Below are 67,334 nucleotides of genomic sequence, written 5' to 3'. Positions count from 1 at the left end.
CATTTAAAAACACTGCTTTGCTTCTCATATCCCGCTTCTGCCTTTTTGATCAATTCAGTCTTGTATGCTTCATCAAGAAAGGTTTTCTCATGCTTCATTTGAAAATGTCGTCCAACACTTGATGTGCGATAAACAACACTTTCACAACAGAAAGCACAAACAGCACGGTCCTTCTTTATAAATCCAAATGTGTCTGTCCAACAAGGCTGAAATGAATGGACATCAAACTTTGCTTTCTTAGGAGCTGCCATTTTGTCAAATGTACCCCTCACACAACATCAAACACAATGTACTGTTCCACATGACATGATAGTGATGTAAGTAGCAAATCAGGACTTAAAAATATCCCAGTATAGTGGCGACAATTTTTAAGGTGGGGTGCTGAGCTGCACCCCCTCTTGCTCCTGTCTGCACTCCTCACTGCCCCAGGCTGGGGCGGGGGGCAGCTGCAAAGCCCCGGCCAGTGGCTGGGACCCCAGGCCACCAGCAGAACCCCCGGGACCGGTGGCCGGGACCTGGGGCCAGCAGCGGGCTGAGTGGGGCCAGTGGATGGGACCCTAGATGGCAGGGGGCTGGTGGTAGGACCCCAGGCAGGCAGCAGAGCCCCCGGGACTGGTGGCCAGGACCAACGCATGCCATAGGTTGCTGACCCCTGTTCTAGAGTTATATTCCCCATTAGATGTCGGCCGGTTTCTAGCAGTACTTGGCTACTATTATTATATTATCATCATTTGATAGTGCCTGGGGCCAGCCAAGAACAGCATGCTGGGCCCTGTCCCAAAAAGTTGACATTTAATTAGACCAGAGAGACAGGGGGAGGGAAGGGAGAGAACGCCTCCGCAGAGCGAACAATGGGATAGCCGCGAATGGCATTGAGTGCCAGGAGTTTTGGGGGCTGACTTTTCTAGGAGGGGCTCAGTGAAATGGAAAGGAAAGGTGTGGGAGAGGGGTGAGGGGACAAGGCAGGGAGAAGAAGATGAGAGGGGCCAGTGGGCAGTGAAGTTGGGGAGGGGGAAAGTTGGAGCAAACAGCACTGGGCCAAGGAAGTCCAGTGAAACTGTGGGAAGTTCTCCGAATTCGCAGAGCTCCCTGCTTTGGCTTCTTCTGGAGTTCACTATGGCTTGTGGAAAACTCTGTGCCTGGGGAAAACATTTCATACTTTAAAAAAAATCACATCCCTGGTGATTTAATTAGGGGATGGTGCACAGGTCTCCCAACAGCTCACTCTTTCAACCAGCCCCCAGCCTGGAAGCTGAGCGAAGCAGACGGTCCTATGTCTGACAGGAGACAGCATCGCACTAGGCTGGGAACTCGGGAACAGCTGCCAAGCCCCCAGGATGCAGAGATGAAAGAAAATCCTGAAGCTGCTTGGGCCCCTCTAGCTCCGCAGGTAAATACACGGCCTTCCAAAGGCAGAGCAGGGGATTTTAACCAGACCTGTGGTTTGGGATTTATTATTAATGGGTCGGATGCCCAGCTGACATAACTTGGCCACCGCTCCATTGCAGCGAACATGCGCTGCTGATTTACACAGCTGGGGAGCTGGCTCCATCATTCATTTGTACCATGGTGGTGCCTAGAAGCGTCCATGATACCAGAACTCGTTAGGCCAGGTGCTGCACAGCCACACAAGGAAGGAGGCCGTGCCCTGAATGGCTGCCATTTTCAAAGACCTGTCACCCCAAACTCGAACCGTAACCTTCATCCTCACTCTAACCCTGTATGCAATCTGCAAATCTGCCATGGGGGAAATTTTCCTTGAACCCCTGCAGAAGAGTCTGGCTCATTCCCTGTCCATGTTGGAGGAAGTCTCAGGTGGCTGGGGACGCTCTCTATATGGAGAACTGGCTTGCCAGCTGGTTCCCATAACTGGATTTCAGTGGGAGCTGCACTGACTCGGAGCAGCTAAGGCTCTGTTCTAGTGTGGGTGGGAACAGGGTCTCTGGCGTCTCCCCTGGCCTCTGCCAGGAATGCCGGGCACACCATGAGACCAATGTCTTCACAAACGTCCACAGATTTTGGGCCCTACGTGGGCCATGGACAGCCTGGCAGTCAGAGGCACCCAGTTGCTCCCCAGCTCAAGAGTGTGCAGCTGAGCATCCTCTTCTGCCAACCTAGCTGGGATTTCCCAGCAAACCTGAGCACCTAACTCCCTTTGGTTCCTAGGAAAACCTCAGCTCACGGTTTATAAAGCGGTTGAAGATCCTTGGATGGAACAGGCTGTAGAAATAGCCAGCCAGAGACTCAGCCAGTGTCAATCAGGGCAGCTCTGCTGTCTCTTGCGTGTCTGCAGTGACTCACCTGAGCTGAGGGGCTGGCCAGCAGATCACTGGAGTATTGTACATTAGATTGTGCTAAGCTCTGTGGTGAAGATGAATAGAGACATTTGCTACTAACGACTGGGAATGTGCAGCGGTCTGGGTGCATTGTCAGGAAAATTCAGGATCCCCAAAGATTCCTGAGAAGAGACTCAAACTCTTTCTTTCTTTCTTTCTTTCTTTCTTTCTTTCTTTCTTTCTTTCTTTCTTTCTTTCTTTCTTTCTTTCTTTCTTTCTTTCTTTCTAATAGGAGCATGAATCTGTGGAGCTTTCTGACAGGGATTCAGTTAAGGAGGCTGCAGCTTTACTCAGCACCTCTCTGCACTAGATCAGGTAAATCCCCTTACGTCATGGCAAAACCTATAGTGTCAGATTTACTAGGCTGGGGCCAGATTCTCCACTCTGGCACACTGGTAAGCCAGCAGTGAATCAGTATCTTGATGGGTCATCAGAGCTCTTTGTGTGTCCAATGCACTGGGCATGAATTTATTCCTTTTCCCTCTCTGTTGGGATCTGAAAGACAAGCAAGGAACAGAATATTCACACCCAACAAATACTGAACACATTTTCTGTAGAGCTTTCCCGTAGTGATCGGGGAGTATTAATGCCATTGTACAAGGCACTGGCAAGACCTCATCTGGAATTCCGTGTCCAATTCTGGTTACTCATTGTCAGGAAAGTTGAATTCAAATTATAACAGATGCAGAGAAGGGCTGCTAAGATATCCCGGGAATTGAGAACTGATTTTAAGAGAGGAGACTCAAAGAGGTGGGCTTGTGCCATAACCTTACAGCCAAGGGTAGCCTAGAATTCCTCCTTACCTGTAAGGGGTTAAGAAGCTCAAATAACCTGGTTGGCACCTGACCAAAAGGAACAATGGTAAAAGAAGATACTTTCAAATCCTGGGGGTGGGGGGAAGACTTTGTTTTGTGTGTTCTCTTGGGAAGCAGAGAAGCATCAGGTCAGAAAACTCCTTGTCCTATAAACCATCCTAACAGTCTCTGTTACAAAAATTGTAAGCAAAAGCCAGGCAAGGTGTGTTAGATTATCTTTTGTTTTGCCTGTGAATTTTTCCTTTGCTGGAGGGAGGTTTATTCCTGTTTTTCGTAACTTTGAAACTAAGCCTAGAGGAAGTTCTGCTGTGTTTTTGAATCTTTTGTTACCCTGTAAAGTTATTTTCCATCCTGATTTTACAGAAGTGCTTCTTACCTTTTTTTAAAATAAAATCCTTCTTTTAAAGAACCTGAACGATTTCTCTATTGTCCTAAGACCCAGGGGTTTGGGTTTGTGATCACTTTGTAACCAATTGGTTAGGATATTATTTTCAAGCCTCACCAGGAAAGGGGATGTAAGGGCTTGGGGGGATATTTTGCAGGAATAGGAACGCCAAGTGGTCCTTTCCCTGATTCTTTGTTAAATCACTTGGTGGTGGCAGCGTACCCTCCAAGGGCAAAGAATTTGTGCCTTGGGGAAGTTTTAACCTAAGCTGGTAGAAATAAGTTTAGGGGGTCTTTCATGTGGATCCCCACATCTGTACCCTAGAGTTCAGAGTGGGGAGGGAACCCTGACAGCATGTTTAGCAAAATCAAGGCTGAGAAAGTAACTGATTTCGCTCTGTAAATACATCAGGAGGGTAAATACCAGGGAGGGAGAAGAGCTACTGAAGCTAAAGGACAAAGTTGGCACCAGAACAAATGGGGATAAACTGGCCACGCATAAATTTAGGCTGGAAATGAGAAGAAGGTTTCCAACCATCAGAGGAGAGAAATTCTGGAATAGCCTCCCAGTAGGAGTGGGGCAAACAAGCTAGTGAGCTTGAAGATGGAGTTTGATAAATTTACAAATGGGATTACAAATGGGTTGCTTGTAATAGTATGGAAAGGACTTCATGACTCAGGAAGTCCCTTCCAGTCCCATCTGCCTATGTTCTGGAAATTCCAGGTTCTTTTGTCTGATTGCATCTCCTAGTGGAATGGTGATTTTTTTTTAAAAAAATCCCTAGATGTATAGATGTTAAACTGAGAAGGGGCCATTTGGTCACCTTGTCTGACCTCCAGCATAACCCAGGGCAGGAGGTTTCACCCAGACACTTGGGTGATTGAATGAATTCCCTCCGTCCATTACTGAACCCAGTAACTGAGCACTAGTGTTATAAAGCTCTTGGAAGGGTTAGTTTTTTGTCAGTAAATGTTGGTGAACACTGATTTAATCGTACACACAAACTGACAAAAATATCTCCATCGATAAATAATCAAAATTTAGCTAGGCAAAGTAAGAAAGATGTTGCTTGAGCACTTATTAGAATTTAATTGAAGGAGATTTACTTTGTATATTTTGACATGTGATGTTGACAATTTGTGTTAAGGGTTATAAAGCTTTAACTTTTTATAGCACAACATCAAATAATTATTGTCTGATACCTCCATAATTTCCCACAACTATGAACATTTAAATAGCTAAAAATAGAAACAAATGTTTAAAAATAGAACATGGATATTATCTGTTGAAATTATAAAAAATATAATTCTGCCCGGGAGGATAGATTCATGGATTTTAAGGATTAAAGAGGCCAATTTGATAACCCAGTATAACCTCCTGCGTAGCTCAGACCAGAGAATTTCACCCCTGGGATTCCTGAGTCGAGTCCAGTAACTCGGTGTTGAATTGGAGTGAATCCTTGAGAAAGTTGTCTCTTATTGGTTTACAGATTTCAGGGGTGGAAAATCCACCGTGTCTTTTGGTAAATTATCTCAATGGACTGTTAACTTTTTGTAACCATAGTTCCTGTCTGAATCAGTCTAGCTTCAGCCCACAGCCACTGGATCTAGTGCTGCCTTTGGCTGCTAATGGAAAGCACCCTCTGTTATCAGAGATCTCTTCACTAAGCAGGTGTGTATAGACTGGGATCAAGTCACCTACATGTAAATGTCTACACCTAGGAACAAAGAATGTGGGCCAAACATACAGGATGGGGGACTCTGTCCTGGGAAGCAGTGACCCTGAAAAAGATTTGGGTGTCATGGTGGATAATCAGCTGAACTGGAGTTCCCAGTGCAACACTGTGGCCAAAAGGGCTAATGTGATCGTGGGCTGCATAATCAGGGGAATCTTGAGTAGGAGCAGAGAGGTTATTTTGTCTCTGTATTTGGCACTGATGCTACAGCTGCTGGAATCCTGTGTCCAGTTCTGGTGCCCACAATTCAAAAGGATGTTGATAAATTGGAGAGGGTTCAGAGAAGAGCCATGAGAATGATTAAAGGATGAGAAAACCTGCCCTATTGTGAGACATGCAAGCAGCTCAATCTATTTAGTTTAACAAAGAGAAGGTTACAGTCTATAAGTACCTACATGGGGAACAACTGTTTTAATAATGGGCTCTTCAATCTAGCAGAGGAACATCTAACATGATCCAATGGCTAGAAGTTGAAGCTAGACAAATTCAGACTGGAAATAAGGAATACATTTTGAACAATGACAGTGATTAACCACTGGAACAATTTACCAATGATCATGGTAGATACTCCATCAGCAGCAATTTTAAAATCGAGACTGGATGTTTTTCTAAAAGATCCACTCCAGGAATTATTTTGGGGAAATTCTGCAGCCTGAGTTACAGAGGAGATCAGATGAGATGATCACAGTGGTTCCTTCTGGCCTTGGAATCTGATCTGTGAATGTATAAACCTCTTAACTTTCTCATCAGCAAGCTGAATAGACCCAGCATTTCCCCTTATCTCTCTTTGTAAGGTGAAAAGACACGGACATACCTGAGGCTCTTTTCTGAGCCCATGGTGTGGAGGGTAGAGGTGTGTGTCTCTGTGTGAACGGCTTGTGTACCATGATTTATCAGTTGTCTTGTATGTGGACTGGGTTGTTGGGTCTAATGACTGTGTGTAGAGATCCTTGCTATTAACCAGACATCAGTGTCTGCGACAGGTTTATCTGGCTAATGGTTTCTTTCCTTCTTTCTCCTCCACACGCAGGCTGGGATTTCCAAGGGAGCCCAAGGGAGTGAGGCACTGCAAACATCAATGGGAATTGGGCACTTTCTTTTTAAAAAAATCGCCTGTAGAGTGAGTGTTTCAAATCCCCCTCAGGGAAGCGGATGCCCCCATCCACTCATTTTGAGTGTCCAAATCCCTTAACTGGCTTTGAACCTCCCACGTGCCCAGGATCTGCATGTCTTGCACCAGATCCCAGCGAAGAGCTCTGCTCGGCACACATCCCCATGATTCCCTGCCTGGTACAGTGCGTGGACCTCCCTCAAAGAGCCTGCTGCATGCATGGGGAGAATGTCACCATGGTGATGCACTTTGTATTGCTCAGCCTCTCCAAGAGCCAGGAGCTGCAGCTGGCTCTCTTTGCCCTCTTCTCCAACACTTACCTGATCATCCTGGTGGGGAACGTCCTCATCATGGTGATGGTGGCCAAAGACTGGTGCCTCCACACCCCCATGTACTTTTTCCTGGGGAACCTCTCCTTCATTGACCTCTGCCACGCCTCGGTCACGGCCCCCAAGATGCTGGCTGATCTCCTTTCCATGGAGAAGATGATCTCCTTCGGGGGCTGCATGGCCAGCTTTTCTTCCTCCACCTCTGCACCTGCACCAAGATCTTCCTCCTGACCATCATGGCCTATGACCGCTATGTGGCCATCTGTCACCCACTGCAGTACCCCACGCTCATGAGCATGCGAGCCTACACCTGGCTGGTGGGGGGCTGTGGTCTCGAGCCACTGTCCACTCCCTGGTGCAGACAGTGCTCACCGTCCGGCTGCCCTACTGTGGCCCAAACATCATCAATAACTTCTTCTGCGACGTGCCGCCTGTCATCAAGCTGGCCTGCACTGACACCTACCTGATGGGGGTGTTGATCATCTCTAACAGCAGCATGATCTCTCTCACCTGCTTCCTGGCCCTGCTAGGCTCTGCCCTGGTGATCCTGGTATCTCTGCAGAGTTGGAGCGCTGAAGGGTGGTGCAAAGCGTTCTCCACCTGCGCTTCCCACTTGGCGGTGGTGGGGTTGTTCTTTGGGCCCTGCATCTTCATCTACATCTGCCCTGCCACCAGCTTCTCACTGGACAAGGTTGTGTCAGTTTTCTACACAGTGGTGACACCGGTGCTCAATCCGGTGATCTACACCCTGAGGAACCAGGAGGTGAAGGGGGCCATGAGGAAGCTGAGGGAGAGACAGGTCTTCTCCAAGGGGAAATAGGGTAATGTCCAGACAGATGGGATCCATATGGAGGAGAACCCTCCAAGGTAGGAATGGACCAGTGCATGGGGAAATGGGGTCCAGAGGGATGGATTGAAACACACACACACACAAATACACAAACATTAACACATTTTTTCTTTACTGTGGTTACCAACAACAATAAAGCTGAGAGGATGTAAGTCCAAGGGAATGTAACAACAAAGCAGGAAGGGAAGGAAAGCTCTCCTGGGTGCCGGACACAGAGTCCGATGCACTGAGCACATGCTATCGACTGATATTATCCCCGGGCTTAACTTGTCCAAAGGCCCAAGCTCGCGTCATTAAAGTTACTTTGCAAGAGTCCTTTTTTCTCTGTACTTCTTCTTCAAAGTTCTGTGGAGCCAGAAGCGCCAGGAAACTCCGCTGTGGAATTCTCCTCCGTGCATTCTCTGTTCCCCGCCATATTTCACCAGAGTTAGAAGAGATTTTACTTTGGAATCTGTCACACCATTAGGTCAGGGGCTGCTCAATAGAGCACGTGGGGAGCCCAGGGCTGGCCAAGCAGGGGACTATGGGTTGGGATTGAGGGACACTAACAGAGCTGGACGGTGTGGGGAGTGCAGGAAGGCGGTGGGTTGGGATAGAGGGGCACCACCAGAGCTGAGTGTGTGGGGTCTCAGAACTAGTCACAAGTGACCATAGATGTCTGAGTTTACCAAGGGTCACTCAGTGGAATATTTTGCAATAGGACCTGGGAGTCCTGTCTCCCAGCCCCCCTGCTCTATCCCAGTGGTTCTCAACCTTTCCAGACGACTGTTCCCCAAACAACCAAATCAGGGGTCTGATTTGTCTTGTGTACTCCCAAGTTTCACCTCACTTAAAAATAACTTAAAAATTACAAAATCAGACCTAAAAATACAGATGTCACAACACACTCATACTGAACAATGGCTGACTTTCTCATTTGAACCATATCATTATAAAATAAATCAACTGGAATAGAAATATTGTATTGACATTTAACTGTATGGTGTGTATAGAGCAGCATAAGCAAGTCATTGTCTGTATGAAATTTTAGTTTGTACTGGTTTTGCTAGCGCTTTTTCTGTAGCCTGTTGTAAAACTAGGCCAATATCTAGATGAGTTGATGGACCTCCTGGAAGACCTCTGCGTACCTCCTTCTAATCTCTCCTGGGGGAATGCAGAGGTCTTCCATGGGGTATCCGTACCCCTGGTTGAGAACCACTGCTCTAACCCACTAGACCCCACTCCCCACACAGAGCTGAGGATAGAACCCAGGAGTCCTGGCTCCCAGCCCTTGCTCGACCTCTTAGATTTCATCCCCACTCCCAAGTTTTGGGGGCTTTGTCTGGGTGGGGGTGAGAAGCTTGAATAGGTGATGAGTTTATGGGTAGGTGGGACATTACTATTCCCTAGGGGTCACTCCAGTCCATCGATGACTGGTGGGAATGCAGGGAGAGTTGGACAGTGAAACAGCCCAAATGCGAGGTGCTGGGACCATTGTGTCACTTCTTACACCAGCAGGCTGGTGCAGTCTCTCCTGAGAGCTGATTCTGCTTCTGTCTCTTCCATGTGCCTCATCACACTCCTGCTGCTACTTTTAATTAGATCCTGAACAACTCATTCCGGAGGCAGCATCAGCCCAGCTGGACTTCCTTCGAAAACTTGTAACGGCACCCAGAGGAATTGATTAGAAGGATGCAAACTTGTGCTGGAGACTTTGCAATGACATGGAACAGAGATAAGAGGCCAGATACCCAATGGGTGTAAGTCAGGCACAACTCCACTGGAGTCAGTGGGGCCAGATTCCACACTGGTGCAAATTGGCCATAACTCCACTGGAGTCAATGGGGACCAGGTCCCCAGGTAGTGTAAATCACCCATAGCTCCATTAGAGTCAATGGGACAGATTCCCAGCTGCTCTAAATTACCCACTCATTCATGCACCAAGGGTTTAGAACCGTCAACCTAGGAATGGCCAGGCCAGATCAGACTGGGGCCGATCCAGCCCAGATTTCTGTCTTGACAGTGCCCGGTACCAGCGATGGAAACCGCCTAGAGGAAAGTTTCCTCCATCCCCTGTCTGTTAGCGTTGGGTTTATGCTCAGAACTCGGAGAGTTAATGACCCTTCCAAACTATCTAATGCAACTCTGGATATTCTCCTTAGCCATCTTGTTAAGTGAGATGTGTTAAACCAGAGGCGGAGGTCAGAACAGATTAGATGAGCCTTAAGAGACAGCTAAACCAACCCACTGAAGACAAATGGGGTATTTGAGCCTACCCAGCAGTTTAGACTTTGTGGGCAGAAAGCACCAAAGGGCTTTGTCATTGTAGGTCTGTGGTATAACACAAGCAAAGGGACACAAGGCTAGAAAGGGACAGCAGCAAGAGAGAAGGAGAGCCAACTACGCAGCCTGAACCAGCTGGCTGAAAGAGTTTGGTGTTAGAAGCAAAGAAGCTATCCCTGTTTTTTGCTTCTCTCCAGTGTCTGGAGAAGCAGGACTGTACATTCCTTGTCAATAAACACAAGTCCATCAGCGAAAATACCAGACTTCCTTGTCGATTTCTGCTCCCAACCGGAACACCCCCAGCTCCCCAAACTTGGACTAGCTGCTACGTCAAAAGGGATAACGATATCAACGTGGCATTGTATGAAGCCCTACTGAGTGGAGCTGGGCAAAACTCAGGATTTCCATGCCATGGGAAAACTGGACATTTTGAAATTTGTTTTCGTTCTGAATTCAGAACAAAAAACAACAACAAATGTTCAAGCTTTCCCACTTTCAGGTCAATAAAAATGTTCTGTTCTGATTTCAGTTTTAAAAAATATTGTAAATTGTAATTGATACTGTAATGTACAATTAAGTAAATTTTGAAATAAAATGAAACATCAAAAGGTTTCATTCCGATAAGGTCAGAATGAAATATTTTGACTTTCTCAAAATGTTTTCTCCCACCCCCTCCTGTCCATCAAAATAGACACAGTCCCATGGAAAATTTCAAATTCAACAAAATGTGCTTTTTTGACAGAAAATGTTCAGGTGGAGAATGTTTTACTTGTTGCATTGCGAACTCTCAGTGGTACCATGAGATATTGAGTTCCAGTGGCTAAATATTTCTTGTGATAACAGGTGGAGACAGGCTAGCACCTGAATATTTTTCCTGAAAAAATGCAGATTTGGATTGACTGAAACATTTCACACATAAGAATAAGAAAAATAAGAACGGCCATGGTTGGCCAGACCAAAGACCCATCTAGCCCAGTAGCCTGTCTTCAGACTGTGGCCAGTGCCAGATGCTTCAGGAGGAATGAACAGAACAGGGCAATTATTAGGTGATCCATCCTCTGTTGTCCAGTCCCAGCATCTGGCAGTCTCAGGCTTAGCCATCTTGGCTAATAGCCATTGATGGACCTATCCTCCATGAACATTCACCATGAATTCATGTTTATTTTGCTGAATTGTTTGATAGGGAAAAAACATTCTGAAAAAATAAAAATGTTACATTTTGAAAATAAAATGTTTTGATTTTTTGATTTGAGATAATTTTTCTTTCAAAGTTTATTTAGATTTTGTTAAGTTTTTTTTTAAAAGTTAAAAAAATGAAACAAAAAATTCAGTTTCAGATTGAAGGAGACATTTCATTCTACCCAAAATTATCCCTCCCTTTCCCCCCTACATAATTTTTTGGGACTGCCAGAGAACCAAAAAATAATTTATTCTGTTAGCTCTGGTAAGCAGCACTCAAGCTTAACGCCCATCTCCCCATCCCCCAATAGGCCAGTTAGCTTGACCATAAACCACCACTTAACTTGAGCTAGAAATTGGTGAGTGTGTATGGGAGTTGGGTTAGGGGGGCGATACTCAAGTTACACCATGAGTAATCATGGCAGTGAAGAAATCCCTAAAGATGGACAGATACCGAGATAAAACAGAGATGGGTGGTGGAGAAGTGATAAATATTCATAGAGTCATAGATACAAAGGCCAGAAGAGACCACTGTGATCATCTATTCTGGCCTCCTGTGTGACACAGGCCAGAGAACTGCCCCAAAAACGATTCCTTGGGACTCAGGGTCATTTGTCTCTGGAATTGACCTGCCTCACCTGCAGTTTGTGCAGTGCCTGCTGTATGTCCTTGTTCTTCAGAGTGTTGATGATGGGGTTAAGCAGCGGGGTGACGGCCGTGAAGAACACCGACACCACCTTGTCTATGGCCAGGGCTCTTGGCTGGCCTGAGGTAGAGGAAGATGCAGTGGCCCAGGAAGAGCGTCACCACCGTCAGGTGGGTGACGCAGGTGGAGAGTGCTTAGTGCTGCCCCTTGGAGAAGTGGTTCCTCAGGGAGATGAGGATGACTGCGTAGGATACCACCAGCACCACGAAGCAGGCCACAGAGATGAGCCCTGAGTTGGAGACAATGAGCACCTCAAAGACATAGGTGTCAGTGCAGGCCAGCTGGAGGACCAATGGGACATCGCAGAAGAAGTTGTCAATGGCATTGGGGCCACAATACGGGAGGTTAAGGGTCAGGGCAGTCAGGGCCATGGAGTGAACCAGCCCACCCAGCCACATGGTCACTGCCAGCTTCACCTGTGGCTCATGATGGTGCCCTAGTGCATGGGGTTGCAGATGGCTGCCTAGCGGTCGTAGGCCATGACGGTGAGGAGGAGGATCTCGGTGCAGGCGAAGAGGTGGAGGAAGAACATCTGGGCAATGCATTCACCAAAGGAGATGGTCTTCCTCTCCACTAGGAAGTCAGCCAGCATCTTGGGCATCACCACTGAGGAGTGGCAGATGTCGATGAAAGAGAGGTTGTTGAGGAAAAAGTACATGGGGGTGTGCAGGCATTGGTCGTAGGCGATGGTGAAGACGATGAGTGTGTTCCCCTGCACGATCAAGATGTAGATGACTGCGAAGAAGCCGAACAGAACCAGCTCTAGGGCGTGGTTGGTGCTTAGGCCAGAAAGGATGAACTGATTTACTCTGCTCTCATTCCGCGCCACCATGTTCTGTCTTGGGTTTATTGCCCCTGTAAGAATGGACATGATGGGAGAGGCAGGTGGTTAGTTGAGGGATACATGTTGCAAGAAGTGATGGCAGATATTTGGTGCCAACATTCTGAAGCCCTGTGCAAGAGAAGAGCCAGGAAAAATGTGCAGAATGCACACAAGAGAAGAACCATGCAACACCTGTCGAGCTGGTCAAAACTTGGGAATTTCTGTTCCACAGGAAAATTCCAGGGTTTAAAAAAAATGTTCTCATTCTGATTTGGAATAAAAACTTGAAAATTCAAAATTTCCTGCAGAAATGAAATTGTGAAATTTTACATTTCGGAAAAATCAAACTGTTCCGTTTTACTTTTTTAAAAGATGAAATGGAGCATCTGGCTGCCCTGACTCCCAGGGATTTCTTATGCTGCCCTGACTCCTGCAGTTTCCCTGGGCTCTCCCTGATTCTGGGAGACTCAAGACTCTGCCCCCGACTCCAGCTTTAAAATCTGTTCAAGAGTAGAGAAGAACAAAAATATATGTAACAAAAGAGTCATGCACAACGCATGCAAAGGATAGCCCTGCAGAGCGTATGCAATGGGAAAGCCATGGAAAAATCCATGCCACAAGAGAACTTTTGAAAATGAGTGCAAGGGAAGAGATGTGGAAAACATTTGTAACAGGACAGCAGTGCAAAATGTGCGAAGCAAGAAATCTGTGTGAAATGTGTGCAGCTGGAGAGCTGTGCAGACTGGTAAATAGATCAGGCCCGTTGGGCTGCTTGAGCAGAGTCACAGTTCTTCCCCTGCTCCCTCACACATGCTCTAGGAGGTAGTAACCCTCTACAAGTGCATGGCAGCATTCTAGCCCCTATCCTTGCTTGGTTGGGCCCTGTAGGGGCCTAAGTGATGGCCACTGTCTTGGCTAGCTAACCAGGGATTGACCTGTGGACCTTCATGGTTAAAAGCATGCTGCACCTTGAGCAAGACAGGCTTTGCTCACTGCCGCTAGCACAGACCCATATCCCCTGCATATGGGGCTCAACAGGGGCATATAAGGCACCAGCCTACTGCAAATAATAAGGGCTGTTCAAGCATTTCCCTGTGCAAAGAGTTTTAAATGAACAATTAGCTTTTGTTCAGAAAACTTTGCTCAGTTTTTGTTTTTTAATTTTCTGATTTTTTAAATTTTACAAAAAAAATTTCCCCCTATTTCCCCCCCTTCCCTGCATTTTTTAGTAGGAAAATGTCAAAGGGCAGTAACAGGTGACAGATGTTAGTTGTGTCACTTAATGCAGATCTGGAAGAAGTTCAGTTACGATACCAATGAGAGCCAGATATAACTTGAATAGAACAGAAGAGAACAGAGAAAATTATAATATAACAGAGGAAATTAGGAGAGAAGAGAAAACCCTGATAACTTTTCATTGAAAGTGACATTTTTTTCATGAATTTTTTGATAAAATAAATTGGAAGTGTTTGAAATTTTCCATGTAATCCTTTTTCCTAGACTTTTAGGCCAGAAGGAACCATTATGATAGTCTAACCTAACCTTCTCCATCACATGGCCCAGAGAATGTCACCCAATAATTTCTGCATTACGACCATAACCCCTGTTTGAGCTAGAGGGAATCTGTAGGAAAGTCCTCTAGCCTTGATGGAGAAGTGATGGAGAATCTGCCATGTCTCTGTGTAAATTTCTCCAATGGTTTAGTTCCATTCACTGTTCACAAAAAGAAAAGGAGTACCGGTGGCACCTTAGAGACTAACAAATTTATTAGAGCATAAGCTTTCGTGAGCTACAGCTCACTTCATCGGATGCATTTGGTGGAAAAAACAGAGGAGAGATTTATATACACACACACAGAGAACATGAAACAATGGGTTTATCATACACACTCTAAGGAGAGTGATCACTTAAGATAAGCCATCACCAGCAGCAGGGGGGGAAAGGGGGAAAACCTTTCATGGTGACAAGCAAGGTAGGCTAATTCCAGCAGTTAACAAGAATATCAAAGGAACAGTGGGGGGTGGGGTGGGAGGGAGAAATACCATGGGGAAATAGTTTTACTTTGTGTAATGACTCATCCATTCCCAGTCTCTATTCAAGCCTAAGTTAATTGTATCCAGTTTGCAAATTAATTCCAATTCAACAGTCTCTCGTTGGAGTCTGTTTTTGAAGCTTTTTTGTTGAAGTATAGCCACTCTAAGATCTGTGATCGAGTGACCAGAGAGATTGAAGTGTTCTCCAACTGGTTTTTGAATGTTATAATTCTTGACGTCTGATTTGTGTCCATTCATTCTTTTACGTAGAGACTGTCCAGTTTGGCCAATGTACATGGCAGAGGGGCATTGCTGGCACATGATGGCATATATCACATTGGTAGATGCGCAGGTGAACGAGCCTCTGATAGTGTGGCTGATGTGATTAGGCCCTATGATGGTATCCCCTGAATAGATATGTGGACAGAGTTGGCAACGGGCTTTGTTGCAAGGATAGGTTCCTGGATTAGTGGTTCTGTTCCCCTACTGTTACTCACACCTTCTTGTCAACTGTTGAAAATGGGCCATTCTGATTATCACTACAAAAGTTTTTTTTCTCCTGCGGATAATCGCCCACCTTAATTGATTAGTCTTGTTATTGTTTGTATGACAACACCCATTTTTTCATGTTCTCTGTGTATACATATCTTCATACTGTATTTTCCACTGCATGCATCTGATGAAGTGGGTTTTAGCCCATGAAAGCTTATGCCCAAATAAATGTGTTAGATATTACAGAGAGATAGATGGGGCAGCTTTCTCTTTCTCATACACATCGGCATTCTGAGCAGGGCTCATTCAGTCAGTAGGGGACAGACAGACACACATACTCTAATCTTCCCTCAAAGAAAGGTACTAGCATAAACCACATTTAGTTAAAAGTTACTTGACTAGGTTACCTGGGGAGGTGTGGAATCCTCAAGTATAATTATGCAGGCTAAAAAATAATTTGAAGAGCAATTAGCAAAAGAGAAAAACTGGCAGCACAATGTTTTTTAAGTACATCAGGAGCAGAAAGCCTGCCAAACAATCAATTGGGCCACTGGGCCATGCAGGTGCTAAAGGGACACTCAAGGAAGACAAGGCCATTCCAGGGAAGCTAAATGAATTCTTTGCATCGGTCTTTACTGCAGAGGATGTGAGGGAGATTCCCACACCTGAGCCACTCTTTTTTGGGTGATAAATCAGAGGAACTGTCCCAGATTCAGGTGTCATTAGAGGAGGTTTTGCAACAAACTGATAATTTAAACAGTAATAAATCACCAGGACCAGATGGTATCACCCAACAGTTCTGAAGGAAACCAAATATGAAATTGCAGAACTACTAACTGTGGCATGTAACCTATCATTTAAATCATCCTCCATATCAGATGACTGAAGGATAGCTAATGTAATGCCAATTTTTTAAAAAGGCTTCAGAAGCAAACCTGGCAATTACAAGCAGGTATGCCTAACTTTAGTGCCAGGCAAATTGGTTGAAGCCATAGTAAAGAACAGAATTAATCAGACACATAGATGAACATGATACATTGGGGAAGAGTCAACACAGCTTTTGTAAAGGGAAATCATGCCTCACCAATCTATTAGAATTCTTTGAAAGTGTCAACAAGCAAGTTGACAAGAATGATCCAGTTGTTATAGTGTACTTGGACTTTCAGAAAAACTTTGACAAGGTCCCACACCAAAAGCTCTTAAGCAAAGTAAGCTGTCATGGAATAAGAGGGAAAGTCCTCTCACGGATCAGTAACTGGTTAAAAAAAGAGGAAAGAAAGGGTAGGAATAAAGGCTCACTTTTCACAATGAAAAGAGGTAAATAGCAGGGTCTCCCAAGGATCTGTACTGGGAACTGTGTTATTTAACATATTCATAATTGATCTAGAAAAGGGGATGAATAGCGAGGTGGCAAAATTTGCAGATGATACAAAATGACTCAAGATAGTGTAGTACAAAGCAGACTTCAAAGATTTACAAAGGGACTCACAAAACTGGGTGACTGGGCAACAAAATGGCAGATGAAATTCAATGTTGATAAATGCAAAGTAATGAAGGTTGGAAAACATAATCCCACATATACATATAAAATGATGGGGTCTAAATTAGCTGTTACCGCTCAAGAAAGAGATCTTGGAGTTGTCATGGATACTTCTCGGAAAACATCTGCTCAATGTACAGCAGCAGTCAAAAAAACTATCAGAGTGTTGGGAACCATTAGGGCAGGGATAGATAATAAGACAGAAAATATCATGATGCCTCTATATAAATCCAAGGTACACCCACACGAAGAATACTGTGTGCATTTCTGGTCACCCCATCCTGAAAAAGACATACTATAATTGGAAAAGGTATAGAATAGGGCAACAAAAATGATGAGGGGTATGGAATAGCTTCCATAAAAGGAGAGATTAATAAGACCGGGATTGTTCAGTTTAGAAAAGAGATGACTAAAGGGGGATATGATAGAAGTCTATAAAATCATAAATGGTGTGGTGAATGTGAATAAGAAAGTGTTATTTACTCCTTCACATAGCACATTAACCAGGGGTCACCCAATGAAATTAATAGGCACACCTGTGGAACTCAGCCTGTGGAACTCATTGCCAGGGGATGTAGTGAAGGCCAAAAGTATAACTGTGTTCAAAAAAGAATTAGCTATGTTCATGGAAGATAGACCCATCAATGGCTATTAGCCAAGACGGTAAAGGATAAAACCCATGCTCGGGGTGTCCCTAAACCTCTGACTGCTGGAAGATGGGACTGGACAACAGGAGATGGATCACTGGGTAATTGTCCTGCTCCATTCATTCCCTCTGACATATCTGGCACTGGGCACTCTTGGAAGACAGGATACTGGGCTAGACAGACCATTGATCTGACCTAGTAGGGCTGTTCTAATGTTAATCCCCATCTTTTGAGGTTTTTTAAGAACAGGTTGGACAAACACCTGGCAGGGATGGTTTTGCTTGGTCCTGTCTCAGTGTGGGGGGAATGGACTAGATCATCTCTCACGGTCCCTTCCAGCCCCAAATTGGTACATTTAATAAGATCATAGAAATGTTCTGTGCATACGTCTCTAATAAAGGTGAAACAAGCAGTCAAAAGATGTGAAATCCCAAAGTAACTAAGGTTTTCTGAAGTTATGACAGAAATAGTAAAGCAACAAAAATCAAACAAAACTACCCCCCCTCCAACCAATCAAACCCAAATAGCAGCAGATTTTTTTTAAAAAAAACCCCCAAATTGAATGAAAAAAACCTTACTCGTGTTGTAGTATCTCAATGCTTAGGGCTCTCTGGACAGTCGTTGCATCTGGGCTAACTCCTAATACTTCGCTTCTGTGAACTAAAAAATAAAATTTGGGACTTCTCTGTCTAAAGCAGAAGCAGCAGAATTGCCCTTTGTACCTGTCTCTGATTATTTAAATTTATCAGAGAAATCAATTATAGTGTGTATTTAACGGGCAGTTTCTGTTTTGCTGCCAATAATATCAAAATCATTGGTGAGTAGGTTAACGCTTTGTTCCTGATTTTAGGGTTCTGTAATAGATAGCTGGTGATTTAACAGTGGAGGCTTTTTAAAAAACAAGTTTTCTTGACTAATTTTCCAATAATCTTTGTTGTGCAAATATGAACCTAATGGTCCAATTTCTCGGTCTACTTCCTCAGAATGCAGTGACCCCTGTGCTAATTCAGTGTTGCTCTTCCTAGGCATTAATGCTCAATCTTCGTATAATAAAGAAGGATTTCTAGGTGAATTCTACTCGCAGGAGTTCCCCATAACATTGAGCTCCAGAGCCACTGCAGGGCAGTGGTCTAAACCCCCAACTATAGAAACTTTTGTCCTGCTGTACATTTGTTGCGAAGTGACATCAATTTGTGCTGAGTCCCTAAGAAAAATTTTGTGCTCCAGGGACTTGATGTTGTCTGACTTGCAGCTGAGTTGCAAGGGGAGTTGTTAAGATGGCCAAAGTTTTTGAAGGTACAAACTTTGTGAGAGTTTAACAGCTGCCACTGGGATTGGAGTCCTAAAGCTAGATCCACAGCTGGTGTTAATCAGAAGAACTCTATTGGTGTCAATGAGCCAGATCCCCAGTTGGTGTAAATTGGCTGTTGCTCCAATGGTGTCAAGAAAGCAGCATTGATTTACTGGGGAAGCTGAGGATCTGGACACTGGAAGTATGTTTGTGAAATGGCCTTTAGGACGGAAAGCATCTGTTTAACTCATTTCTCATGCCCAGTTCTGCCTTTTTAATTGTGTTGCAAGTTAACTGTATGGCGGATATACACCAGTGTAACGGCGAGAAGAATTTGGCCCATAACATAGTTATATTAGTATACATCAGAGCACTAGCAGAGAGACAATGGAGGTGGAGCATTAACATTGAGAATGGGGTGGAGAGTAAAGATAATCTAGGCGTGGCCCAATGCCTAAACAAATACTTTGCCCAAGTTTTTATTAAGGCGAATGAAAAGCTTAGAGGTAGTGGCAGGGTGGCTAATGGGAATGAGGATATGGAGGTAGAAATTACCACATTTGAGGTGGAAGTCAAATTCAAACAGCTTAATGGGACTAACTCAGGGGGCCCGGATCATCTCCATCCAAGATATTAAGGGAACTGGCACATGAAATTGTAAGGCCAATAGCAAGGATCTTTAATGAACCTATAAGCTCAGGGGTGACTATGACTGGAGAATTCTCCTATGACTGGAGAATTGCTAATATAGTTCATATTTTTAAGAAAGGGGGGAAAAAGTGATGCAGGAAATGACAAGTCTGTTAGTTTGACCTCAATTGTATGCAAGGCCTTGGAACAAATTTTGAAAGAGAAAGTAGATAAAGACATAGAGGTGAACAATAACTGGGATAAAATACAACATGGTTTTATAAAATGTATATCCTGCCAGACCAACCTGATCTCCTTCTTTGAGAAGATAACTGATTTCTTTAGACAAAGGAAATGCAGTAGATCTAATCTCCCTGGATTTCAGTATTTGATACAGTTCCACATGGGAAATTATTAGTTAAATTGGAGAAGATGAGAATTGAAAGGGGGATATTGGACTGATTAAAAGATAGACTGCAATAGAGAAGGCTACATTTTAGTCATAGGTATTTTTAGTAAAAGTCATGGACGTGACCTGTCCATGACTTGTACTATATACCCTTGATTAAAACTTGGGTGCTCTGGGGGGGTGGCCCAGGACCCCCACTGGTGCGGGGTTGGGGGGGACTGGGCAGTGGTCTGTGGCTCAGGACCCCTGCTGTGGCTGAGGGTGGGTGTTGGCAGGGCTGGCAGGCTCCCTATCCAGCCCCACGCGGCTCTCTGGAAGCGGCAACATGTCCCTTGACTCCTAGGCTGAGGGACAGCCAGGGAGGCTCCATGCACTGCCCCTGCCCTGAGTGCCAGCTCCGCAGCTCCCATTGCCCAGGAACATTGCCAATGGGAGCTGTGGGGGCAGTGCCTGCGGGTAGAGGCAGCATGCAGACCTGCTTGGCTGCACCTCTGCCTAGGAGCCGAGGAAGGGACATGTCGCCCTTTCTGGAGATCCCCCCAAGGTAAGCGCCACCAAGAGCCATCACCCACTCCCATATCCCAACCCCCTGCCTCAACCTGGAGCCCCCTTTCCATACCCACACTCCTGCTGCTGCTGCTGGGTGTGGGGAGCGTGGTGGCCAAAGTCTGCACCAGCAGCAGTTGGTGTAGCTGGTCCAGGGGCTGCCCGAGCTGCTCAGGTGGCCCCTGGGCCAGCCGCACTGGCCGCTGCAGAATTCATGGAGGTCACAGAAAGTCATGGAATCTGTGACTTCTGTGACCTCTGTGATAGACTTGGAGACTTAACAATGGGTCATACTGACGGGTGAACTGTCAGGTTGGAGGGAGGTTACTAACAGAGTTCCTATGGATTGATTTTGAGACCAATCTTATTTAACCTTTTTATTTCTGATGTTAGCACAAAAAGTGGAAGTGTGCTAATAAAATTTGCAGATGACACAAAGTTGGGGGGTATTGCCAATACTGGGGAGGACCGGAATATCCTACAAATCAACCTGGATTGACCTTGTAAACTGGAGTTATAGAAAAGGGTTGAACTTTAATAGTGCAAAATGTAAAGTCATAAATGTAGAATGATGGGAACACTGAGCCTTGGGATGGCTCTGGGGGATCAGATTGTTGCTTTGGTGGATGTGCATGAAAACTCTGTGGACACAAGGGAGGCAGTTACACCTTGTGTAAAATTAATATGGCTAATATAATGTTATGGAGGTTAAACTATGGAAGGAATGTGCATTTTCCCAGGATGTGTGCAGTGTATATTGGAGAAGGGGTAAAAGAAATGCAAACAAAACATGGTACTTAATTAAAATCCTATTAGGGCTCCAAAAGGAGCCACAATAGGTTGTGCTTTCTTTTTCAGATCTCTGTGTGTTTTGGAGCAGGGGATGAAAGTGGAAAGTAATCAGAACTCTAGTGGAAGTAAAATGTTTCCCTTTTAAGACAGTCTCTGAGCTGCTAACAGCTTTGGATCTAAAAGCAAGCTAGTAAGCCTCTGTGTAAATGCAAATCACCTAGTTGATGGGCACAAAAGGAGCTGCAAATAATGAATACATCTGGTCAGCAAACAAGCTACTAGAAGACTCAAATTATGGCCCTCCAGGAAAGGGAGGTGAAAAAACAAGTCAAGCCTGAAAATAAGGGGGACATTTTAACCTTAAGGGGTGTGTGGGTGTGGGTAGGGGGAAATGGGAACAGGGAATGGGGGTGGGGAAATTGGAATCATGTTTGGCTAAGGGCAGGAATGGGAACAGGGACACAGGTATAAGGCTCTGTGGTGTCTGAGCTGGGAAGGGAGACACTAAGGAAGGAAACTGGAATCATGCTTGCTGGAAGTTCACCCCAATAAACATCGAATTGTTTGCACCGTTGGACTTCGGGTATTGTTGGTCTCTGTTCATGCGAGAAGGACCAGGGAAGTAAGTGGGTGAAGGAATAAGCCCCCTAACAAAAAGGGTTGAACTTTAATAGTGCAAAGTGTAAAGTCATAAATGTAGGGACTAATAACAAGAATTTTTGCTATAAGCTGGGGATTTATAAGTTGGAAGTGATAGAGGAGGAGAAAACCCTAGGTGTTTTGGTTGATCACAGGATGACTATGAGCTGTCAATCTGATGTAGCCTGGAAAAGGCTAACACGGTTCTGGCGTGCATCAGGTGAGGTATTTCCAGTAGAGACAGGGAATTGTTAGTACCATTATACCAGGCATTGGTGAGACCTCATCTGTGTGCAGGTCCAGTCTCCCATGTTTAAGAAAGATGAATTCAAACTGGAACAGGTGCAGAGAAGGGCTATGAGGATGATCCGAGGAATGGAAAACCTGTCTTATGAGAGGGAATTCAAAGAGCTCGGCTTGTTTAGCCTCACCAGACAAAGGCTGAGGGGAGATATGACTGTGCTCTCTAAATACATCAGAGGGATAAATACCAGGCAGGCAGAGGAGTTATTTAAGTGAAGTGCCAATGTGGACAGAAGAACAAATGAATATAAACTGGCCATCGCAAAGTTTAGGCTTGAAACTAGGCGAAGGTTTCCAGCCAGCAGAGGAGGGAAGTTCTGGAACAGCCTCCCAAGGGGAGCAGTGGGGGCAAAAAACCTAAATGGCGTCAAAGGAGGCTGGTGGCACCTTAGAGACGAAGAGATTGATTTGGGCCTCAGCTTTCGTGGATAAAAACCCCCCTTCTCCAGAGGCATCTGGGGTTTTTACCTATGAAAGCTGAGGCCCAAATCAATCTGTTTGTCTCTAAGGTGCCACCAGACTCCTAGTTGTTTTTGTGGATACAGACTGACACGGCTGCCCCCTGATACTAAGTGGCTTCAAGACGGAGCTTTGTAAGTTCATGAAGGGGAGGGTGTGGTGGGATGGCCTACAATGGCATGGAGCTGCCAGCAGCCAATATCTTCAACGGCCAGTGATGGGACACTAATTGGGGAGGGCTCTGAGTTACTACAGAGAATTCTGTCCCAGGTGTCTGGCTGCTGGGGCTGGCCCACATGTTCAGGGTCTAACCAATCACCTATTTGGGGTAGGGAAGGAATTTCCCCCAGTCAGATTGGCAGAGACCTGGGGGTATGTGTGTGTGTGGGGTTTCGCCTTCCTTGGCAGCAGGTTTAAACTAGTGTCAATGGTGGATTCTCTGTAACTTGAAGTCTTTAAACCATGATTTGAGGACATCAGTAACTCACTCAGAGGTTAAGGGTCTGTAACAGGAGAGGGTGGGTGAGTACTGTGCAGGAGGTCAGACTCTATGATCATGATGGTCCCTACAAGTCTATGAGTTACTCCAGATTTACCCTAGTGTAACAGAGAGGAGACTTTGTCCCTTTGAGCCTCACTGGGCCTGAGTCTAGTGCTACTTCAGCTTTGCACTAGAGGAAACCCATTGATTTCAGTAGTGGTGTAAAACTGGAATGGGGGGGTGAAGCTGTGCTGTGGTGTTAAAAACTTTTTCTGCAGCTACAGAAAACTTCTTTATAGAAATATTAATAACACCTCGCTGTTACAGAGCATTTTGTGTTCATTTTATAGATGGGGAAACCGAGGCACAGAGTGGTGAACTGACTTGCCCAAGGTCACTCAGAAGGCCAGTAGCAGAGCCAGGAATAAAACCCAAATCTCCTAAGTCCCAGTTCATTGCACTATCACTAGGCAACAGTGCCTCTGGTTGCTCCTAACACTCATAAGGTTACTTTTGCCTCAGTCGTTTATCTGGCAGGATTAAAAATGCACAGAAGTTTTAAAGGGGTATTATTCTTTTATTTATTAAGGATTAATAATGTATTTACCCATTAAACCCCACTTCCTTTTCCAACATCCTATATTTTAAATTGCAATAGCCCTAACACAATACATGGACACCAGACTCATGTCGAATATTTCTTCAAAATAATATTTTAATTGCCTTTTACAAGAGATCAGACAGAAATATTGCAGCTGAGATTTCCAGAGGGAAAAAGCCAGGTGGAAAATAAAAACAAAAAAAATAAATGTTGATGTTATTCCTGTTTTGCAGGGCTCAATGAACAATATCCACGGTTGAGTTTTTTCCCCTTTTTCATTCTATCATTTTTCCCCTCAGACACTCTGTCATTTTTCCAAAGTGGAGGAAGTTTTGAAAAGATTCAGAATGGGAAAACAAAACAAACCTCCCACAAACCCATAACCGTATTTCACTTTATTGCGTTCAGGGAAAAAAAAAAAAAGGACAAAGGAAAAAAGTGGAGAAGGGGAAAACCCACTTTCTTTCACTCCTCCTCCATCTCTTGCAGAAGAGAGAAAGCAGCCTCACTAATCTCTCTCTCTCAGTGGTCTCAGTAGCTCTAGGTTACACATGTATAATGGGTGGGGAAACTGAGGCACAAAGCAATGTAGTGAGTTACTTAAGGTCAAATACAGAATCTTCTATGAAGCCTATACTGGAACCTAGATATCCTGTGTCCCAGGCCTTTGTCTTAACTGTAAGATAATGGTTTGCAAATAATTCCCATGGGCTCTTTAAATGTAGGTATGTTGAATTGATACAGTTCTCAATTACAAGATACTATAGCCACCTGCTCTCTTGGCATCTCCCTCTATGGCTGCCCAGTGCCCATGGTTTGGAGATCAATGGAGCTTTCCCATTATTCATGAGATGCTACAGTAGTTTTAAAAATCAATGTACACATTTTGTGCACTGATCTCCCATTGCAAGTTTTCTTTTCTCAGGCACCATAAGTCTGGATTTGTGGCATTTTAATGCAGCTAAACATATGCGTGTACATCTGGGAACAAAGAATCGAGGCTGTGCTTACAGGACGGGGGCCTCTCTCCCGGGGAGCAGCAACTCTGAAAAAGATTTGGGGATCATGGTGAAGAATTAGCTGAATGTGAGCCCCCGGTGCGATGCTGTGGCCAGAAGACCTAATGTGACCTTGGGATATATAAAGGAGCAATCTCTAGTATGAACAGAGAGGTGATTTTACCATTGGTGTGACCGCTGATGGTACACTGTGTACAGTTCTGGTGTTCACAATTCCAGACAGGTGTTGACACATTGGAGAGGAATCAGAGAAGAGCCATGAGAATAATTGAAGGAGTGCAAAACCTGCCTTATAATGATGGACTTAAAGAGTTCGAGCTCTGTAGAGCTGTGTAATAAGGACAAGATTTTCAAAGTCCTCTTCAAGGTTTGACTCTCCAATTTCTTTTAATTGTAGTGCAGACTGAGTGTGCCTGTCCCTTAGGCAGCTTTGAAAATGTCAGCCTTACAGCATGTCAAAGACAGCTCCAAGATGACCCATATGCTATGCCTGCAGCTGCTGCATATCAACGTGCAGGCATTTGACCCCCTCTCAGTTTTCTTAGAGCCGCTTTCATCTCCTTGTTCCTCAGCGTGTAGATGGCTGGGTTCAGCATGGGCGTGACCACTTTGCTGAAGATCTGCACAGGGGTCACCTGCACTTTGCTCAGCTGGGGCTGAGTGTAGACTAGGGCGCAGGGCCCGAAGAACACTGTCGTTACCGCCAGATGTGAGGCGCAAGTGGAGGCTGCTTTGCGCCGCCCTTCAGCCGAGTTCATCTTCAGGACGGAATAGATGATCCTGATGTAGGACGCGAGGATGAGGAGGAAGCAGATCATGGGCACCATACCAGTGTTGGTGAAGGTCACAGTCTCAATGATGTATGTGTCTGCACAGGCCAGCTTGACCACCGGGAAGATGTCACAGAAGAAATAGTCCACCACATTGGATCCGCAGTAGGGCAGCGTGAAGGTCAGGCTGGTGAGGATGGTGGTGTGGAAGGAGCTGGTGATCCAGGTGCCAGCAGCCAGAAGGGCACACACCCTCCGGTTCATGATAAGCAGGTAGCGCAGCGGGTGGCAGATGGCCACGTACCGGTCATAGGCCATGACGGTGTAGAGAAGGCACTCGGTACTGCCCAGGAAGTTCCAGAAGAAGACCTGGGACATGCACCCACCCAGAGAGATGGTTCTACTCTTGGCCCAGAGGTTGGCAAGGAATTTAGGGGTGCTGATGGAGGAAAAACTGATGTCCAGCATGGAGAGGTTGCAGAGGAAGAAATACATGGGGGTGTGCAGACGGGGGTCAACAAGGATGGCTAATAAGATGAGCAGGTTGCCCAGCAGAGTGCAGAGGTAGAAGGCTAAGAAGGTGATGAAGAGGATGGTCTGGAGGCTGTCGGTGTTGGAGATCCCTAAGAGGATGAAATGAGTCACCACAGTGTGGTTGACCCACCCCACATGGGACTCATTCCTGGGGTAGGGGAGAGAAATAATGCCAGTGAGTTACTGAAAGAAAAAGACCTGTCATCCTAGAACTGCAATGCTCACCCTTCCTTTTAAAGCCCCCATGACTCACAGTCATTAGGAGTGGTGTATATTTCTATCATTGTAATGCCAGTTGGGGTCAGGGCCTCACTGTGCTGGTGCTGAACATGGAAAGAGAAAATGTCTGCCTTGACGTTCCTACGGTTCAGAGAGGAACAAAGGGGATGTATTTTCTATTCTATTCTAGTCCATTCCAGTTTCTTTTCCTCTTTCCTATCCTATTCCAATGTCTTCAATTCTGTTCTGTCTAGGCCCTTTCCCCACCTCTGTCACCACAGTATCTTTGAGTCTTCCTTTTGTGGCTAGCATTTGTCATATATAGTTTGGTCTCTCTCTCACGCTCTCTGCAGAGGAATAGCCGTGCGTGCAGTGGAGTGATTGTGTTAGTTGGGTTTTGTTGTTATAAATGCACTGGCTGCTACGTGTTTGTGCTAAGGAAGAGGACGAGGATGGAAATTACAAACCAATGAATGTGGTGAAGAATTGCCCCAGCTTTGTTAATGATGTGAATTGTTGGGGAGGGTGTTAATGGGATTAGCGAGAGAAGGAAAAGGAAAGAAGAAGGGGAATAGTCATAGCCAGAGGTGCTGGAACTCGGGCTGCTGGGGGGGAGCAACTCCTCCCTTGACATGGTCATCATCCTTTCCAGGGTTCACAGTTCAGTTCAATTGCTCAGCACCCCCACTACACAAATTGTTCCACAGCACCCCTGGCCACAGCTTGTCTCTGCTCGGCCGTGATCAGCAGGCTCGGCTCTGTGGATAACATGCCAGAGGGATTTTTAAGGTGAGATTTAAAGGACAATAACAAAGACCCTGTTTGGGTTTTGCTAGGGAGTTTTTGCTATGCAGGAGAGGCAGAGCTGAAGGGGAGATGCTGGCAGGTTGGGTTTATGACAGGTGGAGAGAGGGAGATAAATCATAGAGATACACAACAGACAGACAGGCAGGCAGGTACTGCACAGAAAAGGATGGATAGACGGCTGGATCGATTTCTCTCTAAAGAAAATATTTGGCTGATGTCATAGATTCATAGATTCATAGATACTAAGGTCAGAAGGGACCATTCTGATCATCTAGTCCGACCTCCTGCTCAGCGCAGGCCACAGAATCTCACCCACCCTCTCCTACGAAAAACCTCACCTATGTCTGAGCTATTGAAGTCCTCAAATCGTGGTTTAAAGACTTCAAGGAGCAGAGAAGCCTCCCTCAAGTGACCCATGCACCATGCTACAGAGGAAGGCGAAAAACCTCCAGGGCCTCTTCCAATCTGTCCTGGAGGAAAATTCCTTCCCGACCCCAAATATGGCGATCAGCTAAACCCTGAGCATATGGGCAAGATTCACCAGCCAGATACTACAGAAAATTCTTTCCTGGGTAACTCAGATCCCATCCATCTAATATCCCATCTCCCTCTGTGCGAGACAAAGACTGACAGATTCAGAGACAGGCAGAGACCGAGGGACAGAGAGAGAAGAACTTTACCAAAGCAGGAGTCTTACACTGGCTGCATTGGGAGAGGCCGATCCAGCTGCCTGGAATTCTTCCTTTCTGTCCTTGGCCGTGACTCCTGTGTAGCACCATCCAGCTTTCTTATCCCAAATGGCCCATCGCCCAGGAGAGGTGCACAGCCTGGGCTCTTGGTATCCAACTCAGAGACCTAATCCGCTCTGAAGCTAGCCAGGGCTGCCCACAGCGTATCACCCCACTCTGCCGCCGAGCCCCCCAGCTTCCTCACAGCTTCCAGCCTCCTTATGGCTCTCCGTGGTCTTTAAATCCCCTTTGGACCCTTCAGGACCAGGGCCCTGAATCCCCATCAGGCTCCCAGACTGAGACCGCAGCAGAATGGAGATTTTGCATCATTTGAGAGAACGCCCATAGACCTCCAGGACCAAGCCCTCTGCCGGCATCAGTAAGTGTAACACCATGGAACTGAAAGGGCCAGATCCCCAGCTCCACCAGGGTCCAAATTCTGCTCTCGCTCCTCCTGACCTGACTCCTGGGGAACTCCACTGGATTCCCTGGGGCTGTTTCCCCTCTCAGTCACGCACCCTGGTGTAAATCAGGAGTAACGCCATTGGACTGAAAGGAGCTGTGTAGATTTCTACCAGCTGAGAATCTGACCCAGACATTGTGAGGGAGGGAGGGGACGTTCATGCTCATCTAGGCTGTCCTACTGTGTGACACAAGGCAGAGAATCCCCGCCAGTGGTGTGAAATAGGAGTAACCTGGGCCACAGGTTCAGCTGAAGGCCTCTGAATCCAGCAGAGCTTTATCCTTGGTTTGTATCCCCTGCTGTTCCTCTGCCCCCTTCTCTGTGCACAGGGATGTGTCCATTCACTGGTGTGCTTATGTGAGGGTGAAATTCACTGCTGTACAGACAGATGACAACAAATGTCCTGTGCACCACATCTCATCACTTTTTGCAGTACACTAGAGACTCTGACAAGAGCATTGAGTCATTTTTGGCAGTATAATAGGCGCTCCCCCCCACCCCGCCAACTCCAACAATATCATGGAACTCCTGGGGGAATTCTGCACTAGTGGGAACAGAGCCACATAGGAACAGGGGAGTGGCTGGTGGGGGCACAGAGACACATGGGGACAGGGAGGGCGTACAGGGACAAATAGGGACAGATGGAGCAGGGCTACATGGGGATAGGGGAGTGGGTGTCTGGACACATGTGGACAGGGGTGGATGTACCTGACTGAACAGGAGAGGCTCGGGGTTACCAGGGTCTGCATGGGGAAGCTCCCTAAGAATCCCTTCCCACCCCACAAAATAACTTGTTCCATACTTTCCCCATCCATACCCAACAACCTTCCAAGTTCACACCCAGGCTCCTTCCCAGCAATTTACTTCCCTCTCCCTCCGGTCCTCCATTATCCCTGACTCCCCCAAGCCTTTGCACTGTTTCTGAGGGCGAGAGAAATATGGTTCTGTATTGTAGTTTAAATTGATTATTACTCAGAGTTCTGAATTAATATGCCTAGTAAAGAATCTATTTGTCAAAAAACATTTCCTGAATCTTTTTTTTTTGTCTCAATTGTTAAAGACATACTTGCTGACAGGTATTATAAAATAAATGACCACAAATAATTGAAATTGGTGTCAAGTATCAAAGGGGTAGCTGTGTTAGTCTGTATCCACAAAAACAATGAGGAGTCCGGTGGTACCTTAAAGACTAACAGATTTATTTGGGCATTAAACTTTCATGGGAAAAAAGCCCAGTTCTTCAGATGCTTATGCCCAAATAAATCTGTTAGTCTTTAAAGTGCCACCTTGCTGTTTTTTTGAAATTGGTGTGATTGTGTTGTATTATTTTAACACAAGATGCAGAATTTGATGCAGAATTTTCAAATATTGTGTGCAGAATTTTTAATTTTTTGGTGCAGAATTCCCCCAGGAGTAAGGCTTGGACTTAAAGCAAAGATTCAGCACCTTTGTTATGTACAAAGGAATTGGAGAGGGTTCAGAGACGAGCAATAAAAATGACTTGAGGGCTGGAAAAAATTTGCCTCACAGAGAGAGGTTTAAGAAGGTCAATCTATTTAGCTTATCAGAAAGAAGATCAAGAGGTGACTTGGTGACAGGGAGTGAGAACCTTCATGGGAAGAAAAGACAAGGTATGAATCACCTCTTTAATCCAGCAGAGAAAGGCACAACAAGAACTAATGACTGGAAGCTGAAGTCCGGTGAGCTCAAATTAGAAACAAAACTATGCATTTTTTAATAGGAAAGGTGATTAATTATTAACACTAGCAACCAAGGGAGGTGATGGAGTCTCTATCTTTTGAAGTCTTCAGATCAAGGTGGGATGTCTTTCTGGAAGATATGCTTTAGTCAAATACAAGCTATTGAACTCACTACAGGAGTACCCATATGAAATTCCCTGGCCTGTGTTACTAGATGATCTAATGGTCCTGGCCTTAAACTCCAGGAATCTATGAAAAAAAACCGACAGCATAGTCAAATATTATAGCTCTTACTCTCTGGGCACAGAACGACTTTTCTAACAATTTACAAATAAATCGGTTAATTTGTTTATGAATTAAAAAGCGTCCTTTTAATATTTAACACCTAGTTTTGGATCATTTCTTTGATCTGAAGGATCTTAATAATAAAATAGCTCAGAGGTGTCAAACTTCCCTTATGGTTAAAATTCACTGAAATCTTGTGTATTGGCTACAGCTGAAGACTTTAATTTGGATTAATGGTCATTTTCCCCTCCCCCCTATTATTTTTCATAAGTGAAAATTTCTCCTTCAGAACAGTCTGATGAACAACATGCTACTACAGAGAGTTCCATGTAGAACTGGCACTGCCCTCTTCCAAAATGGCTGACATCTGTCACGGAGTGTGGGGGAGTCCGGGCCCTGCACCCCTCTTCCTGAGTTTCACTCTGACTCTCAGCCAGCCAGTAAAACGGAAGGTTTATTGGACAATAGGAACACAGTCTAAAACAGAGCTTGTGGGTATAACCAGACCCCTCAGTCAAGTCCTTCTGGGGGGCAGGGAGCTTAGACCCCAGCCTTGGGGTTCCCTGCGTTGGACCACCCAGCCCAAAACTGAAACCAAAACCCCCCTCCCCCAGTCTCACTCCTCCACCCCCCGGCTCCTTCTCCAGCTTTCGTCCAGTTTCTCGGGCAAAGGTGTGACCTGGGTCCAACCCCCTCCCAGCTCAGGTGACAGGCTCAGGTCTCCTCACTCCAGTGCAGTCACCCCCTGCTCTCCCATCCCCCATGCAGACAGTCCCAGCAGAACTAGACAACATTCCCCAGTCAGTCCACCCCACTCCCTACTGCGTCACAACATCTCCTGCTGTTCTCAATGAGACTCGGGAAATAACTCACCCAGTTTGGTGGCTATCTGTCTCCCATTGTTCTCACTGGGACTGAAGCCACAGGCTGCCCATAAAAGCCTTCAAATGGTGGTTGCTGGCTTCATTCTTGCTGGAAAAAAGGAGTGGGAGTGGCCATTTTGAAAAAGGGTAGCTTATCTGAGGGAAGCTGTGGTTTTACTCTCCTTGAGGACTAAGGAGGTGGGAGGCCATTTTGAAAGATGGAAGTCCTTTGTGAGTTTCTCTAAAGGAGAAGATTTTATGTGCTGGCAGATAAACCTCCAGTTATGAAAAATAACAACCAAAATTACCACACACACACACACACACACACACACACACACACACACACACACACACACACACACACACAAGCAACTGAGAGGGCAAGAAGAGGAAACTTAGATTGTGTGGAAACAGGGGAAAGAGAAAAAAGAAACACTGTGTGTGTAGGTGTAACACCGACAGACCCCAGTCGTCAGCAGGTGGGATCAAACCTGGGGACTTTGAAGCTTAGTGAATGAGCCTCTACCACATGAGTGGGAGTGACCCATGTAGTGGAAGACAAATGAGGATGACTGGATGTGGAAGCTGCGGTATGTACATGATCCTGGAGGGGGTACCTGGAAAGAGTTTTGTCTGCATGAAGTGCCATCTCATAGAGCTGATGGAAGAGAAGATCCTAGGATTGGAGATGCAGGTGGAAAGTCTGACTGAGTTTAAAAGGGAGTTCAAGCAGATTATGGAGCAAAGACATGAGGCAGCTGAAGGGAAAAGCTCAGACTTGCAGATGGAAAGAGGACTGAAGAATTCTGAGGGGAGACTGCTGGGTGAAGAAAATGGACAGTGGAAGGATGTGACTAAGAGAAACAGGCAGAGAAAAAGACGGGCTAGTGAAGGAGAAATAGAACTTAAGAACAGGTTTGCAGAGTTGGAAAATGAAGAAGGGGCTCAGGAGGTGGTCACTGAAGGTGGAAGGGCAAGAAAGAAGAGAAGAGCTGCTAGTCCTATAGGAAAAGGGGAAGAGTCAATGGAGACTACACCAAATATGAGCCCCAGGAGGATACAGGATGGGTTGAAGAGGATTACAAGGGGGAATAGGAATGGAAAGAACGTGCAGCCAGAGGGAACAGGGGATAGACCGGAGAATTGCACTGTCACCAGGAAAAGGCAGGTCTACGTGATCGGGATCTCCTTACTGAGAAGAACAGACAGGCCTGTGACCAGAGCTGATCCAGAGAATAGAAGGGTGTGCTGACTTCCAGGTGCTAAGATACGGGATGTGGACCTGAGGTTGAAAAGGATCCTAAAGGGAGCAGGAAAAAATCCACTGATTGTCCTTCATGTGGGAACAAATGATACCAGTAGATTCTTACTGAAATGTATCAAGGGAGACTATGCCAGGCTGGGGAAGACGCTTAAGGAAATTGAGGCTCAGGTGATCTTCAGTGGGATTCTACCTGTTCCTAGAGAAGGACAACAAAGGTGTGACAAGATTATGACTATGAACAGATGGCTCAGGCAGTGGTGCTTTAAGGAGGGCTTTGGGAAGTATGGCCACTGGGAGGCATTCATGGACAGAGGACAGTTCTCTCGGGATGGACTTTGTCTGAGTAGTGAAGGAAATAGACTTCTAGGACGGAGGCTGGTACAACTGATTAAGAGAGCTTTAAACTAGGAATTTGGGAGAGATGGTTGGGAGATGTCCAGGTAATCTCCATGCTGGATTTTAGCATTGAGAGGGAAGAAGATGAAGTAAGAAAGGATACAGCCATGGGTAGGAGAATGTATATAAGGAGCGAGGGCAGTGTGGATACCAGTCTAATAGGTTATACTGGCTGTAGAATGACTGTGCCTAATAGGGTCCAAAATGTGAGCAAGGCCAAACAGCAAAAAATTAAGACGTTTGTACACCAATGCGAGGAGCCTAGGTAACAAAATGGAGGAACTAGAGCTACTGGTGCAGGAAGAAAAGCAGTACTTGTGGCACCTTAGAGACGAACAAATTTATTAGAGCATAAGCTTTCGTGAGCTACAGCTCACTTCATCGGATGCAATACAGACTAACACGGCTCCTACTCTGAAACCTGTCATGGTGCAGGAAGTGAAATCTGATATTATAGGGATAAGAGAAACATGGTGGAATAGTAGTCATGACTGGACTACAGGTATTGAAGCATATGTGCTGTTTAGGAAAGACAGAAATAAAGGTAAAGGTGGTGGAGTAGCATTGTAAATCAAGGATGAGGTAGAATGTAAAGAAATAAGAAGCGATGGAATGGATAAGACAGAGTCCATTTGGGCAAAAATCACATTGGGGAAGATAACTACTAGAGCCTCCTCTGTGATAGTACTTGGGGTGTGTTATAGACCGCTGGGATCAAATTTGGATATGGATAGAGCCCTCTTTAATGTTTTTAATGAAGTAAATACGAATGGAAATTGTGTGATCATGGGAGATTTTAACTTCCCAGATATAGACTGGAGGACCAGTGCTAGTAATAATAGAGCTCAGAATTTTCTAGATGCGATAGCAGATGGATTCCTTCATCAAGTAGTTGCTGAACTGACTAGAGAGGATGCCATTTTAGATTGGGTTTTGGTGAGTAGTGAGGACCTCATAGAAGAAATGGTTGTAGGGGACAACCTTGGTTCAAGTGATCATGAGCTAATTCAGTTCAAATTGAACAGAAGGATAAAAAATAAATCTGCGACTAGGGTTTTTGATTTCAAAAGGGCTGACTTTCAAAAATTAAGGAAATTAGTTAGGGAAGTGGATTGGACTGAAGAATTTATGGATCTAAAGGTACAGGAGGCCTGGGATTACTTTAAATCAAAGCTGCAGAAGCTATCAGAAGCCTGTATCCCAAGAATGGGGAAAAAATTCATAGGAAGGAGTTGTAGACCAAGCTGGATGAGCAAGCATCTTAGAGAGGTGATTAAGAAGAAGCAGAAAGCATACAGGGAGTGGAAGATGGGAGGGATCAGCAAGGAAAGCTACCTTATTGAGGTCAGAACATGTAGGGATAAAGTGAGACGGGCTAAAAGTTGAGTAGAGTTGGACCTTGCAAAGGGAATTAAAACCAATAGTAAAAGGTTCTATAGCCATATAAATAAGAAGAAAACTAAGAAAGAAGAAGTGGGGCCGCTAAACACTGAAGATGGAGTGGAGGTTAAAGATAATCTAGGCATGGCCCAATATCTAAACAAATACTTTGCTTCAGTCTTTAATAAGGCTAAAGAGGATCTTAGGGATAATGGTAGCATGACAAACGGGAATAAGGTTATGGAGATAGATATTACCATATCAGAGGTAGAAGCGAAACTCAAACAGCTTAATGGGACTAAATCGGGCCATGTTAGTCTGTATTCGCAAAAAGAAAGAAGTACTTGTGGCACCTTAGAGACTAACAAATTTATTTGAGCATAAGCTTTCGTGAGCTACTGCTCACTTCATCGGATGCATTTGGTGGAAAATACAGAGGGGAGATTTATATACACACAGAGAACATGAAACAATGGCTTTTTATCATACACACTGTAAGGAGAGTGATCACTTAAGATGAGCCATCACCAGCAGCGGGGGCGGGGGGGAAAGGAGGAAAACCTATCATGGTGACAAGCAAGGTAGGCTATTTCCAGCAGTTAACAAGAACATCTGAGGAACAGTGGGGGGTGGGGTGGGGGAGAGAAATAACATGGGGAAATAGTTTTACTTTGTGTAATGTCTCATCCATTCCCAGTATCTATTCAAGCCTAAGTTAATTGTATCCAGTTTGCAAATTAATTCCAATTCAGCAGTCTCTCGTTGGAGTCTGTTTTTGAAGTTTTTTTGTTGAAGGATAGCCACCCTCAGGTCTGTAATCGAGTGACCGGAGAGATTGAAGTGTTCTCCAACTGGTTTTTGAACGTTATAATTCTTGACGTCTGATTTGTGTCCATTTATTCTTTTACGTAGAGACTGTCCAGTTTGACCAATGTACATGGCAGAGGGGCATTGCTGGCACATGATGGCATCTATCACATTGGTAGATGCGCAGGTGAACGAGCCTCTGATAGTGAGGCTGATGTGATTAGGCCCTATGATGGTGTCCCCTGAATAGATATGTGGACAGAGTTGGCAACGGGCTTTGTTGCAAGGCTAGGTTCCTGGGTTAGTGGTTCTGTTGTATGGTGTGTGGTTGCTAGTGAGTATTTGCTTCAGATTGGGGGGCTGTCTGTAAGCAAGGACTGGCCTGTCTCCCAAGATCTGTGAGAGTGATGGGTCATCCTTCAGGATAGGTTGTAGATCCTTGATGATGCGTTGGAGAGGTTTTAGTTGGGGGCTGAAGGTGATGGCTAGTGGCGTTCTGTTATTTTCTTTGTTGGGCCTGTCCTTTAGTAGGTGACTTCTGGGTACTCTTCTGGCTCTGTCAATCTGTTTCTTTACTTCAGCAGGTGGGTATTGTAGTTGTAGAAATGCATGATAGAGATCTTGTAGGTGTTTGTCTCTGTCTGAGGGGTTGGAGCAAATGCAGTTATATCGTAGAGCTTGGCTGTAGACAATGGTTCGTGTGGTATGATCTGGATGAAAACTAGAGGCATGTAGGTAGGAATAGCGGTCAGTAGGTTTCCGATATAGGGTGGTGTTTATGTGACCTTTGCTTATTAGCACCGTAGTGTCCAGGAAGTGGATCTCTTGTGTGGACTGGTCCAGGCCAAGGTTGATGGTGGGATGGAAATTGTTGAAATCATGGTGGAATTCCTCAAGGGCTTCTTTTCCATGGGTCCAGATGATGATGATGTCATCAATGTAGCGCAAGTAGAGTAGGGGCATTAGGAGACGAGAGCTGAGGAAGCGTTGTTCTAAGTCAGCCATAAAAATGTTGGGGCCATGCGGGTACTCATCGCAGTGCCGCTGATTTGAACACAATGCCATCCACAGCCTCAGAAACAACTCTGACATCATAATCAAAAAGGCTGACAAAGGAGGTGCTGTCGTCATCATGAATAGGTCGGAGTGGCAGCTCTCCAATAGGCAGCTCTCCAACACCACTTTCTACAAGCCATTACCCTCTGATCCCACTGAGAGTTACCAAAAGAAACTACAGCATTTGCTCAAGAAACTCCCTGAAAAAGCACAAGAACAAATCCGCACAGACACACCCTTGGAGCCCCGACCTGGGGTATTCTATCTGCTACCCAAGATCCATAAACCTGGAAATCCTGGACGCCCCATCATCTCAGGCATTGGCACCCTGACAGCAGGATTGTCTGGCTATGTAGACTCCCTCCTCAGGCCCTTCGTTACCAGCACTCCCAGCTATCTTCGAGACACCACCGATTTCCTGAGGAAACTACAATCCACTTGATCTTCCTAAAAACACCATCCTGGCCACTATGGATGTAGAAGCCTCTACACCAACATTCCACACAAAGATGGACTACAAGCCATCAGGAACAGTATCCCCGATAATGTCACGGCTAACCTGGTGGCTGAACTTTGTGACTTTGTCCTCACCCATAACTATTTCACATTTGGGGACAATGTATACCTTCAAATCAGCGGCACTGCGATGGGTACCCGCATGGCCCCACAGTATGCCAACATTTTTATGGCTGACTTAGAACAACGCTTCCTCAGGTCTCATCTCCTAATGCCCCTACTCTACTTGCGCTACATTGATGACATCTTCATCATCTGGACCCATGGAAAAGAAGCCCTTGAGGAATTCCACCAGGATTTCAACAATTTCCATCCCACCATCAACCTCAGCCTGGACCAGTCCACACAAGAGATCTACTTCCTGGACACTACGGTGCTAATAAGCAATGGTCACATAAACACTACCCTATATCGGAAACCTGCTGACCGCTATTCCTACCTACATGCCTCTAGTTTTCATCCAGATCATACCACAAGATCCATTGTCTACAGCCAAGCTCTACGATATAACCGCATTTGCTCCAACCCCTCAGACAGAGACAAACACCTACAAGATCTCTATCATGCATTTCTACAACTACAATACCCACCTCCTGAAGTGAAGAAACAGATTGACAGAGCCAGAAGAGTACCCATAAGTCACCTACTAAAGGACAGGCCCAACAAAGAAAATAACAGAACACCACTAGCCATCACCTTCAGCCCCCAACTAAAACCTCTCCAACGCCTCATCAAGGATCTACAACCTATCCTGAAGGACGACCCATCACTCTCACAGATCTTGGGAGAAAGGCCAGCCCTTGCTTACAGACAGCCCCCCAATCTGAAGCAAATACTCACCAGCAACCACACACCACACAACAGAACCACTAACCCAGGAACCTAGCCTTGCAACAAAGCCCGTTGCCAACTCTGTCCACATATCTATTCAGGGGACACCATCATAGGGCCTAATCACATCAGCCACACTATCAGAGGCTCGTTCACCTGCGCATCTACCAATGTGATAGATGCCATCATGTGCCAGCAATGCCCCTCTGCCATGTACATTGGTCAAACTGGACAGTTTCTACGTAAAAGAATAAATGGACACAAATCAGACGTCAAGAATTAGAACATTCAAAAACCAGTTGGAGAACACTTCAATCTCTCCGGTCACTCGATTACAGACCTGAGGGTGGCTATCCTTCAACAAAAAAACTTCAAAAACAGACTCCAACGAGAGACTGCTGAATTGGAATTAATTTGCAAACTGGATACAATTAACTTGGGCTTGAATAGAGACTGGGAATGGATGAATCATTACACAAAGTAAAACTATTTCCCCATGGTATTTTCTCCCCCCCACCCCACCCCGCACTGTTCCTCAGATGTTAACTGCTGGAAATAGCCTACCTTGCTTGTCGCCATGAAAGGTTTTCCTCCTCCCCCCCCCCCCCGCTGCTGGTGATGGCTCATCTTAAGTGATCACTCTCCTTACAGTGTGTATGATAAAACCCATTGTTTCATGTTCTCTGTGTGTATATAAATCTCCCCTCTGTATTTTCCACCAAATGCATCCGATGAAGTGAGCTGTAGCTCATGAAAGTTTATGCTCAAATAAATTTGTTTGTCTCTAAGGTGCCACAAGTACTCCTTTTCTTTTTGCGAATACAGACTAACACGGCTGCTACTCTGAAACCTATCTATACTAGCAGGAAGTTGTTCCAAATTGATGAGAGAGGAGACAAGGTGAGAGGAAGGATGGTCCAGCGGTTAAGTCAGTAGCTGTGGATTTGAGAAACCTGAGTTCAAATCTCCTGCCCTCACCCAGGGTTCCTGTTTATCTTTGAGCTTTTCCTGTGCCTCCAATCACCGGCTGTAAAACGGGGATGCTAATTCCCTCCCTCGGAGAGGTGTTGTGAGGATAAACACATTTAAAAATCTGAGGTGCTGAGATGCAACAGTCATGAGATCTAGATAGATACCAGAGGGGATGAATAATTCACTTTGCTCTAACTATTGTTGCTCTGCATAGGGGGAGAAGCAGATGGAGCCAGGAAATCAAACGCTGGTGACAGACTTGGTCCTGGAGGGACTCCCGAACACCAGGGAGCTTCCCTCTCTCTTCTTCCTCCTCCTCTACCTGCTCACCCTGCTAGGCAACACCCTCACCCTGTTGACTGTGCTCTGCGATTCCCAACTCCATGCCCTGCCCATGTACTGCTTCCTCGGCCACCTCTCCTTCCTTGATGCCTGCCTCTCCTCCGTCACCATGCCCAAGATCCTGCCTGGCTTGGGAGGGCCTGGTGGCAGGACCATCTCCTTCAGCGGCTGTGTGGTGCAGCTCTACATCTTCCATTTCCTAGCCAGCACCGAGTGCTTCCTCTACACGGTGATGGCTTATGACTGCTTCCTGGCTGACTGCCACCCTCTGCACTACACCGTGGTCATGAGCAGAAGGGCCAGTGTGGGGCTGGCACCTGGCACCTGGCTCACCGGCTCGCTCCATGCCACGATCCAGGCTGCCCTGACCTTCTGCCTGCCTTACTGTGGCCCCAACTGGGTGGAATACCTCGTCTGCGACATCCCCGCCATGCTGAAGCTGGCCTGCGCTGACACGGCCACCAACTGTGCCGTCATTCTGGCCAACATCGGGGCGGTGGCAGCTGGCTGCTTCCTGCTGATCTGCATTTCCTACGCCTGCATAGTGTCCACCATCCTGAAGATCCACACAGCCCAGGGAAGGCTGCGGGCATTCTCCATCTGCAGCACCCAGCTCAGCCTGGTGCTGCTGGTCTATGTGCCAATGCCGTTTGTATATGTGCACCCCGCTTTGAGTCACGCATCCGAAGGGGCAGTGGCCATGTTCTACACCATGTTCACTCCCTTTTGAAACCTTTCATATACACGCTGAGGAGCAAGGAGACGAAAAAGGCCCTTAGACGACTGGCTTATGGACAAGCGCTGTCTCAGAATGGAACCAAAGGCTGAAATTTTCAAAGAATCCCGAAAGACATAAATGCAGAATTTTCATAAGGCGTCTGATTCCTTTAGCAACATTTGAGAATTCCAGCTGAATGTTTGTTTATCGGAGCGAGACAAGGGGGGCAAGCGAGGTAATATCTTCTCCTGGAGCAACATTTGTTGGTGCAGGGGACAACAAGCCTTTGACTTCTGAGTTTCACAGTCTCACAGAGCTGTTCCTCAGCTCTGAAGAAGATAACCAGAGTGTGTCAGCTAAATATCAGGTGGAACGGATTGTTAAGCATAAGGGATCACACGATTTGTAGGACACAACTTAAAATGCAATGTAGGGCAATTAATGTCTCTGCAATTGTAGGACAAAGCAGGATTAGTAGGCAACAGAGTGTTACAAATTATTGTCATGAGCCATATAACCAGTGTCTCTAAGTTCCTGGTTTTTAGTGTCCAGCAGCGTTATGATTTGAGGCTCCCAAGTTGTGCAGGTCTTCTTTGAGGATGAGGCCTGATAGATCAGACATGGAGCTAACAAGATTTTATGGCAAATCAAGGGTAAGGTTTGCACTATAGAAGGAAGATGCATTCCCTCGGAACATGTAGTGTGCATCGTAAAAGGGGTAAAACAAAATCTTACAGAGGCTCCAAGGAGGAGCCACAAGGGGTTGTGTTTTCTTTTTCAGATGGCTGCACTTTGGAAGCAGAAACCAATCCGGCACCAAGAAAGCTCAGTGAATATAAGAAATGGAGCTTAACTATTATCACACTTATCCAAGTGTTCTGTTTATCTGCAGTGTAAAGTAAATGTGATTACGAAGTAAAAACTGTATGGAAGTGATTTGTAAATGGAAAAAGAATAATTGTATTAAATGAAGCAATTATATAAAAGATTGAAATGCTCTAGATTGGAAACAAATCCAACCAATGGTTTGGAGTTAAATCTATTGAGAAAATGTTGTTTAATGTAGTTTATGAATGTGCCAACTGTTATTGAATTCTACCTATCTGCAGTCACTGGGGTTTGGTTAAAAATGATTAAAAACCACTATTGAAAGGACTTTATGGACAAAAAAGTAAACTTTTAAAAGGCATAAGGCTGCCACAGTGACACAGCAATGAAACTGGAGGGAGTGTGATGTGGGAAACTGGTACGTCAGTCACTCTGAAACCAAGCTGACAGAGATGCTGTGGGAACACAATCAAGCATTTCAACAGAATCTAGCTGCAGACATACTGTATCCATTACATGAGCAAAGGGTCTAACTGTATTATGAAAGTCAACAAGGAAAGAATTTAGTAAGAATTTTTGACTATTTTGTATGTATGATGTTGTAAATGTGTTTTTAATGTATAAGTTAAAGTAAATTTCCTATCATAAAAGATAAAAAGCAAAGCCAATGATGCTCAGTATATGGGAAATATATGCTATGTAAAGTAAAAGAGGCCTTAAGTGACATAGAACAAAGAAGCCTGCCTTCTTTTATCACCACAGAAAAGATAAAAATGTGGTAGAAGGGAGGTAATACTAATTGGCACAGGGTCAGAAAATTAACAAGGGTCCAATGCCATGAAGTTCAATGTGGAAAGCGCTACAGCTCCTATGGTGTGGAAGAAGCTTGCTTTCCCTCCCCCAATAGGGTACAAGACAATGCAAGGTCTGGAAGGTCCCAGACTCATGCATCTGTTTGTACCTGGGGGATTGTTACAAGTGCAGGTGGAATGAGTTGCTGGCATGTGGGTAACAAACTCCAAATTGCACAGTGTGGTTGAGACACTGGGACGTTGGTAAGTAAAAACTGCCTGTGCTGGTGATAATGAGCATTATGTGATGGCTGAAGAGAATCATGTCTGGTCTGGACCAGGGAATGTTATTCCAGTTGGCCCAGGTTCTGTTTCACACCTCAGTTTCCTGGGGTGATAAATGGAAAGATTTTTATATTTTGTACCAGCATTTCATAATGTAATTAAAATAAAAGCAAAGCTAAAATTACCAAAGGATGTTTTAAAAGCAAAGGAAGCTTATAAAGTGAAATTGCCCCCTGGTGGGCTGTCCCAGAGGAGGTGAACTTGCACTCTGTGGTTTGTCCTTAAAGCTAATATTGATGATGGTTCAAACAAGTACAACATCTGTGGTCTTCAGTTTGTGTTGCTGGGTAAACTTGAAAAAGATAGCCCAGAAAGAGAGGAAAATGATGCGGCTGAAACAACTGCTAATATAAAAGAGAAAGACAGAAGCAGGGACATGTAGCTGAGGCCTGGCCAGACATGAGTAATTAACACATGGAGGCAGGTCTCATTTCTTGGAGGCTAGAATTAGGGAGGTAAACAGATCATTAGGCTGAAAACAGAATGTCTGTGCTAAATAAAATAAGGAAGTGAGTCAGTAGGCTAAGAAGTCAGACTGTCCGAGCCAGCTAAGATAAGAGGGAGAACACCCAAGGACGCCCATTCACTACAAACAAGATAACAGTGGACAAGATAAGTTAGGAATATAGAGATGAGGTAAAGAGTTGGTTGAGTGTGGACAATGCTTGGACAGAGTAACCAAGCCAACCCCAAAATGTGTGATACAATGTATGGTACATTCAATGTAATGTGTATATATGTATATATGTATATATATATATATATATATATATATATATATATATATATATATATATATATATAAAATGAATTTAAAGGAAGATGCTGGCTGTGTAACTTTGGATGTGTGGTATGTCCTATACTCACCCCCTACACTTGAGTCAGATCAACTCAGCGTACCTTTGCTGTATGCCAAATAAAGGGACCTGAGTGATGAGATCTGGAGTAGAAGTGAGTTTTTGGATCACACAGAGCTGGATGAAGTGTCAAGCTGTTCTGGATTAACTGAGTGGAAAAGGTCTTGGAGGGAATCCCAACAAGCAGAGTCATGGGTTTATGGCTCATTACAATTGGATGTAACATACCGTGGTGCCTACTAACCTTCCTTTGTCCTATGTCTGCAAAGGTGTTAAGTGACCATTTCATTTCAAGTGGTCTCCAACCACATGTGTGAACCCCTTATGATAAAATGTCTCATACAACATAAGAACCTGAAGAGAAGTGACAGACTGAGCATTTTAGTTATTGCTGGAGCTGCCTGTGTTACCTTCCTTTTGGTTTTATTCTCAGAGTCCAAGCATAGCTTTTTCAGGCCCAGTACAAACATGTAACATGGGCCCCTTCCCGTACACATACCGCAATCCCTCATCCCACACATACAATCTCACGTGCACTTCTCTCTCCTATGTCTTGTAAACCTTCTGAATGGGGTGGTGCTAACGGTGATACTACTTGACTATCTTCAGGCCTCAGATTGGAGTCACATGATGCATGTTCTGGCAGCTTTTCTTTGTTATCAGTTGCCAGTGCCACAGACATAGTCTGTATATTGAAATCATTTTCATCTTATTTTGTTCATTTGCTTCCCTGGTTAGTATGTTGCCTGACTGCAGAAAGGCCTTGTCTGATTTGAAAAACTGGAGGATAGATTGGCATCCTTTAGCTTCTTTTAGTTCCCTTTCTTTTGCCTCCTTACGTTTCTGGCTGCCTGATTTGTATTTAGAGCCACCACCAGACATGGCAGTATGGGGTGTGTGTAGGGTTACCAGATAACAACTGTGAAAAAATGGGATGGGGTGGGGGGTAATAGGCACCTATATAAGAAAAAGTCCCAAAAAACGGGACTGTCCCTTTAAAAAATGGGACAGCTGGTCACCCTAGGTGTGTGTGACTGTGAGTGAATTAGACGCTTACTCACATATATTTTGGGCCCGCAAATCCTCCCAGAAGAAGCAGCATTACTAGCTCCCACAGTCTTATGGTGCTTTGCCCCTCCCACCAGCTGTCCTCTCTCCTTCCTATGCACAAGGAACTCTGGGGCGGGTAGTTCTTGAACTTGATAGACCATGCCACACAGAGGAGCACGAGTCTCTGTCTCTCAGTCTCAAACTACATGTGCTAGTTTAATGGCACAAGTATGCTCTCTATTCTAGAGAAGGGCCTCAGGCCCAGCAACTCACTGTTCAGAATGTGGCTTGAGACTGCTCTAACACTGCTTCTGATTAGCTCCATCAAATCTCACAAGATCTGGACAATAGATATGTTCAGGGTATGGCCAATAGATACAGGGAAATAAGTTTCTATAAATATCCGCAGGCATGATCTACAATTTAGTTTCAATTTTTTCCTCATGGTAATGGGGATTGCAACCTAGGCCGGCCCCCCCAGAGCCTCTGGGCCCTGGTAAAGTGTACCCTTCTCCCCCCCACATGTGAGGGCCCTGTTTATTCTATTTCTTATCACCACATATCTGAGCAACTTCCATATAAAATCAATAGCAATAATAAAAGTCCAGATCATCATTGAAATCAATGGGAGGATCTGGGCCCAAGTCCTTTGTATTTAGCTGTGTGACACTGATTCCCAGCTCCATACCTGGGGAAAAGCTCTGCATAGCTCGAAAGCTTGTCCCCTCCACCAACAGAAGTTGCCCAAGAAAGGTATTATCTTACCCACCTTTTCTCTCCCAGACCCTGGGACCACCATGGCTGCAACACTGCAAACAATATCTCATGTATTGATCAATCCATCCATCATGTTTTGTCCAACTCCAGTAAAGAGTACTGAAGCCGAGTTATAATAACGACTGCCACACATTTTCCCTTGTGGAATCTTGTCATCTATTTAGTGGATGCCGAATGCTAATAACAACTGATAGTTTTTTTTTTCAGGAGAAAGCCTGTGGAATACTTTAAACATTACTTGCAGTTGCCTGATCCTTTTAATGATTAATAATAATTGTACTGATTGCCAATCCTAAGGCCTTTTCATCCCAAAACTTCAGACTATTGAGAAATCTTAGCTAAATAACCCACGTGTGAGATGCCTCATTGGCAGCTCTAGAGTAGCCACTTCTGGGGTGGGATGCTGTGGCTGTTTTACAGTGCACTATAACAGTGCCTTATAGTAGAGGAAGAAGAGTCCTGTAGCCAGTTCAAAACAAAAATGTGAACTGAAGGTGGCAAAATGATACAAGCTAAGTCTGAGTCTGGGCTGGATACCAGGGCTAGCTCTAAGGAAAAGCAACAAAGTCACTAGTAGTAAAGTGTTGGTTTCAAGTGTAACCCAAAAGAGGGAAATTCCCACTGCATTGAGCCTCCTAGCATGACCGTGGGACATTGGGGTCAGCACCAACTGTGGGGGCGAGCGCCCCCTACTGAACCTCCCACCCCGCTTCCTGCAGCACAGCGCCCCCTAGTGCCCTCCTGTGGCATTGGGGTCAGCACTGACTGTGAGGGGAGAGCGCCCCCTACTGAACTCCCACCCTGCTCCCTGCAGCACAGCGCCAGACTAGGGCACCGGGACCAGCACCAGCTCAGACCCATTCCCCAGCACGGTCAGCATCAGGAGCGAGAAGGGAGTTCAGAGTCACTCCCCCATTTGACACTTGGCATCTCTGACAAATGATACAACAGGGCTGGGAGCTGGTGCCCGATGTTGCAGTGTTTCCTCTATTATGTGCCCGGGGCACTGCCAGATACTTTTACAGAGCCAGTTGAACATTCACTTTGCTTCAATGACCCACAGCCACTAGTGGACTGGAGCCACTGCCCCATATGCCATTCCCAAATTCCCTGGATTGGAGGCAGATTGAAGCCGGCATCACTTAGTGGGGAAAGGCCTCATATGCTATCCTAACCACGAGCCAGGAAGTCCCCCGACCTAGGGCCAGATCATAGCCAGCTGCCTCTAGAGTGGAGAAGCCCCATTCCACATCCCCTCCCCCCCCCCCGCCCCGAGCCGGCTAGTCCTCCTGCTCCAGGACAGGATTGGAGCTGGTGCCCCCAAGAGGGGGAAGGCCCCGTATTCCATTTCCAGACCACCCACGAGCCATCTGGCTGTCACAGGGTGTTTAAGCATAATGTGCCACTCTGCTTGTCTTTAGCATCCATTTGTGAGTGATTGCTGCCGAGAAATTCTCCATGGACCCCAGGTCCATTTTGTCAGTAGGAGTAAATCAGCGGAATCCCACTGAACTCGACTGACCTCTGGCTGATTTACACCAGGTGGGGATCTGGCTTTATATTTTTGCTTCTGCTTGTTACATCATAATTGTTCTCGAGGGACTTTGGGCATTGCTCATATCTCACCTTGGCTTAGCTCCACTTTGCAGACAGCTGGGTTTCCTTTAGCTACAATTGCCTTCTTTTCCAAACATGCACTCACTGGTTGCCAACTTCTCACACTGCTGCTAACAAGCCCCAAGGGGGCATTAATTCAAAGCTCTCCCTAATTAACCCTGGAGATTGCAGACCTTGCAAACAGGTAGCAAAGGCAACAATTAAAAAGTTATCACAGGGAGGAACTGCAAGATGTTTAATGAGCCGCAATGGGAACCAGAAGTTACATGGTAACATTTTGCCCTAGCAACAGGAAAACACCGTGCGGCTTGTTAAAACCCTCCTTACAGCTGTGCAGCTTTCTTGGCTCTGTCTGCTTCACAGCCCTCAGCGGGCCAGAGGCTCAGCAGGTGTAATTTGGCTACTCGAATTTACACCATCTGGGCATCTGGCATCACTGAGTTTATTGCAGTAACACCAATTCACCCAGCTACTGATCTGGCCCATTGACTCCAGTGGAGCTATGACCGATTTACAGCAACTGGTCGTCCGATCCCCTGTCTAGTCTGGGCTGTTAATTCTACCTTTTACAAAGACAAAACCGTCCTGCAAAGAAGGATAAAGTGTCTCACACAAAATAAGAACCTGACCGGAAGCAACAGCCTGTCCATTTTAACTATTGCTGCAGCTACCTGGGTTGCCTTCCTTAGGGTTTTATGCTGTTACTTATCCTCATGCTCTCTGAGCAACTCCTATATAAAATCAACATCAGTAATAAAAGCCCAAGTCCTGGCTGAGATCAATGGGAGTCAAGTGCCTAAATATCTTGGAGGATCTGGGCCAGAGTCCTGGGTGGACTTTTTGGAGTTTCTGGCCCTTCTCCTTTTTGGGAGTAAACGCTCTGCTTGGGACTGGGTTGCTGAACACTGATCTAAGTGACACTAAATGAGAACAAGGATACTGCTGATAGGAGTAAAAAGAAAAGGGGTACTTGTGGCACCTTAGAGACTAACAAATTTATTAGAGCATAAGCTTTCGTGAGCTACAGCTCACTTCATCGGATGCATTCCGATGTAGCTCACAAAAGCTTATGCTCTAATAAATTTGTTAGTCTCTAAGGTGCCACAAGTACTCCTTTTCTTTTTGCGAATACAGACTAACACGGCTGCTACTCTGAAACCTGCTGATAGGAGTGAGGCTGCCCCTCAGGAAAGCAGGAGGCTCACATCTTAGATCTCCCAGGCTCCGGCCCATTTGTTTTAACCACAAGGCTGCTATTAGCATCCCATCTGCTTTGGACAAAACTGAGTCCCAGGATGAAATTACTTCTCTCCAGGCTAGTTTTATACAATGAATTATAGGGACTGACACCTTCTGAAACAGAGAGTTTAAGGCCAGAAGGGACTGTTAGATCCTCTGGTCTGATCTCCTGAATATCACAGGCTGGAGAATTTCTCTGAGTAGCCCCTGTATTAATCTCAATAAATCATGCATGGCTAAAATATCTTCCAGAAAAGCCTCCAGTCTGGGTCCAAAGACTTCAAGAGATGGAAAATCCTCCACTTCCCTTGATTGTTGAGTCCAATAGATAATCACTCTCACTGTTAAAAAAAATGTGTCTTATTTTCTAGGTGTGGAGGAATCAGATTTTTATTGGCAAACGTTGGTCAACATCGATTTCCCTGTGCACACAAACTGATGAAACAATATTTCCATCTGTAAAAACTGAAATTTACAGACAGGTAAAGAAAGGTACAATTCTGCTTGAGAATTTTTTATAGTTTAATTTTAGGATACTTACTTTGTATATTGTCATATTCGATGTTGCCTCCCCCCCCACTCCTCACCCCGGCTAATTTTGTACAACTAGATAAAAATAATTTTTAAAATGCTTAAAAATACCCATGGATGTGGTTCATCAAAATTATAAAAAAATAAAAACTGAATTCTGCTGAGCCTACTTATTTTGCATTTGTCTGGTTGTGACGTCCAGTTGTTGTTTCTTGTTCTGCCTTTCTCTGCAAGTACATAGGAAAGCAACTTGGTCTGATGGACTGAGCATTAGCACTGACAATAGGAGGGTTTTATTATTATTGGCAGTAGTACTGAGGGGATGTAGATGCACAGACAGACAGCCTATACCCTTTCCTAATCAACCTACAGTCTAAGTCATCTCGACTCTGCTATATGAACTTGGGCAAGTCCTTTCCATTCTCTGCACATCTGTTTTCCCTCCCACCCCTTGTCTGCCTTCCTCTGCTTCCCAAGTAATTTCTTAGAGGCTGGCAGCCTTTATCATAGTGCGGCACTAGCCTGTTTTGGAGATGGGACGCCAGGCCCAATGAATTCTCCAACCCATTCTCAGAATACACCTTAAATACACCTTAACACCAGCCCTCTTCATATTTCTTACCCTCTGCTGCCACTTAGTGGCTATTCCACTCCAACCACTTACAGCTACATCAATCTGCATTTGACTGAAATTCTCTTTGCATTCACTACCCCTCACCTTTAAAAAAAAAATCCTGATACATTTCTTTGCCTGCTAGTGAGACAGGCTAATGCCTTGCCTTGTTACCCCCTTTGGCCAGAGGCTTATAACCATCTTATTTTTGCTTCCTTGGTGTTGGTGTGCGCGCGCTACATAAGTATTGCTTGACCCAGGAGAGCACAACAGAGAGGGAAATCCATGAATTATAGGGACAGAGCCTTAACTGGTAGAAACAGGACCAGCTGCCCCGGATTTAAATGCAGCTCCAGAGATTTACATCAGCTACAGCTCTGCCCATGGTCTCCAGTGGAACTATGGTCAGTTTGCTCCAGCTGGGGAACCAGCCCAATGACTCTGATGGAACCCAATTAATCTGCACCAGTGGAGGATCAAGCCCAGGGCACTCAGAAGGAAAATCCTTTCCCTCCCCCACCCATTTGAACGCCAATTTCCTTCCAGCCTGAAGGCCACCCCTGGAGGCTGAGCGGTGTCACAGCTTCACCTCATCCAGGTTCAGCTGCAGCCACTTCATTCTGCAGCTGAGTCCCTGACAATGAGCCTGGCCGCTTTGCTGCTGGTGCTGGCTCCAGGTATCCAAGGCTCTGCTCTGAGCACGCGCCACGGGTTGGGATTTCCAGGCTACTGGGGAATGGCTTTTCTGAAAGAAAGGCACTCCGATACCATGGGGATGGGTGCCCATAGGTAGACAGACGGACAGGATGGGCAGAGCAGAGGGAAGGATGGGCAGAGCAGAGGGAAGGGTGAATGGATGGACAGACAGACAGCACAGAGGGAAGGATGGACAGATGGTGCAGAGTGAGAGATAGACAAATGGAAAGACAGCAAAGAGGGAAGGGTGGATGGATGGACAGGCAGACAGCGCAGAGGGAAAATGGATGCATGGGTAGACAATACAAAAGGAAGGGTGGATTTTTGTTTGCTTGTTTTCGCCTTTGTCAACAAAGGTGCATATATTTTTCTGTCATTGCTGAGCAAGAAAATCTGGACTAAACCAACCTTCTCCCCCCAGATGTGTTGGCCCAATACATAGTGACCCAGGACCGGTCCCAAGCCCCTGTCCATGAAGGAGAACCCATCCAGTTCAACTGCTCCTACACGGGCACTGAGTACAGCGTGCACTGGTACCGCCAGCCCCAGGGGGGCCAGCCGCAGCTCGTGGCGCTCCTGTGCTCTAGCCGCAGAGACACTAGAGAGAATTTCACCATGAGCCTGGACATCAAAACCAAAAGCAGTTTCTTGTATCTGAACAGCAGCCGCTTGGAAGACTCTGCTGTGTATCTGTGTGTGCTGGAGCACAGTGCTAGGTGAGCACTGGCAGCCCGTCACAAAACAATGGGTGGGGCAGAGCACAAGGACCGAAGAGAGGAGACAAGAAGACATTAGAATGAATAGAAAGATATGAGCACAGAAGAGAAGAAAGGAAAGTAGAACAGAGTAGGCTAGAGGTAATAAGAATAGACTGGAACAGAAAAGAATACATTGGAATGGACTAGAATAAAAGAAATGTAAATAGAATAAAGGGAAAAGAGGGGTCAGTAATTTAGGGACGAACCTTGAAAAAACACCTGGAAAATTATCATCAAGGATCTACAACCTATCCTGAAGGATGACCCATCACTCTCACAGATCTTGGGAGACAGGCCAGTCCTTGCTTACAGACAGCCCCCCAGCCTGAAGCAAATACTCACCAGCAACCACACACCAGAACCACTAACCCAGGAACCTATCCTTGCAACAAAGCCCGTTGCCAACTCTGTCCACATATCTATTCAGGGGACACCATCATAGGGCCTAATCACATCAGCCACACTATCAGAGGCTCGTTCACCTGCACATCTACCAATGTGATATATGCCATCATGTGCCAGCAATGCCCCTCTGCCATGTACATTGGTCAAACTGGACAGTCTCTACGTAAAAGAATAAATGGACACAAATCAGAAGTCAAGAATTATAACATTCAAAAACCAGTTGGAGAACACTTCAATCTCTTTGGTCACTCGATTACAGACCTAAAAGTTGCAATTCTTCAACAAAAAAACTTCAAAAACTGACTCCAACGAGAGACTGCTGAATTGGAATTAATTTGCAAACTGGATACAATTAACTTAGGCTTGAATAGAGACTGGGAGTGGATGGGTCATTACATAAAGTAAAACTATTTCCCCATGTTTATTCCCCCCTTCCCCACTGTTCCTCAGACATTCTTGTCAACTGCTGGAAATGGCCCACCTTGATTATCACTACAAAAGGTTTTTTCCCCCCTTTCCTCCGCTCTCCTGCTGGTAATAGCTCACCTTAAGTGATCACTCTCGTTACAGTGTGTATGGTAACACCCATTGTTTCATGTTCTCTATGTATATAAATCTCCCCACTGTATTTTCCACTGAATGCATCCGATGAAGTGAGCTGTAGCTCATGAAAGCTTATGCTCAAATAAATTTGTTAGTCTCTAAGGTGCCACAAGTACTCCTTTTATTTTTGCGAATATAGAATAACACGGCTGCTACTCTGAAACCACTCAGAAATATAGATCTCTACACATATACACCATGATACACACACACATTTCATCTCAGAGACAGATCCATGCACACTCCTAGATAACATCCTTTATTGGACCAACTTCTGTTGGGAAGACGAGTTTACCATCTACACAGAGCTCTTCCTCTGCTGGGAAGCGTGTCTCTCTCAGCAACAGAAGTTGGTCCAATACAAGATATGACCTCACCTACCTTGTCCCTCCAATAGCGTGGGACCCACACAGCTACAACAACACAGCACACTCCTAGATAAACAGACTGGTCCCCAGAATGCATCCCACACCGAGAGAATTTCCTGTGTCAGACTTAGATCTCTAGGCAAAAGGACCCAGTCCTGCCTTTCATTCCAGGATCTGGCAGACCCCACAGCACCCATGAACTTCCTTCTGCTGCCAGGTATTACACCCTTTTGTACTCAGTCTTTGTTACTCTCTCTCTCACACACACACACTTCCCGCCTCACACTCATGCAGGATTTAAGAGTTTGGCATCACTTGGTATTTTATAAGCAAAGAACTGCATTTATACCAATTCCATCTCTTTGTGGTCAGCCTTTCCTCTTCTCTGCACAACAGAAACACTTGCAGTTTGTAAAACTCCATCTGTCTCCTGATGGCTCATCTCTAGTCCTCCACTGTAAGGGGACTTCCAACCAAACATCCACCCCTGCCTCCCTGGGCATCACCTCCTTTGGCCTCCTTCGCCCTGTTTTCCCCACAGGGACCCGCAGCCCATACACCGTCATTCAGTGAGGGAGAATACGTACAGCTCCAGTTACCAGGGAGAGAGCAGAGCATCCATTGCTACCAGCAGTTCCCAAGCAGCTCCGTGCAGTTCATGATATTAAGGATCATGGGTGGCTCTGAACAGGGAGATTCCTTCACCATGGCCTTGGACACCACAATCGTTCTCTCAGCTTCCCCAGCCTGGGCCCTCAGCTGTGTACTTGCACTAGTACAAAATCCAATGCAGCCTGTCAGGGAGGAGAAGGTGTGTATGTGTGCAAAGATTTGTAGACCCCTCAGGGTCTATGGGGGAAATGATTTTACTATCCCCACTCACATGCCACAGTGTCAATACAGATAGATATTGCAGCAAGAGGGAGGGATGGACAAAGCAGCGGGCAGGGTGGCTAAATGGATGCATAGACAGATGTGCAACAGGAAATCTAGCCCTAGTGGATCAGGAAAGCGAGGGAGCTTGATAATGAAGCATGAAGACTGCAGAGAACGAGAAGAGACATTTTTTCTTCCTCCATATTCTAATAACCAAACACTCAAATATAAGATCGTTTTGAAGAAATCGCTGTCATTCCCGACGCAGCAGGAAACATCACTTCCTTGTGAATAAGTAGCCTGCAACACTTATACTTGTGGATTATTCATCTAGACACGTGAAATCTACTTAAGAACATTAGAATGCCTCAGACCAAAGGCCCATTCTGCCCAGTATCTTGTCTCCGGACAGTGGCCAATGCCAGGTGCCCCAGAGGGAGTGAACAGAACAGAGGATCATCCAGTGACCCATCCTCTGTCACCCATGTCATGACCATACTCTCACTAGGGTTACATATCAGGGGAGGGAAAAGGCTCATCCTCTTCAGCAGTTTGTGGCACCAATAGAATAAGCAATGTGGCTGGGTCTGTCTGTTGTCCTGTGGGTCATTTAGGCCCACCAGGGATGCACATTGCAAAGAGGCATAAAGGAGCTGAGCACCCAACTCCCTTAGTCCCCTTTGGAATCTCTGCTGGCGGGAAACTGCTGTTGGGAATGGAGAAGTCCGATGGGCACAATGAGTGAGATGTGAGCAGGATGGTTCTTGTACCTAAGTCCCTCTGAATTTAGAGCAAATAGTGTTTCTGTTATCAAGGGGCAAATCTGAGGAGGGTGAGGGGCAGGTAACCTTCAGATTGTGAGCCAGATTCCAGCACAATTTAAGCCAGGCTGACAGCCCGAGCCCATCCAAGGCCCGTGCCCTCTCCAAATTCCATGTACAGCCCAAATTCCACCCATCACTCAAGCTCTTCATCCGCAGCCCCGGCTCTTCCCCACAACCAGTCTGTGTCTAGAAGCCTGTGTCTGTAAACTCTTTGGGGAAGGGATGTCTCTTACTGTGCCTTTGGGAATCTCACTGACAGCACTAATCTAAGGAAAACAGCAGTCATGGGCCAGATGCAAAGGCCATGGAAATGAAGAGAAACTCCACCGGACTTTGTATCCAGCCAGTGTGTGAACTGGGAAGAGATGCCCTGTCATCTATGGAGTGTGTCTTTTGCCTTTTACCCGCAGCAGGGAGCTGCCATGCCGAGGTGCACCAGAACCTGTCTGAACCTTGGGAAGGGCAGAACGGCAGCATCACTTGCCACTACACGATGAGCAATTTCAGGAGTTTGCAGTGGTTCAGGCAGCTTCCCTGAGGCCAGCCTGTCTCCCTGCTTGTCAAGGTTCCTTCCCCACTCTGAACTCTAGGGTAAAGATGTGGGGACCTGCATGAAAACCTCCTAAGCTTACTTTTACCAGCTTAGGTTAAAACTTCCCCAAGGTACAAACTATTTTACCTTTTGCCCTTGGACTTCCACTGCCACCATCAAATGTCTGGGTTTATTTTTGAGAAAGCGTTGTTTGGAAACGTCTTTCCCTCCAAAATCCTCCTCCAAACCTTGCACCCCCTTGCCTGGGGAAGGCTTGATAAAAATCCTCACCAATTTGCATAGGTGACCACAGACCCAAATCCTTGGATCTTAAGAACTATGAAAAAAGCATTCAATTTCTTACAAGAAGAATTTTAATATAAGAAAAGGTAAAAAGAATCACCTCTGTAAAATCAGGATGGTAAATATCTTACAGGGTAATTAGGTTCAAAACATAGAGAATCCCTCTAGGCAAAACCTTAAGTTACAAAAAAGACACAAAGACAGGAATATCCATTCTATTCAGCACAGTCTAATTTCTCTGCCATTTAAAGAAATCATAATCTAATGCATATCTAGCGAGATTACTTACTAAGTTCTAAGACTCCATTCCTGTTCTGTCCCCAGCAAAAGCATCACACAGTCAGACAGACCTTTTGTTTCTCCCTCCCTCCAGCTTTGAAAGTATCTTGTTTCCTTATTGGTCATTGTGGTCAGGTGCCAGCGAGGTTATCCTAGCTTCTTAACCCTTTACAGGTGAAAAGATTTTTTCCTCTGGCCAGGAGGGATTTTAAAGGTGTTTACCCTTCCCTTTATATTTATGACATGCCCCCCAAATCAAAGCTAGGGTGAAACACTGGCTGGGATTTCTTCTTGGAGCTCTAGGAAAAAATAGAGTTAATAAGACACATGTACCTCTAAATATACTACCAAGTATATAAAGACTAACAATATTTTCCACATCTCAAGGACAATTTTAACCAGTTAATTCTGGGAAACTTTCACGGGAGAGTGCATCAGCCACTTTGTTAGAAGCTCCTGAGATGTGTTGGATGTCGAAATCAAAATCTTGGAGAGCTAAACTCCACCGAATAAGTTTTTTGTTATTTCCCGTGGCGATATGAAGCCACTGTAGCGCAGCATGGTCGGTTTGCAGGTGGAAATGCTGTCCCCAAACATATGGGCGTAGCTTTTCCAGAGCGTAGACAATGGTATAACATTCTTTTTCGCTGACTGACCAGTTGCTTTCCCTCTCAGACAGTTTTTTGCTGAGAAACACTACAAGGTGGAATCCTTGATCCAATCCTTTCTGCATTAAAACTACTCCCACACCACGCTTGGACGCATCTGTAGTTACTAGGAACGGTTTGTCAAAGTCTGGGGCCCTTAGTACAGGCTCAGACATGAGTGTCGCTTTAAGTTGGTTAAAGGCCTCCTGACACTCTTCGGTCCACTGAACAGCATTTGGCTGTTTCTTTTTGGTTATGTCTGTCAGTGGGTCGGTGATTTGGCTGTATTGCGGTACAAATCGTCTGTAATAATCGGCCACGCCTAAGAAGGATTGAACCTGTTTCTTTGACTTTGGGACAGGCCACTTTTGGATAGCATCCACTTTGGCCTGTAGGGCGTTGATAGTTCCTTGACCCACCTGGTGTCCAAGGTAAGTCACTCTGTTTACACCTATTTGACACTTTTTAGCCTTAATAGTTAGTCCTACCTCCCTTATGCGCTCGAAGACTTTTTGTAGATGTTCCAGGTGTTCTGCCCAGGAATCTGAAAATATGGCCACATCGTCACGGTAGGCGACTGCATATTCTCCTAATCCTGCTACGAGACCATCTACAAGTCTTTGGAAGGTGGCGGGTGCATTCCGCAGCCCGAAAGGGAGTACATTAAATTCATACAGCTCGACATGTGTGGTGAGGGCTGACCTTTCCTTGGTGGATTCATCTAGCAGTACCTGCCAGTACCTCTTGGTTAAGTCCAATGTAGAGATGAACTTGGCCCGTCCCAGTTTCTCTAATCGTTTATCTGTGCATGGCATTGGATAGTTGTCTGGGTGAGTTACAGCATTTAGCTTACGGTAGTCCGTGCAAAAACGTATCTCCCCATCTGGTTTGGGAACTAGAACCACTGGAGATGCCCATGCACTGTCAGAGGGGCGGATTACACCCATCTGTAACATATTCTGGATCTCCCGTTCTACAGCAGTTTTAGCTTGAGGAGACACCCGGTAAGGTTGGACTTTAATTGGGTGAGCATTACCTGTGCCAATGGAGTGGTATGCCCATTCAGTCAGCCCTGGGGTGGCTGAGAACATTGGCACATAGTTAGTGCACAGCTCCTGGATCTGCTGTCACTGCATACGCCCGAGGGTCATGGAGAGGTTCACCTCTTCCACGCCACCAGCACTTTTCCCTTCATAGTAGACACTTCAGGCCACTCAGCATCATCTCCTTGCTGGGCTGTAAACTGACAAACTTTTAATTCTCTGGAATAAAAGGGCTTTAGAGAATTAGTATGGTATACCTTAGGCTTTCGGTTGGAGGTGGGGAATGCTATGAGGTAATTAACAGCTCCCAGGCGCTCCTGGACCATGAATGGCCCTTCCCACGATGCTTAAATTTTATGGGCCTGGAGCGCCTTTAAGACCATGACCTGGTCTCCTACTTTGAAGGAACGCTCTCTGGCATGTTTATCATACCAGGCTTTTTGCTCTTTTTGGGCATCCTGTAGGTTTTCTTTAGCAAGGGCTAGAGAGGTTCGGAGGGTGTGTTGTAGGTTGGTTACAAAGTCCAGAATGTTAGTTCCTGGGGAAGGCATAAATTCCTCCCATTGCTGCTTCACCAACTGTAATGGCCCCTTAACCTCACGGCCATATACAAGTTCAAATGGTGAAAACCCTAAACTGGGATGTGCTACAGCTCTGTAGGCTAAGAGCAACTGCTGCAACACTAGGTCCCAATCATTGGAGTGCTCATTTACGAATTTACATGTCATGGCCCCCAAAGTTCCATTAAACTTCTCCACCAGGCCATTTGTTTGATGCTGGTAAGGAGTGGCAACCAAGTGATTTACCCCATGAGCTTCCCAAAGGCTTTCGATAGTTCTTGCCAGAAAATTAGTTCCTGCATCTGTGAGGATGTCAGAGGGCCAACCTACCCTGGCAAAAATGTCTGCTAGTGCCTGGCACACACTTTTAGCCCTGGTGTTGCGTAGAGCTACTGCTTCCAGCCATCGGGTGGCAAAATTCATGAAAGTCAGTATGTACTGCTTTCCTCTTGGTGTCTTTTTCGGAAAAGGACCCAGAATATCCATGGCTACTCGCTGAAATGGAACCTCAATGATGGGGAGTGGCTGGAGAGGGGCTTTGACCTGGTCTTGGGGTTTTCCCACTTTTTGGCATACCTCACAAGACCGGACATAAGTAGAAACATCCTTGCCCATTCCCTCCCAGTGGAATGACCTCCCCAAACGGTCTTTGGTCCTGTTCACCCCAGCATGGCCACTAGGATGATCGTGGGCTAAGCTCAAGGGCTTGACCCGGTACTTAGTTGGAACTACCAACTGTCTCTGAGGATGCCAGTCTTCCTGGTGTCCACCAGAAAGAGTTTCCTTGTATAAGAGTCCTCTTTCTACAACAAACCTGGATCGATTAGAAGAGCTGAGAGGCGGTGGGTTGCTCCGTGCCACGATTCAAGCTCTCTGGAGACTTTCATCTACTTCCTGTTCAGCCTGGAACTGTTCCCTTGATGCTGGAGACATCAGTTCCTCATTGGATTGTGGACTTATGCTTGGTCCCTTTGGAAGTGATGTAGGGGATGGGGCTGTTTCCGTTGACTGTGAACCGCTCTCCACTGGTGCACTATGTTGGGGTTCAGGCTCTGGCTGAGCCTCTTGTGTAGGGTTATTGGCTGCTGCCGGTTCAGGTTTGGTGGGGCCCTCTGGGGTAGGGGTTGCAAATACTGGATTCAGTGCTGGCAATGGGTCTGGTGCTGGTTTTTCCGCCGGTTCCGGTTCTGGGACTGGGCTCTGTCTGGGTCTCTGGGACTGGATCCACTCCTGCTGCTGCAGACATTGGCCTGGGGTCTGGGTCCATCACCTCTGAATGGGTCCTGGTAGAAGTTTCCAGAACAGCGCTAGGTGTGACAGCTGGTTTAGTCTGGCTGTGGGTGACCATTCCCACCCTCTTGGCTGACTTCACATGATTGGTCAAGTCTTCCCCCAACAGCATGGGGACGGGATAATCATCATAGACTGCAAAAGTTGCCCTTGTACTGGACAGGCAACTTGACTGTAGGCAAATTGAAAGAGTTGGACTTGAAGGGTTAAATCGTCACTTGGATCTCTGGGTTGATTTAATTGGGGTCCACTAAGGAAGCAAGGATAGCCGACACCTATGCTCTAGTGTCCCTCCATGCGGTGACCTTCTTCCCGCCCACACTCACAGTTTCCCTCCGCTCCAAGGATATCTGGGATGTATCTGGGCCTGAGGACCTCTGGTGTGATTCCAGTGCAATGAATCTGTAATCTGTTGGGGTTCTTGAGACAGTTTGCCTTCACATGCCCCGGCTCGTTACATTTAAAACATCGTCCAGCTGACGGGTCACGGGGATGAGGTGGGTTGCTGGAGAACAGTGTGGCGGGATGATAAGGTGGTTGGAGAGTTCCTTGAGGGGTAGGTGGGGCCTTGGGCGGCCCCTGGTAGTAGGGTGTGGTCTGAGGTTGTCCCTTCTGGTATCTGCTCCAACTGTGACCAGTTTTTTTTCTCTCTGCCACCTCCACCCATTTGGCTCCAATCTCCCCCGCCTCGATTACAGTTTTGGGCTTCCCATCTAGGATGTATCTTTCTATTTCCTCAGGAACACTCTCTAACAATTGCTCCATTTGCATTAGGAAGTGCAAATCTTCTGGAGATTTAACACTTGCTCCTGATATCCAGGCATCCCAATGTTTCACAATGTGGTAGGCATGTCGTGTAAATGACATGTCTAGTTTCCACCTTAGGGCTCTGAACCACCGACAGGAATGCTCAGGGGTTAGCCCCATTCTGACTCTCACCTTGGTTTTAAACAGTTCATACTGGTTCATGCGTTCCTTAGGCATTTCAGCCGCCACCTCCGCTAAGGGTCCACTGAGCTGTGGCCTCAGCTCTATCATGTATTGGTCTGTAGAGATGCTGTACCCAAGGCAGGCCCTTTCAAAGTTTTCTAAGAAGGCCTCAGTATCATCGCCTGCTTTGTAGGTGGGAACTTTCTGGGATGGGCAGTGGTACCTGGAGAAGGATTGCCAGGGTTTGTTGGTATATTCTGCTGAGCCTTTGCCTTCTCCATCTCCAGTGCATGTGTCCTCTCTTTTTCCATCTCCTTCAGTTCTTTGTCCTTGGCCTCCATTTCTTTGTCCTTGGCCTCCATTGCTCTCCTGTGGGCAGCCGCTTGGTGTTGTTCTGCCTCTTTCGCTGCCTCCCTGTCTTTGTCCTTTGCCTCCCTTTCTCTCCGCAGGAGTTCTATCCGTCTTTCATGTTCTTTTTGTTTTTCCTCATCCTCAAATCTGGCTAATTCCAGCTTTTGTTGAACCGTGGAGTCTGTCATCCTAACCTCTCTCTTTTTAAGTAACTTTACACCCAAGGTTTAAAAATAAAACAAACAAACTTGACTTTTGCTGTGCTGAATATGATACCTATATTCTCTGATAGTGATTGTCAACCTACAGAGAAATCCTAAAAAAAACCTAACACCTTTGGCTCCAGGCAAATAGGCAGAAAACCCCTTTAGTTGCTCTTAGGGAGAAAAAAAAAAAACTTCACGTCTGTGAAGACTGGTGAATTTCCCTGCAGGAGGTTAACTATCCTGCCTTTAGGTAGAGAAAACTCCAGCTCACAAAAGGCAATTCCCTTTTGTCTCTGCTCTGACCCCAAAGCAGAGAGACGGACTCCAACTACTTCCAGTTGGAAACCTGCTTTCCAGCAGCCCAAAGGAAAAAAAATATTTCCTTTTCAAATCTGTGCTTCTGGTTCAAAAAAATCTCAAAATGATTTCAAGTTGATCCCACCGCTCTGCTACCGTGTCAAGATTCCTTCCCCACTCTGAACTCTAGGGTACAGATGTGGGGACCTGCATGAAAACCTCCTAAGCTTACTTTTACCAGCTTAGGTTAAAACGTCCCCAAGGTACAAACTATTTTACCTTTTGCCCTTGGACTTCCACTGCCACCACCAAACGTCTGGGTTTATTTTTGAGAAAGCGTTGTTTGGAAACGTCTTTGGCCCAAAAATCCTCCTCAAAACCTTGCACCTCCCTGCCTGGGGAAGGCTTGATAAAAATCCTCACCAATTTGCATAGGTGACCATAGATCCAAACCCTTGGATCTTAAGAACTATGAAAAAAGCATTCAATTTCTTACAAGAAGAATTTTAATATAAGAAAAGGTAAAAAGAATCACCTCTGTAAAATCAGGATGGTAAATATCTTACAGGGTAATTAGATTCAAAACATAGAGAATCCCTCTAGGCAAAACCTTAAGTTACAAAAAGACACAAAGACAGGAATATCCATTCTATTCAGGTTTCAGAGTAGCAGCCGTGTTAGTCTCTAAGGTGACACAAGTACTCCCATTCCATTCAGCACAGTCTAATTTCTCAGCCATTTAAAGAAATCATAATCTAATGCATATCTAGCGAGATTACTTACTAAATTCTAAAACTCCATTCCTGTTCTGTCCCCGGCAAAAGCATCACACAGTCAGACAGACCCTTTGTTTCTCCCTCCCTCCAGCTTTGAAAGTATCTTGTCTCCTTATTGGTCATTGTGGTCAGGTGCCAGCGAGGTTATCCTAGCTTCTTAACCCTTTACAGGTAAAAGGATTTTTTCCTCTGACCAGGAGGGATTTTAAAGGTGTTTACCCTTTCCTTTATATTTATGACACTGCTGATTCTGGTGTCCGATGGGAAACAAACCAAGGAGCCCAACCTCACCGCGGAGCTCGACAAGGGGCAGCAGCTGAGCTCCCTGCATATCAGAGAATCACAGCTGGGAGATGCAGCCACCTACTTCTGCGCCATTGAGACACAGTGACACTGGAGCACTGGCAGCCTGTGCAAAAACTCCCCAGTTGGAGGATAACTGTCAGGCTGGCAAGCGGTACAACAACACCACGTACTTCTTACACTGTGCATCTCTGAACGTGCTTCACCTTCCTTAACATGGTCAGCCCCCAAACACCCTGGTGGGGATCCTTGTACTGCCCTGCCTCATCGCATAGGTCAGGAGCTGAGACAGAGAAAGGCTGAGGGAATGCACTTGGGGAATACCCGGTATGGAAAAACATCTAAGGCAGTGGTTCTCAACCTTTCCAGACTACTGTACCCTTTCCAAGAGTCTGGTTTGTCTTATGTACCCCCAAGTTTCACCTCACTTAAGAATTACTTGCTTACAAAAATCAGACATAAAATTACAGATGAGTCAGCCACACTTACTGAACAAATACTGACTTTCTCATTTTTACAATATAATTGTAAAATAAATCAACTGGAATATAAATATAGTACCTACATTTCAGTATATATTATATAGAGCAGTATAAACAAGTCACTGTCTGATTAAATTTTAGTTTGTACCAACTTTGCTAGTGCTTTTTAGGTAGTATGTTGTAAACCTAGGCAAGTACTAGATGAGTTGCTGTAGCCCCGGAAGACATCTGTGTTTCCCCAAGGGTAGGCATACCCCTGGTTGAGAACCACTGGTCTAAGGAGCCTGAAGGTTTGGAGGGAGGAAGAAAACTAAAAGATAAAATATAAAAACAAATGAAAAGAAAGAAAGAAAGAAAGAAAGAAAGAAAGAAAGAAAGAAAGAAAGAAAGAAGTGATGGGTGGGTTTATAAATACATAGGGAGAGAGAGAAAGACAGGCATAAGAAACAGAAATGGAGATATTTTAGAAAGAACAATCACCAGTGGCACAAAATAGCCCCCTTTCTTGCGGGAGCATTAGACACTGAGGATTAAACCAAGGCTGATCTCCAATTGCCACAGGCTGCGCCCCTACAGCACAAGGCTGAGACAGCGGCAGAGTGTTTGTGCATAGCTGGCACTGCCCGTTCCCATGAAGCCCAGCTCTGGGGACCACCCCTTTGTCCAGGGGGAGGCAAGTCAGAGCATTAAACCCAGGGGAAAGGGAACTATTTAACACAGTCACAAAACATACCAACAGTGACAACCACAGGGGGATCCGATGAAGTGAGCTGTAGCTCACGAAAGCTTATGCTCTAATAAATTTGTTAGTCTCTAAGGTGCCACAAGTCCTCCTTTTCTTTTTACTTCCATGTGTGTGTCTCTGGCCAGCAGGGGGCAGCATTTCTAACGAAGAGGAAGGAGATTGAGGTAAATAAAGTTGCACCCGACACTTGTCTCTTTGCCCGCAGAGGGCAGCTGTTCCCCCAAGACACCAGAGGCAAAGGGTAACTCCAGGGCATGGTTCTATTTTAGTGAGACTAGAAGCTTGTCCCTGATTGGCTGGGCTCATTAACGTTTCCGATCTCTCCAGCAAAGAGGGCTGCAGACAGATTTTGCATCTCTGTCCTGGAAGCAGGGGAAAAGCACCATCTCCTGGCCTCAGTGCGCTGAGGGGTAACCCAGAGCAGCAATGGAAAGGCAGCTGACATCCTTGTCAGTGATACTGTCCATTCAGTTCTATTGTAAGTCTAGGGGGAGTTTGTCTGTCTAGACTGTGAGTGTCTCAGGGTGGGGGCTTTTCCTCACTGTGTCTCTGCGGTGCCCGACGAAACAGGGCCCAGATCTCAGTTCCTAGGGGTCTCTGCAGCATCAGGCACAATGACCCACTCCCCAACTCAGTTCAGTTCTGTTGTATGTTTGTAGAGGTTTTGTCTATTGAGCTGTGGGGGACAGGAAGTGTCTTGTATTCTGTATCTCTACAGCACCTGGCACAAGGGGCTCTGATCTCGGCTGGGTCTCCAAGTGCTATAATAATAATTCATAGAGTTTAATGCCAGTAAGGATCTAATCTGACCTCTAATAATCTAATAATGTGGGAACGAGGAAGGTCTGGTGCTTTAGCCATTAGACTGGGACTCAGGAGATGTGAGCTTATTTCCTGGCGCCGCCAGAGAATTTGTGACCTTAGGCAAGTGATTTAGGATTGGGTTTTGGAAGGAGGCCAAGAGAGTCAGGCACCCAAATCCCATTGAAACAATATGAGTTGAGTGCCTGGCTCCTTTGAAAACCCCCTCCCTGGTCTTTCGTTGCCTCAGTTCCCCAGACCAGTTCCAGTCCCTGATGACCCAAGAGGCCTCTATTCTCCAGGAGATGCTGGGCTGAATATCACAAGAATGGAGCAGGCACTCAGCTGGTGCTTATCAGGGGGAGGTGCGCTGACTTTGATGGAGTCACAAAGATTTACACCAAGGCCCAGAATATTAAGAGATTCTGATTTATTTTGGCTGAAGAAGAAACAGCAATAAGGAGCAACCGCTGGGGAAGATGAGGAGCTGATCAGAACCGAACAAGCTCATCTGTTGCTTCTCCATTTGCCTTTGTCTACAGAGGTGAGCTGCCAAAATAAAGTGGATCAGAGTCCTCCATCCCTGAGCAGATCTGAAGGGGAGATCTCCATTCTGATCTGCAGCTACTCTGGCACAGTGTCCTACGTACAGTGGTACAGACAGTTGCCTGGGGAAAGTCCTGCCTTGCTGCTGAGCCTGCATGAGGATGGGAATGTTACCCAGAGGTCAGATTTCATAGCCGAGCTCTTGAAAAGGGAGAGACGGAACCATCTATGCATCGACGGTTCTCAGGTCGCCGACTCAGCCGGCTATTTCTGTGCTGTGGAGACACAGTGAAACAAAGTGCCACCCTTCTGTACAAAAACTTTAACTGCTGGGGGCAGTGTTGCGCCTTGAAAGACGTGCATTGGAGAGGAAGGTAATTGCATAGGTCTCTGCAGTGAGTCTGTATTTTGTCTGAGAGGGAAGGGCCTTGCTGCTGATAGGGCGAGAGCGGACATGTCTTGCCTCTCCAGCAGGAGAAATGCAAGTAGATTAAAAAAATCTTCAGGAGAGGAAGTTTACAGGTGATAAATACATGAGGAGCCAGGAACCCTTCTAGCTCACGGTGAACAGAAATGAGGGGCAGCACAAGGCAGAGGTGTCCTGGGGCCTTACTAGTGATCCTGGTCATTCGTCTTTACTGTAAGTCCTGCGGCTGTTTAAACTCCTTGATAATAACGGGAGCCAAGATTCTCAGAAGTGACGAGTGATTCTGGGTGCCTCAGTTTCATAGATTTTAAGGCAGAAGGGAACATTGTGATCATTTAGTCTGACTCCCTGCACCCCAGACAACTTCCCCAGTGATTCCTGCATTGAGCCCATGCTCTGTGTGGAGCTGGAGAAAGACATCCAGTCTTGATTTAAAGACTCCAAGATGGAGAATCCACCCACTTCCCTAAGAAAGTTGCTCCAAAAGCTAATCACCATTACAGAGGTGGCATCTTATTTCTATCCTGAATTTCTCTAGCTTCAGCTCCCTCCATTGGCTCTTGTCATGCTTTGTCCAGTAGATTAAAGAGCCATCTACTCATAAATCTCCTTCCCAGATAGATGCAGAGAGACTGGGATAAAGTTACCTTTTAAGAATTATTACAGGAATGGCTTAAATAACTGATGTTCCCGAGCTGAAATCAGATGTCACTAGTATTTGTATTACCCTAGTGCCCAAGAGCCCGAGTCATGAACCAGGACCCCACTGAGAAAGGCACTGTCTAAACACAGAACAGGAGATTCCCTTGCCCAGAGACCGTACTGTCTAATTAGCCTAGACTACAGAACACACTGAAATCCCATGTGTAAGTATTTCTTGGGATCACAGTCTTAAAATCACCTCAAATCATTCCTAAAAAAGAAAAGGAGTACTTGTGGCACCTTAGAGACTAACAAATTTATTAGAGCATAAGCTAGTGAGCTGTAGCTCACGAAAGCTTATGCTCTAATAAATTTGTTAGTCTCTAAGGTGCCACAAGTACTCCTTTTCTTTTTGTGAATACAGACTAACACGGCTGCTACTCTGAAACCTCAAATCATTCCTGTAGCTCTTTTCTGGCCAGTTAAAGACACTGCCTCTGATAATCAGACTCTTTACGGTGTCTCATGTTGGGCACCCAAGAATCATGAGTCACTTTTGTAAATCTTAACCCAGGGGAGGTGATGAATGCTAGAACAATGTGAAAACGATGTGTTCTTCTGTTCTCTTGGGATTTAGGGATGATGGAGGGACCTGATTTGTTGATCATTTAGTTTATAAATCTAAATTCCCTTTCCCACTAGGTGTAAGTTGCCACATTAATGTGGAGCAGAGTCCGCTGTCCCTGAGCAGCTCTGAAGGACAGGACTCAAGCCTGCCCTGCTGTTACTCTGGCACAGCGAGAAATGTGCAGTGGTACCACCAGGCCCCAGGGGAAAACCCTGCCCTCCTGGAGATTTTGTACAAGGATGAGCATGCCACGTGGGGGCTGAATCTCAGAGCTGAGCTCTGTACCACAGAGAAGCACAGGTTTCAGAATAGCAGCTGTGTTAGTCTGTATTCGCAAAAATGGTTATAAATGGGCTGCTTAATCTAATGGAGAAAGGCACAACAAGAACCAATATGTCTGGAAGCTGAAGCCAGACACATTCAAATTAAGCATAAAAAAAACAAAAAACATTGAGGATGATTAACCACTGGCACAAACTACCAAGGGAAGTGGCAGATTCTGTAGCTCTTGAGGCCTTCAAACGAAGATTGGCTGCCTTTCTTTGAAAGGATTAGTAGCCTAACGCAAGGGTTCTCAAACTTGGTCTTTGGTTTGTTCAAGATAAGCCCCTGGTGGGCTGCAAGATGCTTTGTTTATCTGAGCATCCACAGGTTCTGCCGCTCGCAGTCCCAGTGGCTGCAGTTCACCGTTCCCGGTGAATGGGAGCTGCGGGAAGTGGTGGCCCAGTCTGCACTGCTTCCCACAGCTCCCATTGGCTGGGAACAGCGAACCGCGGCCAGTGGGAGCTGTGAGTGGCCTAAACCTGTGAATGCTCAGCTAAACAAAGCGTAAGGCAGTCCGCCAGGGGCTTACCCTGAGCAAGTCGTGGCCCAAGGTTGAGAACCCCTGGCCTAATGGAGTGAGAGAAGATGTCTACATGGTATATCTTGATTTTAGTCAGGTGTTTGAGACAATCCGACATGTCTTTCTTATAAGCAAACTAGGGAAACCTGGTCTACATGAAAATACTATAAAGTGGGTGCAAAACTGGTTGAAAGACTATATTCAAAGAGTAGTTATCAATAGTTTTCTGTCAGACTGGGAGGGCGTATCTAGTGGGGTCCCACGAGGATCAGTCCTGGGTCCAGTAATGTTCAATATTTTTTTATTTATATGGATAATGGAATGGAGCATGTGCTTATAAAATTTGCAGATGACGCCAAGCTGAAAGAGTTTGTAAGCACTTTGGAGGACAGGCTTAAAATTCAAAATGACCTTGACAAATTAGAGATTGGTCGGAAATCAACAAGATGAAAGTCAGTAAAGACACCAACGTACTTCATTTAGGAAGAAAAATAATTGAATGCACAGCTACAAAATGGGGAATATCTACCTAGGTGTCTGTAGTGCTGAAAAAGATCTGGGGATTATTGAGGATCACAAGTTGAATATCAGCCAATAATGTGATGCAGTTGTGAAAAAGTCAAATATAATTCTGGGGTGCATTAACAGGGTGTTGTATGTAAGAGCTGGGAAGTGATTCCCACTTTACTCAGCACTGATGAGGCCTCAGCTGGAGTACTATGTCCAGTTCTGGGTGCTGCACTTTTAGAAAGCTGAGGACAAATTGGAAAGAATCCAGAGGAGAGCAACAAAAATGATAAGATTTAGAAAATCTGACCTATGAGGAAAAACTAATAAACTGGGTCTGGTTGGTCTTAAGAAAAGAAGACTTGCACGGAGAGGGGAGGGAACGGACTTGATAACAGTCTTCAGATATGTGGGCCTGTTACAAAGAGGACAGTGATCATTGTTGTCCATGTCCACTGATAGTAGGACAAGAAACAATGGGTTAAATATGCAGGAAGGGAGATTTAGGTTAGATAGTAGAGAAAACTTTCAAACACTAAGGGTAGTTAAGGGCTGGAATAAGCTTCCAAGGGAGGTTATGGAATCCCCATCAGTGGAAGTTTATAAGGCCAGGTTGGACATACACCAGTCAGAGATGATCTAGGTTGGTCCTGCCTCAGCACAGGGGGATGGATGAGACATAGATGAATTCCAGCCCCACATATCTGTGATTCTGTGATCCTTTGAAGACACTTTAGGCAAACACAGGTTATTAGGGTCAATACATGAGTAACTGAATGACATTTAAAGGTCTGTGATATAGATATACAGGCGATCAGACTAATGGACCTTTATAAACAAACTCTATGAAAATAATACTGCCCAATTGTTTTTTAGTGGGATTTGTATTCCTGAATCCCCTAGGTCATTTGGAGAAATCTCTCCCTACAGCTTTAGCTTGGTAATTGAGAGGAGTCCTTTCTTCATGCAGGTTGCCTAGGGGATTTGGACACCCAGTTCTGGTAGAGGTCAATGGGAGCTGGGCGCCTGTCTTCCCGTTGAAAAGAACCAAATATTTCTGCACCCGCTTATGCACTTGGCCACAAGGGGGCAGCTGTCACGCGGTGAAGGGCCCTGAGCGAAGGAGTGCTGTGCAGCGAGTGTCGCACGGCTGTGATGGGAGAGAAGGGGCTGGTCGCTGATTGGCTGGGCACACGAGCGGGGAGAAGAACATGTCCGATCCTTTCAGCACAGGAGACCCCAACACACGTGCCAGCCCCAGGGAGAACCCAGCAGTGTCCCTGCGCCCTGGGGTGTCAGTGAGCACAGGGATGGGGAGGCCACGGGGGCTGTCCTGGGTGATCCAGCTAATGCACCTGTGGGGTAAGGGCTGGGGAGACAGAACCCCTGGTTACTAGCAGGGAGCTGGGGCTGGATTTCATTGACTGTGTGATGGGGAAGAAGGAGTGAAATGGAGAGATCGATCAGTCTGTCCCACCGCAGCCTATCTTTCTTCCCACCCCACTCTGCGATTCCCAGGGGCAGGTGGCTCGGGGCAGTGTCTGACTTGGTTTCCCCTTGTCTCCGTTATTCCCAGTGGCCAGCGGTCAGCTCTCTGTGGAGCAGAACCTGGAATGGCTGGATGTCTCCGAGGGGCAGAATGGCACCGTGACCTGCACTTACTCCAGCGCACTCACCCGTTTACACTGGTACAGGCAGGCTCCTGGGGAGCGGCCCCTTTTCCTGCTGATGCTGTTCGGCAAGGGGAGTGAGACACAAAAATCGAATTTCACTGCGGATCATGATCCAGGACAGAAGCGGAGCTCCTTGCACATCCGCGGCTGCCAGCTGGGGGACACCGCCTGCTACCTCTGCACCGTGGAGACACAGGCTATGTCTACACTATGAAATTAGGTCGAATTTATAGAAGTCGGATTTTTTAGAAATCGTTTTTATATAGTTGATTGTGTA

At 45.8% G+C, this 67,334-nt stretch overlaps 3 protein-coding genes, 1 pseudogene and 1 gene segment (V, D, J or C); 3 read left to right on the top strand and 2 right to left on the bottom strand.

Moving 5' to 3' along the window:
* The window catches only part of LOC122456410, a 6,738-nt gene extending 4,589 nt beyond the window's left edge, over positions 1 to 2,149 (top strand). Inside the window, 1 exon segment of the V gene segment in view lies at positions 1,969 to 2,149. Coding sequence covers positions 1,969 to 2,149 — 181 coding nt within the window.
* A 4,448-nt stretch (positions 2,150 to 6,597) lies between these two features.
* Positions 6,598 to 7,531, top strand: LOC119841975 (olfactory receptor 4E2-like). The gene is given in 3 exon segments (XM_038369831.1): positions 6,598 to 6,889; positions 6,892 to 7,029; positions 7,032 to 7,531. Coding segments are annotated over 3 exon segments (930 nt in total).
* A 4,079-nt stretch (positions 7,532 to 11,610) lies between these two features.
* On the bottom strand, positions 11,611 to 12,646 carry LOC119842041 (annotated as a pseudogene).
* A 12,273-nt stretch (positions 12,647 to 24,919) lies between these two features.
* LOC119842075 (olfactory receptor 958-like) lies at positions 24,920 to 28,070 on the bottom strand. Its single transcript, XM_038369977.2, has 3 exons — positions 27,990 to 28,070; positions 26,912 to 26,935; positions 24,920 to 25,834 (listed from the first exon to the last, which is right to left on the bottom strand). Exons 1-3 carry the CDS (start codon positions 28,068 to 28,070, stop codon positions 24,920 to 24,922), a joined length of 1,020 nt encoding a protein of 339 aa, XP_038225905.2.
* A 10,163-nt stretch (positions 28,071 to 38,233) lies between these two features.
* Positions 38,234 to 39,079, top strand: LOC119842229 (olfactory receptor 10S1-like). The gene has a single exon (XM_038370132.1). The coding sequence runs from the start codon at positions 38,234 to 38,236 to the stop codon at positions 39,077 to 39,079; it is 846 nt and encodes a 281-aa protein (XP_038226060.1).
* The last annotated feature ends 28,255 nt before the right edge of the window (positions 39,080 to 67,334 follow it).

The sequence above is a fragment of the Dermochelys coriacea genome, chromosome 13 (assembly GCF_009764565.3).
Source record: "Dermochelys coriacea isolate rDerCor1 chromosome 13, rDerCor1.pri.v4, whole genome shotgun sequence".
Lineage (NCBI taxonomy): Eukaryota > Metazoa > Chordata > Testudines > Dermochelyidae > Dermochelys > Dermochelys coriacea.
This window is presented reverse-complemented; position numbering and strand designations above follow the sequence as displayed.

Coding starts and splice junctions, on each gene's coding strand:
- LOC119842075 (XM_038369977.2), bottom strand. CDS start 28,070: ATGTCTGGGTCAGATTCTCAGCTGGTAGAAATCTACACAGCTCCTTTC. Junction 26,936..27,989: donor TACTCCTGATTTACACCAGG/GTGCGTGACTGA, acceptor TTTTCTTTAGAG/AGAAATCGATCCAGCCGTCT. Junction 25,835..26,911: donor ATCGATCCAGCCGTCTATCC/ATCCTTTTCTGT, acceptor TGGGTCAACCAC/ACTGTGGTGACTCATTTCAT.
- LOC119842229 (XM_038370132.1), top strand. CDS start 38,234: ATGGAGCCAGGAAATCAAACGCTGGTGACAGACTTGGTCCTGGAGGGA.